The following is a 68,842-nucleotide window of genomic DNA, read 5'->3' on the forward strand; positions in this document are numbered from 1 at the left end:
TAAATAACACACCTGTGCTGTTTTACTTTCTCTTCCCGTTGAAGTCTTATCTTTATGTCTCAAGGGATGAACAACCTTTTCCTTCTTTTTTCTTACCGTATGCTGTGTTTATTCTAGTTTGCCTTGTCCTTCACAACAGCGGTCCCATCTTCTCTGAATTTCCCCCGATGTTGCACTTGTGTTTAGGCTGTTAGTTGTAAGGAGGACACATTTGGGACTGCACTTCCTTCTGTGAGGCTGGGTTAAGCTCTGAATTACACACTTGCTGAATATTAATAGCAGTGTGGTAGCAGCAGAGCATTTGTGCAGCTCAGTACTCAAATCTCCTTCTGCAGGGTTGCACTTCAGCCATTAGTCCCCCTGTCTATATCCAATGCCCTCTTCTTGTCTTCCAAGCCAGTCCTTTCACCACATAATTTTAAGAGGCCTATCAAGCGTGACTTCCTCCTGGTGAATCCGAGGAAACTGGGGGTGCACAGGGAGCTGGGAGGGGACACAGCCAGGACAGCTGACCCCAACTGGCCAAAGGGATGTCCCATAGCATGTGGTGCCATGTGGGACAATAACACTGGGGGGGTTGGCGGGAGAGGCCACTGTTGCTGAGCAACAAGGTGGGCATCAGTTGGCTTGTGGTGACCAGTTGCATTGTGCATCACCTGCTTCGTTTATTCTTGTTACTGCTTTTTTTTTTTTGCTTTTTTTTTTCCTTTCTTTATTCCTTTTTAAACTGTCCTGATCTCAACCCTTTTTCATCACATTTTCTCCTCACTTTCCTTTGAGTAGGGGGAGGGCGAGAGACCGGTGTGGTAAAGTTTAGCTAGCCATCACTGTGAAAGCACCTCACGGCTAACGGTGTTTTCTTTAGCTAATCAGAATTTTCCCTGCTACTGCTTGTTTTTGCTGCCTCCCATCTCTTTGCTAAACATTTCTAGAAAGACTCTGTCTCCATCTTGTTCATGACTATCGACAAGGAGCTGAATATACCTATAAGATTCCCCCTTACATTTCTCTTTTTCTAAACTAAACAAACCCAGATTTTTCATTCTGTCATATGTGACACCCCTGTAACCATCCTCGGAGACCTTAATTTTGCTCATCCCAAATTCTCAATATCTGGGTGATTCCAAACCTGGAGCAGGCATAGTCCTAAAACTGTTGAATAGGGGGGAATCAGTTTTTCCTACTGCCTATATACAATTTCCATAGATGGAAATTCCACTCCATAAATGGATTTCCACTCACCACCCTCAGAGTAAAGAATTTCTTCCTTATATCTAACCTAACTCTACCCTCTTTTAATTTAAAGGCGTTACCCCTAGTCCTGTCACTATACTCCCTGACAAAGAGTGCCTCTCCAGCTTTCCTGTAGGCCCCTTTAGGTATTGGAAGGCCATGTAACATCTCCCTGGAGCCTTCTCTTCTCCAGGCTGAACAACCCCAGATCTCTCAGCCTGTCTTCATAGGAGAGGTGCTCCAGCCGTTTGATCATCCTTGTGGACCTCCTCTGGGCTTGTTCTAATACATCCATGGCCTTCCTGTGCTGGGTAGAGGCCCCAGAGCTGAACGCAGCACTCCTGGCAGGGTCTCATGAGATCAGAGCAGAGGGGAACAATCACCTCCCTTGCCCTGATGGCCACGCTGCTTTTGATGCAACCCAGGATACGGATGGCTTTCTGAGCTACAAGTGCACATGGCTGACCACGTCGAGCTTCATGTCAACCAGCGCCCCCAGGTCCTTCTCCTCAGAGCTGCTCTCAATCCATTCTTCTCCCAGCCTTTATTTGTGCTGGGGATTGCTCCAGCCCAGATGCAGGACCTTGCACTTGGACTTGTTGAACTCCATGAGGTTCACAAAGACTCACCTCTCAGGTCTGCCTGGGTCCTTCTGGATGGCATCCCTTCCCTCCAGCCTGTCTGCTGTCCCACACAGCTTCGTGTCATCATCAAACTTGCTGATTGTGCACTCAGTCCCACTGTCCATGTCACCAACAAAGATGTTGAACAGCACCAATCCCAATACTAATCCCTGAGGAATACCACTCATTACTGATCTCCACCTGGATATGAAGCTGTTGACCACAATTCTTTGAGTGCGACCATCTAGCCAATTCCTTACCCACCAAGTGGTCCATCTGTCAAATCCATGTCTCTCCAATTTAGAGACAAAGATATAATGGGGGACAGTGTCAAATGCTTTGCACCAGACCAGGTAGATGACACTAGTTGCTCGTCCCCTATCCACCAATACTGTAACCCCATTGTAGAAGGCCACCAGATTTGCCAGGCATGATTTGCCCTCACTGAAGACATGTTGGCTGTCACCAATCACCTCCTTATCTTCCATGTGCCTTAGTAGAGTTTCCAGGAGGATCTGCTCCACGATCTTGCCAGGCACAGAGGTGAGACTGACTGGCCTGTAGTTCCCCCAGTCTTCCTTTTTTCCCTTTTTGAAAATGGTGGTTATGTTTCCTCTCTTCCAGCCAGTGGGAACTTCACTGGACTGCCACGACTTCTCAAGTATGATGGACAGTGGCTTAGCAACTGTATCTGCCAGTTTCCTCGGGACCTGTGGATCCATCTTATCAGGTCCCATGGACTTGTGCACCTTCAGGTTCCTTAGCTTGTCTTGAACCTGATCTCCTACAGTGGGAGATTAATTTTCTCACCCAGTACTGGGATGGCTCTGGATGGCGAAGATGCCAGCCTTGAAGCACAGAAGAGACTCATAGTGATGTTCTGGCCACTGAAGGTATCACTGTACTGGCTCAACAGTGGGAACCAAATAAGGGAGCTTTTTCTAATCTTATAAATTTTACAGCCTGGAATCAAAATGAGCTCAGAAAGCCAAAACAGTTTTGGTAAGGCTTATGCAAAAGGCCATGTCTGATTCACATCACCCAAGGGAGCTATTTCTGTGAAATATGGCCTGACTGCAGCCAGCACTGCCTCATTGCTCTCTGCTCCACATGGAGAGACAATCACAACCCAAAGTACTCAACGTGTATTGTCATCTGTTTCCCTTAAGGCCATATCATGATAGTGATGAATGAATGGAACCAGCTGAAATAAATATCCCCCACATCAGTAAGGCTCTTTTTAAAGGCCTACGCACAGTACCCAAGCAGGTACCTAATTCAAATGACTAAGTCCTAAACTTACTTAAGGATGCTATGGATGCTCTGGATCCCACAGTTACTGTGCCATACTCCGAAAGAAAAGCTGGGGAGACTTAAAGACAACTTATGCGCTCAATGGAGATATTAGAAAAGTTTCTATGGTCTGTATTATGCTGGTTTCAGAAAAGATGATCAGCTCATAAAGCACATTTCTGGGCTTCAGGGACAAAAACACACCCCTGTGAGGTTCTTTAAGTATAGGTTCAGAAGTTTCTCTTAGTTCATCAGTTGTGGATCACTGGCTTTTTTTTTTTTTTAAAACAAATATATCTCTGTGTCTTCTACCTGGAGTGGCCATGGTAAGGTGACTGAAGAAAATTACCATGAACCAGGCATAGCTCCATGCATCCAACATTGTAACTTGTATCTCCAAATTTTAGCTACATTCTTAAAGATACATTTCTCTCTTGGGGGATTCATTCATATCTTAACTGTAGTTAATGTAGGCATGTTTTCTAAGACAGAGGGGGAAGAAGGGAATGAGAGAGGGAGGAAAGGAGGAAGGGAGAGAATGTGAGGGTTTCTTTGTCCCACAAGTGTTTAAAAAGCACACAGCAGAGAAATGTCTAAAGGCAAACTGAAAAAAAAAAAAAAAAAAAAAAAAAACAAACAACCAACAACAAAAAAAACAAACAACAAAAAAAACAAGACAAATGCTGCAGTCCATTCATTGCAGTCCAAATCCATTTTGTCTTACATAATATTGCAAGTATGAATAACAACTGGGAAGGATAGGTTCAGAGATAAAGTGTGTTTGCAATAAAAACTACTCATGTTTACCAGAAAATTGTAAATTTAATCTCATTAATGAACTCTGGAAAACCACCATGCAGGGTACCACTTATAGCTACAGAAATCAGTTCAGCAGTGAGAACTTCTGGTTACTCATGGTGCAGCAACACCACAATGTGACAGTAGCCACACTAGGAGTAAATCCAGTGGTGGAAAATGAGGAAACAGTGTGGACAAGTTCCAGAAGCCTGGGAGAGAAAATATCTTAAAAAAAAAAAAAAAAACATATCAGAGACATACAAGAAGAAATGCTTCCATGAATTAAATGCCTACATGGATTGGAGATATATTTAAACAGATGCTGATCACAGAATCACAGAATCATCTAGGTTGGAAGAGACCTCCAAGATCACCTAGTCCAACCTCTGACCTAACACTAACAAGTCCTCCACTAAACCATATCACTAAGCTCTACATCTAAACGTCTTTTAAAGACCTCCAGGGATGGTGACTCAACCACTTCCCTGGGCAGCCCATTCCAATGCCTAACAACCCTTTCAGTAAAGAAGTTCTTCCTAATATCCAACCTAGACCTCCCCTGGTGCAACTTGAGCCCATTCCCCCTCGTCCAGTCACCAGGCACGTGGGAGAATAGACCACCCCCCACCTCGCTACCGCCTCCTTTAAGGTACCTGTAGAGTGCGATAAGGTCGCCCCTGAGCCTCCTCTTCTCCAGGCTGAACAAGCCCAGCTCCCTCAGCCATTCCTCATAAGACTTGTTCTCCAGACCCCTCACCAGCTTCGTTGCCCTTCTCTGGACTCGCTCGAGCACCTCAATGTCCTTCTTGTAGCAAGGGGCTCAAAACTGAACACAGTACTCGAGGTGAGGCCTCACCAGAGCCGAGTACAGGGGGACAATCACTTCCCTAGCTCTGCTGGCCACACTGCTTCTTATGCAAGCCAGAATGCTGTTGGCCTTCTTGTCCACCTGGGCACACTGCTGGCTCATATTCAGCCGACTATCAACCAATACTCCCAGGTCCTTCTCTGCCAGGCAGCTTTCCAACCATTCCTCTCCCAGCCTGTAGCGCTGCTTGGGGTTGTTACGCCCCACATGCAGGACCCGGCACTTGGCCTTGTTGAACTTCATGCAGTTGACCTCAGCCCATTGGTCCACCCTATCCAGATCCTCCTGCAGAGCCTTCCTACCCTTGAGCAGATCGACACATGCAACTAACTTGGTATCATCTGCAAACTTACTGAGGGTGCACTCTATCCCCTCATCCAGATCATCAATAAAGATATTAAAGAAAACTGGCCCCAGTACTGAGCTCTGGAGGACTCCACTAGTGACCGGCCTCCAACGGGATTTAACTCCATTCACCACAACTCTTTGGGCCTGGCTACCCAGCCAGTTTCTAACCCAACAAAGTGTATGCCAGTCCAAGCCAAAAGCAGCCAGTTTCTTGAGGAGAATGCTGTGGGAAACAGTATCAAAAGCCTTACTGAAGTCAAGGTAGACCACATCCACAGCCTTTCCCTCATCCACCAAACGCGTCACTTTCTCGTAGAAGGAGATCAGGTTTGTCAAGCAGGACCTGCCTTTCATAAACCCATGCTGACTGGGCCTGATCACTTGGTTGCCCTGCAAGTGCTGCATGATGACCCTCAAGATAATCTGCTCCGTGAGCTTCCCTGGCACTGAGGTCAAACTAACAGGCTTATAGTTTCCCGGGTCTACCTTCCGGTGCTTCTTGTAGATGGGCATCACGTTTGCTAGCCACCAGTCGACTGGACCTCCCCTGATAGCCAGGACTGCGGATAAATGATGGAAAGCGGCTTGGCCAGCTCTTCCGCCAGTTCTCTCAGTACCCTCAGGTGGATCCCATCTGGCCCCATCGACTTGTGTACATCTAAGTGCTGTAGCAGGTCACCAACCATTCCCTCATGGGTTGTGAGGGCCACATTCTGCTCTCCATCCCCTTCCACCAGCTCAGGGTACTGGATATCTAGAGAACAACTGGTCTTGCCGCTAAAGACTGAGGCAAAGAAGTCATTAAGCACCTCAGCCTTTTCCTCATCTATTGTAACTAAGCTTCCCCCTGCATCCAGTAAAGGATGGAGATTCTCCTTAGTTCTCCTTTTCGTGCTAATGTATTTATAAACACATTTTCTGTTGTCTTTAACAGCAGTAGCCAGATTGAGCTCCAGATGAGCTTTGGCCTTTCTAATTTTGTCCCTACACATCCTTATAACATCCTTATAATCCTTCTGAGTGGCCCACCCTCTTTTCCAAAGATCATAAACCCTCTAAGCTCTAGCCACAACTCTCTGTGCAGCCAGGCCGGTCGTCTTCCATGTTGGCTCGTCTTTGGGCATGTGCGGACAGACCGCTCCTGAGCCATTAAGACTTCCTTCTTGAGGAGTGCCCAGCCTTCCTGGACTCCTCTGCCCCTCAGAACTGCCTCCCAAGGGACTCTGCCAACCAGTGTCCTGAACAGCTCAAAGTCAGCCCTCCGGAAGTCCAAGACAGCAGGTTTACTGGTCCCCTTCCTGACTTCACCAAGAATAGAGAACTCTACCATTTCTTGGTCACTCTGCCCAAGACAGATCCCGACCACCACATCTACCACCAGTCCATCACTGTTTGTGAACAGAAGGTCCAGTGGGACACCTCCCCTGGTAGGCTCACTAACCATCTGCGTCAGAAAGCCATCTTCCACGCTCTCCAGAAACCTCCTAGACTGCTTCCTCTGAGCTCTATTGCATTTCCAGGACATGTCTGGGAAGTTGAAGTCCCCCACGAGAATGAGCACTGACGATTTCACAACTTCTGCCAGCTGCCTGTAGAACTCCTCATCCGTCTCCTCATCCTGGTTCGGCGGTCTATAACAGACCCCCACCAGGATGCTTGCCTTGTTGGCCTTCCTGCTGATCCTAACCCATAGGGACTCAACCTTATCATTCCCAGTCTCAGTCTCAAGTTCCACAACATCAAAACACTCTCTAATATAGAGAGCCACACCACCACCCCTTCTGTGCTGCCTGTCCCTTCTGAAGAGCCTACAGCCAGTCATTGCAGCACTGCAGTCATGGGAGTGGTCCCACCACATTTCAGTGATGGCGACCAAGTCATAGCTGGCCTGCTGCACGATGGCTTCCAGGACCTCCTGTTTGTTGCCCATGCTGCGTGCATTAGTGTAGATGCACTTCAGTTGGACCATTGCCTGCTCCCCCAACCCGGACATTGTTCCCCCTGGCACACCTCTAACGAGCCTTATTTCATCCCTGTCCCCCTTCCCACCTAGTTTAAAGCCCCCTCAATGAGCCCTGCCAGCTCCTGCGCTAGTGTCTGTTTTCCCCTTAGAGACAGGTGGGACCCATCTGTAGTTAGCAGTCCGGGTGCCGAGTAAAGCGCCCTGTGGTCAGAAAACCCAAAATGTCTGTGTTGGCACCAGCCTCTGAGCCACCTGTTTATCAGGTGAGCTTTCCGGGTCCTCTCTGTACCCCTCCCTGCCATTGTAGGGATGGAGGAAAGCACGACCTGTACTCCCGCTCCATCTACTAATCGTCCCAGTCCCCTAAAGTCCCGTTTGATAGCCTTCAGGCTTCTCTCTTCAATATCATCTCTGCCAGCCTGGACTATCAAAAGAGGACAGTAGTCAGAGGGGTGAACCAGGTTGGGAAGCTTTCTGGCAATGTCCCTGACCCAGGCCCCAGGGAGGCAGCAGACTTCCCTACGGGTAGGGTCAGGTCAACAAATAGGGCCCTCTGTTCCCCTGAGAAGGGAGTCGCCTACAACAATCACCCTTCTGTCTTTCTTAGTGGAGGCAGTCCTGAGGCGTGGAGTCGACTTCCTCGCCCTAGGCATCCTCCTGCGTAGACTGTTCACCTCATTCTCACCCACCGGTCTCTCAAGCTCCAGGGCCTCAAACCTTTTGTAAGGTCACCTGGGAAGGCAGGGACAAAAGGGAGGGGGGTTGCCTGCGACGTCGAGCAGGGACCTGTTTCCATTCCTCCTCATCTCCGAGGTCCCCTACCTCTGCTCGGCAGGGCAGGGGGTCTACCAACGTCTGGGGTGTCTCACGCCGGTGCCTTTCCTTCAGGCCTGGCAGGGAGTTGCTATCTCCCACTCACACTCCTAGTATTGTTCTTCAGAGACATGACCCATGCACCATGAGAAGAGCTTTGAGCGTGTTGCCTGTGCCATCCACCTCCAGCACGCAGTCAGTAAAGAAGTTCATGGTGAACACTTTTCTTTGCAAGGTAAGAATGCCAATACCCCTGAAGAAGCATTCCACATCCTTTTTGTCCAGCAGGGCACCAGCAAAGAGAAGCAGGGTCTTCTGGATGCACTGCTCTACTCTTTGTCATCGGAAGTGGATGTCTGAGGCAATCAGCTCAAAGTCCAGCAAAGCAAGTAGTGTCTCAGCTAGAAAACAACCTTTTGTTTTTTTTGCTCATTCAACGTGGAAAAGCAGACCACTTCTATTGAAGGTCTTAAGTGATGACAGGGAGTGTAGAGAAAGCACCAAAGGAATCCCGCAAGAGAATCCAAGAATCTCCCCAAAGCAGGAGAATGGGTCTGTGGGCCCACTAATTGCAAAATGGATGTCAAGGAAGGTGTACCACAGACAGAAACCTGCTTGTCATTCCCGGCCATTGCTGCAAAGCAGCAAGTCCCTGGCGGCAGATGGTCCTCGTCAGCACTGGGAGAAGCCCTCTGCCACAGGGCCCTAGGTCCCCCTGCACAAGCTGCCCTCCACCGGGAGAGGTGGGAGGGACCATGGGAGCAATACTGGGAGTTGCAGGGCTTTTCCTCTCCTCTTTTGTGTAAAAAAAGGCCATGCAGGGAGCAGCGCGGTCAGTCCAGCTGGCAGCAGGCACCAGCACTCTTTATTTGGCAGTTCATCCTTTGGAAGGCGCCCTTCACACCCCTTGCTAACAGCTCTCACACTGCAAAGGGGGCAGCGCCATGAGCAGAGGTGGGAGCTTCTGCTCGAGTGTCCCTGGTACTGGTGCTGGCGCCTGCCTCAGCTTTCGATGCTGGAGTTGATGGCTACGGCCTCTGCAGCTGGAAGCTGCAGGGCCGCTTGTGGTTTCCTGGCATGGACGGCACGCCCTGGGCCTTCTCACGGTGGTCCAAGAGCCTTGTCTTCTCCCCTTTCCTGCAGGATCCAAAAGAAAGGCCATCAACTTGGGTGGGGAAGAAAGGACAGTAATGTCCCAAGGCCTCACTCAGGCCCCTAGCTGTGGGATGTGTTGCTACGTCCCATGCAGATGCCCACCATCAGACATGGCCCCCTTGGCCCTTTGCACCCACAGCCTTCCCCTCGGGACCTGTGTCATGGCTCGGTTGTGGGGTGCAGAGAGGCCCCCGGGCACGGCATCGCACCCAGCTCCTTCCCGTGTTACAAGGAAGCGGAGGACTCCAAGCGCTGGGAACCCCAGCACACTGCTCCAGGGCTCATGGCCTCCAGGGCTCTTCCCAGGCTCAGCGGGGCTGGCACACACTTACTCTGTCTCTGCTCTCCTGGGGAGCTGCGGCTCTTCCTGCCCCCTCTCTGCTGCCTTCCGGCTCGTAGGGCTTTGGCCTTTCACACTGGGATTCAGCCTCTCCTTCAGCTTCTCATCGTACTCCTTTCTTAAGAGGAAGGATGGACGTCGGTCACAGTCCATAGTGTGGTGGAAGTTCTTCTGCAAAACGAGAAGAGAGTCTCCTAAAGAACTGCTGCAAGGAGCTGAGGCTGTCCCTCCCAGTGCACGCCTGTACTGAGCAGCAGGGGGCAATCCTCTCCAATGGGGTCTGCTACCAACAGCCAGCTCTTTCAAGGCTGCAGCCCTTGCTCCCTGAGCCCAGGGCAGGGCCCGCCTTTTCTGCCTGGGGGGGTGCTTCTGCCGAGTTAGGTGCCTCGTACAAGCTCACTTTAGTCTTCAGGGCGCAGGTACTGTGGGCACTGATCCCTCGCAGGGAGGTACAGTCCCTCGGCAGACCCGTGCCCATGCCCAGCTCGCTGCTGGCTTGGCCCTTTGCTCCTTGCAACAGCTCCTCCCGCACAGCAACGCGCAGGGGAGTGGACAAATAGCAGGCCCCTGCCTGGCCAGGTGGTGACCACAGCGCTGCTGTGCCGGAGACCTGCGCTGCTCCCCTCCCTCCCAAGGAGTGGGGAAATGCCTGCTTGGGGCTTTTTTTTTTCCTGGGGGCTCTGAATGCATGCCATATCTGTCTTCGCTCAAAGATCAGCTTCCGCATGCTGGAATCGTATTTATCCCATGATTCAGCTTTAATTCTTTTGAGCCTGTGGGCCATTAGTATTTGTTCCCGTCTTTCCTCTCTCAGAGCACGCATATAGTACGCTCCCTGCAGGTAAGGGAAACACAACCGTGTGTAGCGTTTGTCTCTGGGGCTGGGCACAGGCAGGAGCACAGGGACGGTGGGCAGTTACAGCTGCTGCTTCTGCCCTGCCCTGGAGTCCCCAGGGGGAAACGGGGCTGGCAAATGGCTATAGCGTACCGTGGTTGCAGTTTTCTGAGCAGAAAAACCCAGGCGCTCAGGGGGCCTAGGCTGTAGACGAGCTAGAGGTGTTGGCTTCTTCAATTCCTTCTCAGACCTCTTGTGAATTGGTGGCTCGAATCTAAAAAGACACAGCAGGCTTAGCTTAGGGGAGTACTCTTGGAGGCCGTTTCTAAGAGCTGGGCTCGCAGCTCACACCTTAGCTCCAGCAGCACAAGGTGCTTGTGCAGGAGGAAGACCACGTCTCCACCAGGACAACAGCTGTCCCTTTGATGTTTCCAGTGCTTTTTGGCATGAGCACATGCACTACGGCTGAGGGGAACATCTCACTGGCACAAAACCATCTCACTTCCCCCACTTGTGTGGGGAAGAAGGGACAGAAGTGTCCCAAGGCCTCACTCAGGCCCCTAGCTGTGGGATGTGTTGCAATGTCCCACACAGATGCCCACCATCAGACACGGCTCCCTTGGCCCTTTGCACCCACAGCCTTCCCCTGGGACCTGTGTCATGCCTTGGCCTTGTGGTGCAGAGAGGCCCCTGGGGGTGGCATCGCACCCAGCTCCTTTCCATGTCACGAGGAAGGGGAGGACTCCGAGCCCAGGGAACCCCAGAACACTCTCACGGTCTCAGGGCCTCCAGGGCTGTTCCCAGGCTCAGCGGGGCTGGTGCACACTCACTCTCTCTGTGCTCACCTGGGGAGCTGTGGCTCTTCCTTCCACCCATCTGATGCTTTCTGATTTGCAGGGCTTTGGCCTTTGTCATTCTCTTTCATCCTCTCCTTCAGCTTCTTGTCGTACTCCTTTCTCAACAGGCAGGAAGGACGTCGGCCACATTCCAGCTGGTGGTAGACGGGGTTCTGCAAAACCAGAAGAGAGTCTCCTAAAGAACTGCTGCACAGAGCTGAGGCTACCCTTTCCAGGGCACTCCTGCAGTAAATGGCGCTGAGCAGCAGCGGGCTACCCTCTCCAATGGGGTCTCTTTCCAACAGCCAGCGCTTTCAAGGCTGCAGCCCTTGCTCCCTGAGCCCAGGGCAGGGCCTGCCTTTTCTGCATGCGAGTGCGCTTCTGCTGAGTTAGGTGCCTCACACAGGCTCACTTTAGTCTTGAGAGCGCAGGTACTGTGGGCACTGATCCCTCGCAGGGATGTATGGTCCCTCGGCAGACCCGTGCCCATGCCCAGCTCGCTGCTGGCTTTGCCCTTTGCTTCTTGCAACAGCTACTTCCGCACGGCAACGCGCAGGGGAGCGGGCAGACAGCAGGCACCTGCCTGGCCAGGTGGTGACCAGAACACTGCTGTGCCAGAGACCTGCGCTGCTCCCCTCCCTCCCAAGGAGTGAGGAAATGCCTGCTGGGGGCATTTCTTTCATGGGGGCTCTGAATGCATGACATACCTTTTCTCGCTCCCTGCTCCTACTCCGTAGGATTGCATCGTATTCCCCCCAGATTTCATCTTCAACCTGTTTGCGCTCGGGGGCCATCAGTATTCTGTGCCGTCTTTCTTCCATCTGAGCACGCACAGAGCGCGCCCTCTGCAGGCAAGGGAAACACAACCGAGTGCAGGGTTAGTCTCCTGGGGCTGGGCACAGGCAGGAGCACAGGGACGGTGGGCAGCAACAGCTGCTGCTTCTGCCCTGCTCTGGAGTCTCCAAGGGCAAACGGGGCTGGCAAATGGCTATAGCGTACCGTTGTTGGAGGGTCCTGAGGTTTATCCGGGCGCTCAGGGGGTGTAGGCTGTGGATGAGCTGGAGGTGTTGGCTTCTTCAGCTCCTTCTCAGACCTCTTGTGAATTGGTGGCTCGAATCTAAAAAGACACAGCAGGCTGAGCTTCTGGGAGTACTCTTGGAGGCCGTTTCTAAGAGCTGGGCTTGCAGCTCACACCTTAGCTCCAGCAGCACAAGGTGCTTGTGCAGGAGGAAGACCACGTCTCCACCAGGACAACAGCTGTTCCTTTGATGTTTCCAGTGCCTTTTGGCATGAGCACATGCACTGCATCCAAGGGAAACATCTCATTGGCACAAAACCATCTCACTTCCCTCACTTGTGTGGGGAAGAAGGGACAGAAGTGTCCCAAGGCCTCACTCAGGCCCTTAGCTGTGGGATCTGTTGCTTCATCCCACACGGACGGACACCGTCAGACATGGCCCCCTTGGCCCTTTGCACCTACAGCCTTCCCCTGGGACCTGTGTCATGCCTCGGCCTGGAGGTGCAGAGAGGCCCCTGGGCATGGCATCACACCCAGCTCCATCCGGTGTCACGAGGAAGGGGAGGACTCCGAGCGCTGGGATCCCCAGAACACTGCTCCAGGGCTCATGGCCTCCAGGGGGATTCCCAGGCCGCAGTTGTACCTGTGCACACTTACTCTCTCTGTGCTCTCCTCGGGGGCTGTGGCTCTTCCTGCCATCCCTCTTGTGCCTTCTGGCTCACAGGGCTTAGGCCTTCCTCATTCTCTCTCATCCTCTCCTTTACCTTCTCGTCGTACTCCATTCTGACAAAGAAGGAAGGACGTCGGTCACACTCCAGCGGGTGGCGGAAGTTTTTCTGCAAAACCAGAAGAGAGTCTCCTAAAGAACTGCTGCAAGGAGCTGAGGCTGCCCCTCCCAGTACACTCCTGCAGCAAATGGCGCTGAGCAGCAGCCAGCTACCTTCTCCAGTGGGGTCTCCTATGAACAGCCAGCGCTTTCAAGGCTGCAGCCCTTGCTCCCGGAGCCCAGGGCAGGGACTGCCTTTTCTGCATGGATGTGTGCTTCTGCTGAGTTAGGTGCCTCGCACAGGCTCACTTTAGTCTTCAGAACGCAGATACTGCGGGCTCTGATCCCTTGCAGAAAGGTACTATCTCCCAGCAGACCCGTGCCCATGCCCAGCTCACTGCTGGCTTGGCCCTTTGCTCCTTTCAGCGTGCAGGGGTGTGGGCAGACAGCAGGCCCCTTGAGTGGCCAGGTGGTGACTGTAACGCTGCCATGCCGGAGACCTGCACTGCTCCCCTCCCTCCCAAGGAGTGGGGAAATGCCTGCTGGGGGCATTTTTTTCCTGGGGGCTCTGAATGCATGCCATACCTGCCTGTGCTCCATCATCAGCCTCCGCAACGTTGAATCATATTGGTTCCAGGTTGCAGCCTCAAGCTTTTTGAGCTTATGGTCCATCAGTATACGGTGCCGTCTTTCTTCTATTTTAGTACGTACAGAGCGTACTCCCTGCTGACAAGGGAAACACAACCATATGCAGTGTTAGTCTCCTGGGGCTGGGCACAGGCAGGAGCACAGGGACGGTGGGCAGCAACAGCTGCTGCTTCTGCCCTGCTCTGGAGTCTCCAAGGGCAAACGGGGCTGGCAAATAACTATGGCGTACCGGTCTTGAAGAGTCCTGAGCAAAAGCCCTGTGCTCAGGGGGCTTAGGCTGTGGATGAGCTGGAGGTTTTGGCTTCTTCAGCTCCTCGTCAGACCTCTCAGGAGGTGGTGGCAATAATCTAGAAAGACACAGCAGGCTTAGCTTCTGGGAGTACACTTGGAGGCCGTTTCTAAGAGCTGGGCTCGCAGCTCACACCTTAGCTCCAGCAGCACAAGGTGCTTGTGCAGGAGGAAGACCACGTTTCCACCAGGACAACAGCTGTCCCTTTGATGTTTCCAGTGCCTTTTGGCATGAGCACATGCACTACGGCTGAGGGGAACATCTCACTGGCACAAAACCATCTCACTTCCCCCACTTGTGTGGGGAAGAAGGGACAGAAGTGTCCCAAGGCCTCACTCAGGCCCCTAGCTGTGGGATGTGTTGCAACGTCCCACACAGACGCACACCATCAGACGCGACCCCCTTGGCCCTTTGCACCCACAGCCTTCCCCTCTGGACCTGTGTCAAGTCCCGGCCTGGGGGTGCGGAGAGGCCCCTGGGGGTGGCATCGCACCCTGCTCCTTTCCATGTCACGAGGAAGGGGAGGACGACAAGCCCTGGGAACCCCAGAACACCGCTCAGGGTCTCAGGGCCTCCAGGGCTCTTCCCAGGCCTCGGTTGGACCTGTGCACACTTACTCTGTCTGTGCTGTCCTCGGGGGCTGTGGCTCTTCGTGCCATCCCTGTGGTGCCTTCTGGCTCGTATGTCTTTGGCCTTTATCATTCTGCTTCATCCTCTCTTTGAGCATCTGATCGTACTCCTTTCTCACGATGTGGGAAGGACGTCGCAAGCACTTGAGCAATTGGCAGAAGGGTCTCTGCAAAACCAGAAGAGAGTCTCCTAAAGAACTGCTGCAAGGAGCTGAGGCTGCCTCTCCCAGTGCACTCCTGCAGCAAATGGCGCTGAGCAGCAGTGGGCTACCCTCTCCAATGGGGTCTGCTACCAACAGCCAGTGCTTTCAAGGCTACAGCCCTTGCTCCGTGAGCCCAGGGCACGGCCTGCCGTTTCTGCCTGGGGGTGTGCTTCTGCTGAGTTAGGTGCCTCGCACAGGCTCACTTTAGTCTTCAGAGCGCAGGTACTGCGGGCTCTGAACCCTTGCAGAAAGGTACTGTCTCCCGGCAGACCTGTGCCCATGCCCAGCTCACTGCTGGCTTGGCCCTTTGCTCCTTTCAGCATGCAGGGGTGTGGGCAGACAGCAGGCCCCTTGAGTGGCCAGGTGGTGACTGTAACGCTGCCATGCCGGAGACCTGCACTGCTCCCCTCCCTCCCAAGGAGGAGGGCAAATGCCTGCTGGGGGCATTTTTTCCTGGGGGCTCTGAAAACACGCCATGCTCCATGCTCCTACTCCATATGCATACATAGTATTGGTCCCACATTTCAGCTTCAATCTTTTTGAGCCTGTGGCCCATCAGTATGCGTTCCTGTCTTTCTTCTATCTGAGTGCACACAGAGCACACTCCCTGCAGGCAAGGGAAACACAACCGCGTACAGCATTAGTCTCCTGGGGCTGGGTACATGCAGGAGCACAGGGATGGTGGGCAGCATCAGCTGCTGCTTCTGCCTTGCTCTGGAGACCCCAAAGTGGAACGGGGCTGGCAAATACCTATGGCGTACCATTGTCGGAGGGTCCAGAGGAAAAGCCGTGGATGGCCGTGGATGAGCTGGAGGTTTTGGCTTCTTCAGCTCTTCTCCAGACCTCCCTTGAATTGGTGGCAGGAATCTAAAAAGACACAGCAGGCTTAGCTTATGGGAGTACTTTTGGAGGCAGTTTCTAAGAGCTGGGCTCGCAGCTCACACCTTAGCTCCAGCAGCAGGGAGTGCTTATGCATGAGGAAGACCATGTCTCCACCAGGACAACAGCTGTCCCTTTGATGTTTCCAGTGCTTTTTGGCATGAGCACATGCACTGCAGCCTATGGAAACTTCTTACTGGCACAAAAGGCTCTTGCCTTTATGTCCCCCAACTCCACCACAACACTTCTCCAGCAGGCTCACCTGGCTTGGTCACCCTGCTTGTTTTTATCCTCCTTGGTTTTCTTCTCTGCCATCTTGGCTAGAGAAACCCTCCTCCGAGCCAGCACCACCGGGTCCAGCACACTCACTGCAAGAGAACACCACGATGTCACCTCTGTGTCTGTGCAGGGCAGCGGCAGCAGCAGAGCTGCTCAGCCGTGCCCACCCACACTCATTGCCGACCCTGGGAGCCACCATTCCTGGGGCATTTTGTCCCACACAGCTGCCTTCTCTCCCATGCCCCACACATCAACATTGGCTCTCCTGCGCTGCGAGGACGAGAGGAGAACATGCAACCCCCTGCCAGAAGCCCACTGGGACATTACCTCTTCGGCCACCCATGCCCCAAGGCTGCGGATCTCTTTTGGGCTTGATGGAAATCGGATTGCAGTGCGGGTCCTGAAGTATAAGCCTGGAAACAGATAGACACCACTTGTCAAAAGAGGCACTGTGTTCCCTTGGTGTCCCCCACTAAGAAGCTGCTGGCAGGGTTCTTTGGGAGCTACTGCTGAGCCTTTGGAGGACACAATGGCCTGTGCGAGCTGAGGGGCCCCACAGCCTCCAGAAGCTTCTTCCCGCGCTTCCCTCGCCTTCCTGCCAGACCCAACACAAGTCCTCCTCGCTGTCCCCTCACACCCTCCCACCACTCTCAGGGACCCTCAACTGCAGACTGGCCGCTTCATCTGCACTGCCCAGAAGGACTGAGCAGGGGGTCAGCCTGGAAGCCCTCCCAGCAACGAGCTGGTCCTGCCTCACTTTGGCAGGAGAGAAGCACCATGAAGGGGCTGCACCCAAAGCACGAGCTGGGCACCAGCTCCCCTGGCCAGCCAGATGTTGCAGAAGAGATGGCACTCACGTTGGTAGTGTGATGAAACTATTTCCACTGATACGAGTATATTTATTTTTGCCGTCAGATGCAATCATATCCGTCATCTTGGAGTCCTGCAATGGGACAGACACACGTCAGCAGAAGCTGAGGATATGGGCTCCTTGCTCCCAAAGGTAGCAAACATTCCCACTGCTCAGGGACATGGCTGCCTCTCCAAAATCCTCGCCCCACTTTCTCCTTTGGTGTCATTAGCCCCTCACACAAACAGGCCCAGATGCTACCGAGAGTTTGTATAGCTCCTCGAGCCTGTCTCACCCGATGGCGAGGCAGGCAAGGAGAAAGCAGTTTGAGAGAGCTTTGACAGCATTGCCAGAGCTGCCAGCAGCCCCGGAGACACGAACCACTCACCGTGAGAAGAGCTTCATGCATGTTGTCTGTGTCATCCACCTCCAGCAGGAACTCAGTGTAGAAGTTCATGGTGACCACTTTTCTTCGCACAGTAAGAATCCCGATACCCTTGAAGAAGAATTCCACATCCTTTTTGTCCAGGAGGGCACCAGCGAAGAGAAGCAGGGTCTCATGGATGCACTGCTCTACTATTTGTGGTCGGAAGTGGATGTCTGAGGCAATCTGCTCAAAGTCCAGCGGAGCAAATGGTGTCTCGACTAGAAAACAACCATGAAGCAACAACGTCAGTCCCCACGCATTTCAGCAAACTCACACACTAAGTGTGGGCAGCGCCCAGCCCTCGTGCAATGCTGTGCCACGGGGAAGGCCCTTGCCAGCTTTGGCCACATCTCCAGAGCAGAGCAGATGGGGAACAGAAGGCCAAGGGAAGCTTTGCCACCTGCTACGAGCATCCAGCTAGAGGGTGGGACGAGCCGCAAAGAGGGGGCTGACTCCCAGGGGAGGGGCAGGTTCTGGGATGCTGTATGTGCACCCACACTCGGCCTGTCCATGTTGCAAGACACTTTGCTCTGCCATGGCACAGGGACGACTGCATGGAGCAAAAGGCAAGGGCTGCACAGGGAAAGCAAAGCAAAAAGCTTCTTACTAGAAATTTCGTTCTCGGCACACTCGAGCTTGTAAAATGTCTTCATAAACCTGCAGGGCTTGAACACGGGTTTCTGAACAACCATAGCCTTGCCATCGGCACTAGTGGTGTCTGCTGGCACAACGGCAAAGGTTCCGATTCCAATATTCACCACCTGAAAACGCAAGCAAGAAGAGGGATCAATGGCAGTGCTGGACAGAGCTGCAAGGGTGCTGCGTGACTTGCGGGCCCTGAAGATGGTGCTGCGTGGCCCAGGTCCAAAGGGGCAAGATGGGCCAGGGGCAGGATGTAAGGCTCACCTGCTTCCGCAACAGCTGCCTTCTGATGTATTTGGATGTACTATCCCACACTTGGCAGATTTCTGGAAAGCAAAAGACAGATCCCAAGATGCGGTGAGTTGGCAATGCCCATGAAGTCTGAACCCCCATAGCCACAGAGGTGACAGTGGTGTGTGATCAAGCTCTGCCTTGCCCTCAGCCAGCACTCGCACTGCTGGGGCAAGCTGCTGCACAGCTCCTGGACCTTGCCCAGCTTGCAAGCCCGCACTGTGCCCAGGACAGGCCTGGGGAGGAAGGGGAGGCATCAGATGCACCTTGGGAAGCACATTTGATGCACTCAGGGCTCTCCTTGCAGATGCCAGGACCCTTCAGAAGACCTTCCCCCGGCAGTGGCAGCCCCAAGCTTTCCACAGCTCATGTCCATCTTTGCGACAACAGTGCTCCCACAAGGGCCCCCCAGGGCCTTACCTTTGCTGGTGAGCTCCTTAATTAATGAAAGTTCCTCAGGCTTCAAGGGGCTGAAGAGCAGGTAGTGCTTCATCTTTGCCCCTGCCTTACAGCAGCTGGGAAAGAGGTGCTCTTCCTGCTACAAAACTCCCTTGGCTCCTCCTCCTTCTCCTCCTCAACACTTCCCAACCAGCGTTCTCTCCCACAGGCTCCCCTCGCCTTCTGCTGCTGGCAGAGCAGCTCCTGTGGAGCAGAGCAGCGCTGGCGAGAGCAACTCCAACACCTCCCAGGCCTTGCTGGGAAGTGTGGCCGGGCACGGCGGGGACGGGGTTTTATAGCTGAGCCCCATGATGTCACCCACCGTGTCACAAAGGGGCCGACACCTCATAGGCCACGCACATCTCGCCTCAGCATGGGCGGGGGACCAGAGTGAGGCCCCTGAGGCGGCGGTGCTGACGCCTCTGCCTCCGTCTCTCACCTCAGCCGCCCTCCGCTTGGCAGAGAGAAACTTTGGGAAGCAGGCAAGGGAAGTGCAGCAAGGCCGAAGGAGCTTCGTGCACTCAGAACACGGCTGCAGAGCGCAAGGTAACTCTGTCAGAGGCCACAAGGAGAAGCCACCACTTTGCTTCGCGAGACAACACCGAGCCCCTCGTATACCCCAGTCGCACTGTGATGAACTTCATTCAGCACACGACGATCTACAAAGGAAGACCTCAACAGCACGTGGCACGGGAGCTGCTGCAAGGCCTTCCAATGGGAAGCACCGGGAACATGCATCCTCCCCAACACGCTCACAGTCCTAGAAGGCTTCACTAGGCAGGGCTCTCAACTTCCCAGCGCTCTGCTCAGCAAGCCCTACATCCCTCTACCCCATGAGCACAGCTGCAGAAGCAGTGAGTATGCTAAAGCCAGCCTCCTCAAGAAAGTCTTGTAGGCAGAAGGAAAGAGGAGACGGGTACCCCAGCAAAGAGCAAAGGTTCCATCAGCTCAATCCCCAACACAGGACCAGCAAGGACAATCGGAAGGGCTGGAGCTCCCTCCAAAAAAAGTAACAATGAGCCATCATCGAAAAGAGCATGGTGCAGTGGATGGCAGGTACCAGCAGACGAGGCATGGTCACTAGCTCTGAGTGTGGCTTTTTTTTTTTTTTGTCTTCTTTTTCCCTTTCTTCTTATCATTTTTTTTATTTTTTTTTTTTCCTGAGAGAAACACTTGCCTGTCTCTGCCTGTGTGCAGGTTTCTTCCTTGGGAGACAGCGACCAAAGGTGGCAAGATTTGTTCATCTTCTTAATCTGCTGATCCTATCAGCAAGGGTTAGAGGGAAAATGGTGTGGGAGGAGAGTCGGGACCTCACTATGACTGTTCCGAGGGAAGATGTAGGGTATATAATAAATAACACACCTGTGCTGTTTTACTTTCTCTTCCCGTTGAAGTCTTATCTTTATGTCTCAAGGGATGAACAACCTTTTCCTTCTTTTTTCTTCCCGTATGCTGTGTTTATTCTAGTTTGCCTTGTCCTTCACAACAGCGGTCCCATCTTCTCTGAATTTCCCCCGATGTTGCACTTGTGTTTAGGCTGTTAGTTGTAAGGAGGACACATTTGGGACTGCACTTCCTTCTGTGAGGCTGGGTTAAGCTCTGAATTACACACTTGCTGAATATTAATAGCAGTGTGGTAGCAGCAGAGCATTTGTGCAGCTCAGTACTCAAATCTCCTTCTGCAGGCTTGCACTTCAGCCATTAGTCCCCCTGTCTATATCCAATGCCCTCTTCTTGTCTTCCAAGCCAGTCCTTTCACCACATAATTTTAAGAGGCCTATCAAGCGTGACTTCCTCCTGGTGAATCCGAGGAATCTGGGGGTGCACAGGGAGCTGGGAGGGGACACAGCCAGGACAGCTGACCCCAACTGGCCAAAGGGATGTCCCATAGCATGTGGTGCCATGTGGGACAATAACACTGGGGGGGTTGGCGGGAGAGGCCACTGTTGCTGAGCAACAAGGTGGGCATCAGTTGGCTTGTGGTGACCAGTTGCATTGTGCATCACCTGCTTCGTTTATTCTTGTTACTGCTTTTTTTTTTTTGCTTTTTTTTTTCCTTTCTTTATTCCTTTTTAAACTGTCCTGATCTCAACCCTTTTTCATCACATTTTCTCCTCACTTTCCTTTGAGTAGGGGGAGGGCGAGAGACCGGTGTGGTAAAGTTTAGCTAGCCATCACTGTGAAAGCACCTCACGGCTAACGGTGTTTTCTTTAGCTAATCAGAATTTTCCCTGCTACTGCTTGTTTTTGCTGCCTCCCATCTCTTTGCTAAACATTTCTAGAAAGACTCTGTCTCCATCTTGTTCATGACTATCGACAAGGAGCTGAATATACCTATAAGATTCCCCCTTACATTTCTCTTTTTCTAAACTAAACAAACCCAGATTTTTCATTCTGTCATATGTGACACCCCTGTAACCATCCTCGGAGACCTTAATTTTGCTCATCCCAAATTCTCAATATCTGGGTGATTCCAAACCTGGAGCAGGCATAGTCCTAAAACTGTTGAATAGGGGGGAATCAGTTTTTCCTACTGCCTATATACAATTTCCATAGATGTGTATGCACACACTGCATACATACAAATGCATATAGTATGTGTGTGTATATATATATAGGTATATAGGTATAGTTTGTCTGCAACGGAGTCACAGTACAGAATTTGTAGCTAAGAAAAAGCGCGTCAAGAACTGGGGCTGATTTTAGAAGGGTGTATGTGTGCCTTAATGAACAGGAGTAGTATCCGATCATGTTAACTAAAAGAAGTAGGCAGAGGCAGTGAGATTTATTCCGATGGGATTGATAGCAAGTACAGGTATTTTAAAGACCTCTAGTTTAGGCAAGCAAAAGGAATCATAGAATGGCTTGGGTGGAAGGGCCCTCAAAGGTCACCTAGTTCCAGCCCCCTGCCACAGGCAGCGACGCCCCCCACCAGATCAGGTTGCTCAGGGCCTCATCTCAGTAGTTGAGGTCAGTTGCGTCGCAGCAGAGCAGCCGCAGCCGCAGCCGCAGCCGCAGGCCCAGCCGCAGGCCCAGCGCCCGACCAGGAGTTACAGGGGGATCTCGGGCCCCTGCTTCGCCAGGGGTGGCCCGGGTGGCCCGGGCGGCCCGCCACAGCAGCGCAACCAGGCCGCAGCCGCCAGCTCTCAGGAGAGAGGCTGAGGGGAGCGGGCGTCGCCAGGGCAGCGGTGACCGCGGTGACTGCGCGCACGGCCTCTGCCTCGAAACAGCCTCCGGGAGGGCGGGGACGCGTCGCTGCCCACTGCGAGCAGGGAGGGGCCAGCAGCGCGTGAGTACCGCCCACACCGACGGTCACTGGCTGAGAGGAGCGGCCCCGAGGCAGGCACATCCCGCAGCTCAGCGCAGCCGAGGGGGGGATCGCGACGCGCAGGGGGGTTCCTGCATCGAGGCATCCCCAGGGAGCGGAGGGAGTCGCCAGCACCCGCAGCCCTCAGAAGAGCAGCCGACGAGGCTCACACAAACCCAGCAGCGGTGGTGGCTAGTATAACTCTTCCAGGTTGGACCAACCAACCGTCTATATTAGAACCAGTGCCACCAAAAAAGCACGAAGGCTGTTAGCAATTGGAGATTGCTGTCTGAGAGGCACTGAAGCACCCATTTGCTGTCCAGACAATCTTGCCAGAGAAGTTTGCTGTCTGCCATGGGCCTGCATTTGTGATACCATGAAGAGGCTACCAGGCCTGTTGAAGCAAGAGGACTGGCAGCCATTCCTCCTGTTTTGTGTGTGCTTAAATGAGGCTGCAATGAGGAGACTCCAGAACATCAAAAGGGACTTTCTGTGCCCTGGAAAGGTGTTGAAGGGATCAGGAGCAGAGGAAGTGTTCTTCGACACATGAACCATTCACCGTGAGAAGAGCTTCAAGCATGTTGCCTGTGCCATCCACCTCCAGCACGCAGTCAGTAAAGAAGTTCACGGTGACCACTTTTCTTTGCACAGTAAGAATGCCGATACCCTTGAAGAAGAATTCCACATCCTTTTCTCCAGCAGGGCACCAGCGAAGAGAAGCATGTTCTCGTGGATGCACTGCTCTACTCTTTGTCATCAGAAGTGGATGTCTGAGGCAATCTGCTCAAAGTCCAGTGGAGCAAGTAGTGTCTCAGCTAGAAAACAACCTTTTCTTTTTTTTGGACATTCAACCTGGAAAAGCAGCCTACTTCTATTGAAGGTCTTAAGTGATGACAGGGAGTGTGGAGAAAACCCCAAAGGAATCCCGCAAGAGAATCCAAGAATCTCCCCAAAGCAGGAGAATGGGTCTGTGGGCCCACAAATTATAGCAGAATCCTGCTTGTCATTCCCGGCCATTGCTGCAAAGCAGCAAGTCCCTGGTGGCAGACGGTCCTCATCAGCACTGGGAGAAGCCCTGTGCCGCAGGGCCCAAAGTCCCCCTGTGCGAGCTCCCCTCCACCAGGAGAGGTGGCTCGCAAACATGGGAGCAGTACTGGGAGTTGCAGGGCTTCTCCTCTCCTCTTTTGTGTAAAAAAAGGCCATGCACGGAGCAGCGTGGTCAGTCCAGCTGGCAGCAGGCACCAGCACTCTTTATTTGGCAGTTCATCCTTTGGAAGGCGCCCTTCACACCCCTTGCTAACAGCTCTCACACTGCAAAGGGGGCAGCGCCATGAGCAGAGGTGGGAGCTTCTGCTGGAGTGTCCCTGGTACTGGTGCTGGCGCCTGCCTCAGCTTTCGATGCTGGAGTTGATGGCTACGGCCTCTGCAGCTGGAAGCTGCAGGGCCGCTTGTGGTTTCCTGGCGTGGACGGCACGCCCTGGGCCTTCCCACGGTGGTCCAAGAGCCTTGTCTTCTCCCCTTTCCTGCAGGATCCAAAAGAAAGGCCATCAGCTTGGCTGGGGAAGAAGGGACAGAAGTGTCCCAAGGCCTCACTCAGGCTTCTAGCTGTGGGATGTGTTGCTACATCCCACGCAGACGCCCACCATAAGACACTGCCCCTTGGCCCTTCGCACACACAGCCTTCACCACGGGACCTATGTCATGCCTCAGCCTGGTGCAGAGAGGTCCCTGGGCATGGCATTGCACCCAGCTCCTTCCCATGTCATGAGGAAGGAAAGGACGCTGAGCCCAGGGAACCCCTGATAACCCCTCTGCAGCTCCGGGCCTCCAGGCCTTAGCAGGGCTGGCACACACTTACTCTGTCTGTGCTATCCTGGGGAGCTGCGGTTCATCCTGCCACCCCTCTGCTGCCATCTGGCTCACAGGGTGTTGGCCTTTGACATGTGTCATCCTCTCCTTCATCTTCTGGTCATACTCTTTTCCCAGAAGGTAGGAAGGACATTGTTCACCCTCCAGCATGTGGTGGAAGTTCTTCTGCAAAATGAGAAGAGAGTCTCCTAAAGAACTGCTGCAAGGAGCTGAGGCTGCCCCTCCCAGTGCACTCCTGCAGCAAATGGTGCTTACAAGCAGTGGGCTACCCTCTCCAGTGGGGTCTTTTTCCAACAGCTAGAGTTTTCAAGGCTGCAGCCTTTGCTCCCTGAGCCCAGGGCAGGGCCTGCCCTTTCTGCCTGCGTGTGTGCCTCTGCTGAGACAGGTACCTTGCACAGTCTCACTTTTGTCTTCAGAGCCCAGGAACAGCTGGCACTGATCCCTCACAGGGAGGTACATTCCCTCGGCAGACCCATGCCCATGCCCAGCTCGCTGCTGGCTTGGCCCTTTGCTCCTTGCAACAGCTCCTCCCGCACAGCAACGCGCAGGGGAGCGGGCAGACAGCAGGCACCTGCCTGGCCAGGTGGTGAAGACAAAACTGCCGTACCAGAGACCTGCGCTGCTCCCCTCCCTCCCAAGGAGTATGGGAAATGCCTGCTGGGGGCATTTCTTTCCTGGGGGCTCTGAACGCATGCCATACCTGCCTGTGCTCCATCATCACCCTCCGTAGTGTTGAGTCGTATTGGTTCCACGTTTCAGCCTCAAGCTGTCTGAGCTTGTGGGCCATCAGTATTCGTTGGCGCCTTTCCTCTATCTGAGCGCGTACAGAGCGCCCCCTCTGCAGGCAAGGGAAACACAACCGAGTGCAGCGTTAGTCTCTTCTGGCTGGGCACAGGCAGGAGCACAGAGACGGTGGGCAGCAACAGCTGCTGCTTCTGCCCTGCTCTGGAGTCTCCAAGGGGAAACGGGGCTGGCAAATAACTATGGCGTACCGGTCTTGAAGAGTCCTGAGCAAAAGCCCTGTGCTCAGGGGGCTTAGGCTGTGGATGAGCTGGAGGTGTTGGCTTCTTCAGCTCCTCGTCAGACCTCTCATGAAGTGGTGGCAATAATCTAGAAAGACACAGCAAGCTTAGCTTCTGGGAGTACACTTGGAGACCGTTTCTAAGAGCTGGGCTCGCAGCTCACACCTTAGCTCCAGCAGCACAAGGTGCTTGTGCAGGAGGAAGACCACGTCTCCACCAGGACAACAGCTGTCCCTTTGATGTTTCCAGTGCCTTTTGACATGGCCACATGCACTGCAGCTGAGGGAAACATCTCACTGGCACAAAACCATCTCACTTCCCCCACTTGTGTGGGGAAGAAGGGACAGAAATGTCTCAAGGCCTCACTCAGGCCCTTAGCTCTGGGATGTGTTGCTACATCCCACGCAGATGCACAGCATGAGAGACCGTCCCCTTGGCCCTTTGCACCCACAGCCTTCCCCTCGGGACCTGTGTCATGGCTCGGCCTGGGGGTGCAGAGAGGCCCCTGGGTGTGGCATCGCACCCTGCTCCATCCGGTGTCACGAGGAAGGGGAGGACTCTGAGACCAGGGAAAGGAAGACAATGGCTCCGGGACTTAGGGCCTCCAGGGGTCTTCCCAGACCTTAGTGGGGCTGGCACACCCTTACTCTGTCTTTGCTCTCCTCAGGGGCTGTGGCTTTTCATGCCACCCGTCTGGTGCCTTCTTGCTTGCAGGGCTTTGGCCTTTGACATTCTCCTTTATCCTCTGTTTCAGCATCTGGTCATACTCCATTCTCACGAGGTGGGAAGGACTTCGGAATCCCTTCAGCATTTGGCAGATGGGTCTCTGCAAAACCAGAACAGAGTCTCAAAGATACGCTACAAGGAGCTGAGGCTGCCCCTCCCAGTACACTGCACACTTTTCTGCATGTGTATGTGCTTCTGTGAAGGCAGGTGCCTCACAGAGGCTCACTTTAGTCTTCAGGGTGCAGGTACTGTGGGCACTGATCCCTCGCAGAGAGGTACGGTCCCTCGGCAGACCCGTGCCCATGCCCAGCTCACTGCTGGCTTGGCCCTTTGCTCCTTGCAACAGCTCCTCCCGCACGGCAACGCGCAGGGGAGCGGGCAGACAGCAGGCACCTGCCTGGCCAGGTGGTGAAGACAAAACTGCAGTACCAGAGACCTGCACTGCTCCTCTCCCTCCCAAGGACTGGGGGAAATGCCCGCTGGGGGCATTTCTTTCCTGGGGGCTCTGAAAACATGCCATGCTCGTGCTCCTACTCCGTATGTATGCATGGTATTGGCCCCACAGTTCAGCCTCAAGCGCTTTGTGCTTGTGGGCCGTCACTATTCGTTGGCGCCTTTCCTCTATCTGAGTGCGCACAGTGTGCACTCCCTGCAGGCAAGGGAAACACAATCGCGTGCAGCGTTAGTCTCCTGGGGCTGAGAACATGCAGGAGCACACGGACTGTGGACAGCTACAGTTGCCTCTTTTGCCTTGCTCTGGAGCCCCCAAAGCAAATCAGGGCTGGAAATACCTATGGCGTACCATTGTCGGAGGGTCCAGAGGAAAAGCCGTGGATGGCCGTGGATGAGCCGGAGGTTTTGGCTTTTTCACCTCTTTCTCAGACTTCTCTTGAATTGGTGGCAGGAATCTAAAAAGACACAGCAGGCTGAGCTTATGGGAGTACTCTTGGAGGCCGTTTCTAAGAGCTGGGCTCGCAGCTCACACCTTAGCTCCAGCAGCACAAGGTGCTTGTGCAGGAGGAAGACCACGTCTCCACCAGGACAACAGCTGTTCCTTTGATGTTTCCAGTGCCTTTTGGCATGAGCACATGCACTGCATCCAAGGGAAACATCTCATTGGCACAAAACCATCTCACTTCCCTCACTTGTGTGGGGAAGAAGGGACAGAAGTGTCCCAAGGCCTCACTCAGGCCCTTAGCTGTGGGATCTGTTGCTTCATCCCACACGGACGGACACCGTCAGACATGGCCCCCTTGGCCCTTTGCACCTACAGCCTTCCCCTGGGACCTGTGTCATGCCTCGGCCTGGAGGTGCAGAGAGGCCCCTGGGCATGGCATCACACCCAGCTCCATCCGGTGTCACGAGGAAGGGGAGGACTCCGAGCGCTGGGATCCCCAGAACACTGCTCCAGGGCTCATGGCCTCCAGGGGGATTCCCAGGCCGCAGTTGTACCTGTGCACACTTACTCTCTCTGTGCTCTCCTCGGGGGCTGCTCACACCTTAGCTCCAGCAGCAGGAAGTGCTTATGCAGGAGGAAGACCATGTCTCCACCAGGACAACAGCTGTCCCTTTGATGTTTCCAGTGCTTTGGCATGAGCACATGCACTGCAGCCGAGGGAAACTTCTCACTGGCACAAAAGGCTCTTGCCTTTATGTCCCCCAGCTCCACCACAACACTCCTCCAGCTGGCTCACCTGGCTTGGTCACCTTGCTTGTTTTCATCCTCCTTGGTTTTCTTCTCTGCCATCTTGGCTAGAGAAACCCTTCTCTGAGCCAGCACCACCGGGTCCAGCACACTCACTGCAAGAAAACACCACGATGTCACCTCTGTGTCTGTGCAGGGCAGCGGCAGCAGCAGAGCTGCTCAGCCGTGCCCACCCACACTCATTGCCGACCCTAGGAGCCACCATTCCTGGGGCATTTTGTCCCACACAGCTGCCTTCTCTCCCATGCCCCACACATCAACATTGGCCCTCCTGCCCTGCGAGGACGAGAGGAGAACATGCAACCCCCTGCCAGAAGCCCACTGGGACATTACCTCTTCGGCCACCCTTGCCCCAAGGCTGCGGATCTCTTTTGGGCTTGATGGAAATCGGATTGCAGTGCGGGTCCTGAAGTATAAGCCTGGAAACAGATAGACACCACTTGTCAAAAGAGGCACTGTGTTCCCTTGGTGTCCCCCACTAAGAAGCTGCTGGCAGGGTTCTTTGGGAGCTACTGCCGAGCCTTTGGAGGACACAATGGCCTGTGCGAGCTGAGGGGCCCCACAGCCTCCAGAAGCTTCTTCCCGCGCTTCCCTCGACTTCCTGCCAGACCCAACACAAGTCCTCCTCGCTGTCCCCTCACACCCTCCCACCACTCTCAGGGACCCTCAACTGCAGACTGGCCGCTTCATCTGCACTGCCCAGAAGGACTGAGCAGGGGGTCAGCCTGGAAGCCCTCCCAGCAACGAGCTGGTCCTGCCTCACTTTGGCAGGAGAGAAGCACCATGAAGGGGCTGCACCCAAAGCACGAGCTGGGCACCAGCTCCCCTGGCCAGCCAGATGTTGCAGAAGAGATGGCACTCACGTTGGTAGTGTGATGAAACTATTTCCACTGATACGAGTATATTTATTTTTGCCGTCAGATGCAATCATATCCGTCATCTTGGAGTCCTGCAATGGGACAGACACACGTCAGCAGAAGCCGAGGATATGTGCTCCTTGCTCCCAAAGGTAGCAAACGTTCCCACTGCTCAGGGACATGGCTGCCTCTCCAAAATCCTCGCCCCACTTTCTCCTTTGGTGTCATTAGCCCCTCACACAAACAGGCCCAGGTGCTACCGAGAGTTTGTATAGCTCCTCGAGCCTGTCTCACCCGATGGCGAGGCAGGCAAGGAGAAAGCAGTTTGAGAGAGCTTTGACAGCATTGCCAGAGCTGCCAGCAGCCCCGGAGACACGAACCACTCACCGTGAGAAGAGCTTCATACATGTTGTCTGTGTCATCCACCTCCAGCAGGAACTCAGTGTAGAAGTTCATGGTGACCACTTTTCTTCGCACAGTAAGAATCCCGATACCCTTGAAGAAGAATTCTACATCCTTTTTGTCCAGGAGGGCACCAGCGAAGAGAAGCAGGGTCTCATGGATGCACTGCTCTACTATTTGTGGTCGGAAGTGGATGTCTGAGGCAATCTGCTCAAAGTCCAGCGGAGCAAATGGTGTCTCGACTAGAAAACAACCATGAAGCAACAACGTCAGTCCCCACGCATTTCAGCAAATTCACACACTAAGTGTGGGCAGCGCCCAGCCCTCGTGCAATGCTGTGCCACGGGGAAGGCCCTTGCCAGCTTTGGCCACATCTCCAGAGCAGAGCAGATGGGGAACAGAAGGCCAAGGGAAGCTTTGCCACCTGCTACGAGCATCCAGCTAGAGGGTGGGACGAGCCGCAAAGAGGGGGCTGACTCCCAGGGGAGGGGCAGGTTCTGGGATGCTGTATGTGCACCCACACTCGGCCTGTCCATGTTGCAAGACACTTTGCTCTGCCATGGCACAGGGACGACTGCATGGAGCAAAAGGCAAGGGCTGCACAGGGAAAGCAAAGCAAAAAGCTTCTTACTAGAAATTTCGTTCTCGGCACACTTGAGCTTGTAAAATGTCTTCATAAACCTGCAGGGCTTGAACACGGGTTTCTGAACAACCATAGCCTTGCCATCGGCACTAGTGGTGTCTGCTGGCACAACGGCAAAGGTTCCGATTCCGATATTCACCACCTGAAAACGCAAGCAAGAAGAGGGATCAATGGCAGTGCTGGACAGAGCTGCAAGGGTGCTGCGTGACTTGCGGGCCCTGAAGATGGTGCTGCGTGGCCCAGGTCCAAAGGGGCAAGATGGGCCAGGGGCAGGATGTAAGGCTCACCTGCTTCCGCAACAGCTGCCTTCTGATGTATTTGGATGTACTATCCCACACTTGGCAGATTTCTGGAAAGCAAAAGACAGATCCCAAGATGCGGTGAGTTGGCAATGCCCATGAAGTCTGAACCCCCATAGCCACAGAGGTGACAGTGGTGTGTGATCAAGCTCTGCCTTGCCCTCAGCCAGCACTCGCACTGCTGGGGCAAGCTGCTGCACAGCTCCTGGACCTTGCCCAGCTTGCAAGCCCGCACTGTGCCCAGGACAGGCCTGGGGAGGAAGGGGAGGCATCAGATGCACCTTGGGAAGCACATTTGATGCACTCAGGGCTCTCCTTGCAGATGCCAGGACCCTTCAGAAGACCTTCCCCCGGCAGTGGCAGCCCCAAGCTTTCCACAGCTCATGTCCATCTTTGCGACAACAGTGCTCCCACAAGGGCCCCCCAGGGCCTTACCTTTGCTGGTGAGCTCCTTAATTAATGAAAGTTCCTCAGGCTTCAAGGGGCTGAAGAGCAGGTAGTGCTTCATCTTTGCCCCTGCCTTACAGCAGCTGGGAAAGAGGTGCTCTTCCTGCTACAAAACTCCCTTGGCTCCTCCTCCTTCTCCTCCTCAACACTTCCCAACCAGCGTTCTCTCCCACAGGCTCCCCTCGCCTTCTGCTGCTGGCAGAGCAGCTCCTGTGGAGCAGAGCAGCGCTGGCGAGAGCAACTCCAACACCTCCCAGGCCTTGCTGGGAAGTGTGGCCGGGCACGGCGGGGACGGGGTTTTATAGCTGAGCCCCATGATGTCACCCACCGTGTCACAAAGGGGCCGACACCTCATAGGCCACGCACATCTCGCCTCAGCATGGGCGGGGGACCAGAGTGAGGCCCCTGAGGCGGCGGTGCTGACGCCTCTGCCTCCGTCTCTCACCTCAGCCGCCCTCCGCTTGGCAGAGAGAAACTTTGGGAAGCAGGCAAGGGAAGTGCAGCAAGGCCGAAGGAGCTTCGTGCACTCAGAACACGGCTGCAGAGCGCAAGGTAACTCTGTCAGAGGCCACAAGGAGAAGCCACCACTTTGCTTCGCGAGACAACACCGAGCCCCTCGTATACCCCAGTCGCACTGTGATGAACTTCATTCAGCACACGACGATCTACAAAGGAAGACCTCAACAGCACGTGGCACGGGAGAGGCTGCAAGGCCTTCCAACGGGAAGCACCTGGAACATGCATCCTCCCCCACACGCTCACAGTCCTAGAAGGCTTCACTAGGCAGGGCTCTCAACTTCCCAGCGCTCTGCTCAGCAAGCCCTACATCCCTCTACCCCATGAGCACAGCTGCAGAAGCAGTGAGTATGCTAAAGCCAGCCTCCTCAAGAAAGTCTTGTAGGCAGAAGGAAAGAGGAGACGGGTACCCCAGCAAAGAGCAAAGGTTCCATCAGCTCAATCCCCAACACAGGACCAGCAAGGACAATCGGAAGGGCTGGAGCTCCCTCCAAAAAAAGTAACAATGAGCCATCATCGAAAAGAGCATGGTGCGGTGGAAGGCAGGTACCAGCAGACGAGGCATGGTCACTAGCTCTGAGTGTGGCTTTTTTTTTTTTTGTCTTCTTTTTCCCTTTCTTCTTATCATTTTTTTTTATTTTTTTTTTATTTTTTTTTTCCTGAGAGAAACACTTGCCTGTCTCTGCCTGTGTGCAGGTTTCTTACTTGGGAGACAGCGACCAAAGGTGGCAAGATTTGTTCATCTTCTTAATCTACTGATCCTATCAGCAAGGGTTAGAGGGAAAATGGTGTGGGAGGAGAGTCGGGACCTCACTATGACTGTTCCGAGGGAAGATGTAGGGTATATAATAAATAACACACCTGTGCTGTTTTACTTTCTCTTCCCGTTGAAGTCTTATCTTTATGTCTCAAGGGATGAACAACCTTTTCCTTCTTTTTTCTTACCGTATGCTGTGTTTATTCTAGTTTGCCTTGTCCTTCACAACAGCGGTCCCATCTTCTCTGAATTTCCCCCGATGTTGCACTTGTGTTTAGGCTGTTAGTTGTAAGGAGGACACATTTGGGACTGCACTTCCTTCTGTGAGGCTGGGTTAAGCTCTGAATTACACACTTGCTGAATATTAATAGCAGTGTGGTAGCAGCAGAGCATTTGTGCAGCTCAGTACTCAAATCTCCTTCTGCAGGGTTGCACTTCAGCCATTAGTCCCCCTGTCTATATCCAATGCCCTCTTCTTGTCTTCCAAGCCAGTCCTTTCACCACATAATTTTAAGAGGTTTATGAAGCGTGACTTCCTCCTGGTGAATCCGAGGAATCTGGGGGTGCACAGGGAGCTGGGAGGGGACACAGCCAGGACAGCTGACCCCAACTGGCCAAAGGGATGTCCCATAGCATGTGGTGCCATGTGGGACAATAACACCGGGGGGGTTGGCGGGAGAGGCCACTGTTGCTGAGCAACAAGGTGGGCATCAGTTGGCTTGTGGTGACCAGTTGCATTGTGCATCACCTGCTTCGTTTATTCTTGTTACTGCTTTTTTTTTTTTCCTTTCTTTATTCCTTTTTAAACTGCCCTGATCTCAACCCTTTTTTGTCACATTTTCTCCTCACTTTCCTTTGAGTAGGGGGAGGGCGAGAGACCGGTGTGGTAAAGTTTAGCTAGCCATCACTGTGAAAGCACCTCACGGCTAACGGTGTTTTCTTTAGCTAATCAGAATTTTCCCTGCTACTGCTTGTTTTTGCTGCCTCCCATCTCTTTGCTAAACATTTCTAGAAAGACTCTGTCTCCATCTTGTTCATGACTATCGACAAGGAGCTGAATATACCTATAAGATTCCCCCTTACATTTCTCTTTTTCTAAACTAAACAAACCCAGATTTTTCATTCTGTCATATGTGACACCCCTGTAACCATCCTCGGAGACCTTAATTTTGCTCATCCAAAATTCTCAATATCTGGGTGATTCCAAACCTGGAGCAGGCATAGTCCTAAAACTGTTGAATAGGGGGGAATCAATTTTTCCTACTGCCTATGTACAATTTCCATAGATGGAAATTCCACTCCATAAATGGATTTCCACTCACCACCCTCAGAGTAAAGAATTTCTTCCTTATATCTAACCTAACTCTACCCTCTTTTAATTTAAAGGCGTTACCCCTAGTCCTGTCACTATACTCCCTGACAAAGAGTGCCTCTCCAGCTTTCCTGTAGGCCCCTTTAGGTATTGGAAGGCCATGTAACATCTCCCTGGAGCCTTCTCTTCTCCAGGCTGAACAACCCCAGATCTCTCAGCCTGTCTTCATAGGAGAGGTGCTCCAGCCGTTTGATCATCCTTGTGGACCTCCTCTGGGCTTGTTCTAATACATCCATGGCCTTCCTGTGCTGGGTAGAGGCCCCAGAGCTGAACGCAGCACTCCTGGCAGGGTCTCATGAGATCAGAGCAGAGGGGAACAATCACCTCCCTTGCCCTGATGGCCACGCTGCTTTTGATGCAACCCAGGATACGGATGGCTTTCTGAGCTACAAGTGCACATGGCTGACCACGTCGAGCTTCATGTCAACCAGCGCCCCCAGGTCCTTCTCCTCAGAGCTGCTCTCAATCCATTCTTCTCCCAGCCTTTATTTGTGCTGGGGATTGCTCCAGCCCAGATGCAGGACCTTGCACTTGGACTTGTTGAACTCCATGAGGTTCACAAAGACTCACCTCTCAGGTCTGCCTGGGTCCTTCTGGATGGCATCCCTTCCCTCCAGCCTGTCTGCTGTCCCACACAGCTTCGTGTCATCATCAAACTTGCTGATTGTGCACTCAGTCCCACTGCCCATGTCACCAACAAAGATGTTGAACAGCACCAATCCCAATACTAATCCCTGAGGAATACCACTCATTACTGATCTCCACCTGGATATGAAGCTGTTGACCACAATTCTTTGAGTGCGACCATCTAGCCAATTCCTTACCCACCAAGTGGTCCATCTGTCAAATCCATGTCTCTCCAATTTAGAGACAAAGATATAATGGGGGACAGTGTCAAATGCTTTGCACCAGACCAGGTAGATGACACTAGTTGCTCGTCCCCTATCCACCAATACTGTAACCCCATTGTAGAAGGCCACCAGATTTGCCAGGCATGATTTGCCCTCACTGAAGACATGTTGGCTGTCACCAATCACCTCCTTATCTTCCATGTGCCTTAGTAGAGTTTCCAGGAGGATCTGCTCCACGATCTTGCCAGGCACAGAGGTGAGACTGACTGGCCTGTAGTTCCCCCAGTCTTCCTTTTTTCCCTTTTTGAAAATGGTGGTTATGTTTCCTCTCTTCCAGCCAGTGGGAACTTCACTGGACTGCCACGACTTCTCAAGTATGATGGACAGTGGCTTAGCAACTGTATCTGCCAGTTTCCTCGGGACCTGTGGATCCATCTTATCAGGTCCAATGGACTTGTGCACCTTCAGGTTCCTTAGCTTGTCTTGAACCTGATCTCCTACAGTGGGAGATTAATTTTCTCACCCAGTACTGGGATGGCTCTGGATGGCGAAGATGCCAGCCTTGAAGCACAGAAGAGACTCATAGTGATGTTCTGGCCACTGAAGGTATCACTGTACTGGCTCAACAGTGGGAACCAAATAAGGGAGCTTTTTCTAATCTTATAAATTTTACAGCCTGGAATCAAAATGAGCTCAGAAAGCCAAAACAGTTTTGGTAAGGCTTATGCAAAAGGCCATGTCTGATTCACATCACCCAAGGGAGCTATTTCTGTGAAATATGGCCTGACTGCAGCCAGCACTGCCTCATTGCTCTCTGCTCCACATGGAGAGACAATCACAACCCAAAGTACTCAACGTGTATTGTCATCTGTTTCCCTTAAGGCCATATCATGATAGTGATGAATGAATGGAACCAGCTGAAATAAATATCCCCCACATCAGTAAGGCTCTTTTTAAAGGCCTACGCACAGTACCCAAGCAGGTACCTAATTCAAATGACTAAGTCCTAAACTTACTTAAGGATGCTATGGATGCTCTGGATCCCACAGTTACTGTGCCATACTCCGAAAGAAAAGCTGGGGAGACTTAAAGACAACTTATGCGCTCAATGGAGATATTAGAAAAGTTTCTATGGTCTGTATTATGCTGGTTTCAGAAAAGATGATCAGCTCATAAAGCACATTTCTGGGCTTCAGGGACAAAAACACACCCCTGTGAGGTTCTTTAAGTATAGGTTCAGAAGTTTCTCTTAGTTCATCAGTTGTGCATCACTGGCTTTTTTTTTTTTTTTTAAACAAATATATCTCTGTGTCTTCTACCTGGAGTGGCCATGGTAAGGTGACTGAAGAAAATTACCATGAACCAGGCATAGCTCCATGCATCCAACATTGTAACTTGTATCTCCAAATTTTAGCTACATTCTTAAAGATACATTTCTCTCTTGGGGGATTCATTCATATCTTAACTGTAGTTAATGTAGGCATGTTTTCTAAGACAGAGGGGGAAGAAGGGAATGAGAGAGGGAGGAAAGGAGGAAGGGAGAGAATGTGAGGGTTTCTTTGTCCCACAAGTGTTTAAAAAGCACACAGCAGAGAAATGTCTAAAGGCAAACTGAAAAAAAAAAAAAAAACAACAACAAAAAAAAACAGACAAATGCTGCAGTCCATTCATTGCAGTCCAAATCCATTTTGTCTTACATAATATTGCAAGTATGAATAACAACTGGGAAGGATAGGTTCAGAGATAAAGTGTGTTTGCAATAAAAACTACTCATGTTTACCAGAAAATTGTAAATTTAATCTCATTAATGAACTCTCGAAAACCACCATGCAGGGTACCACTTATAGCTACAGAAATCAGTTCAGCAGTGAGAACTTCTGGTTACTCATGGTGCAGCAACATCACAATGGGACAGTAGCCACACTAGTAGTAAATCCAGTGGTGGAAAATGAGGAAACAGTGTGGACAAGTTCCAGAAGCCTGGGAGAGAAAATATCTTAAAAAAAAAAAAAAAAACATATCAGAGACATACAAGAAGAAATGCTTCCATGAATTAAATGCCTACATGGATTGGAGATATATTTAAACAGATGCTGATCACAGAATCACAGAATCATCTAGGTTGGAAGAGACCTCCAAGATCACCTAGTCCAACCTCTGACCTAACACTAACAAGTCCTCCACTAAACCATATCACTAAGCTCTACATCTAAACGTCTTTTAAAGACCTCCAGGGATGGTGACTCAACCACTTCCCTGGGCAGCCCATTCCAATGCCTAACAACCCTTTCAGTAAAGAAGTTCTTCCTAATATCCAACCTAGACCTCCCCTGGTGCAACTTGAGCCCATTCCCCCTCATCCAGTCACCAGGCACGTGGGAGAATAGACCACCCCCCACCTCGCTACCGCCTCCTTTAAGGTACCTGTAGAGTGCGATAAGGTCGCCCCTGAGCCTCCTCTTCTCCAGGCTGAACAAGCCCAGCTCCCTCAGCCATTCCTCATAAGACTTGTTCTCCAGACCCCTCACCAGCTTCGTTGCCCTTCTCTGGACTCGCTCGAGCACCTCAATGTCCTTCTTGTAGCAAGGGGCTCAAAACTGAACACAGTACTCGAGGTGAGGCCTCACCAGAGCCGAGTACAGGGGGACAATCACTTCCCTAGCTCTGCTGGCCACACTGCTTCTTATGCAAGCCAGAATGCTGTTGGCCTTCTTGTCCACCTGGGCACACTGCTGGCTCATATTCAGCCGACTATCAACCAATACTCCCAGGTCCTTCTCTGCCAGGCAGCTTTCCAACCATTCCTCTCCCAGCCTGTAGCGCTGCTTGGGGTTGTTACGCCCCACATGCAGGACCCGGCACTTGGCCTTGTTGAACTTCATGCAGTTGACCTCAGCCCATTGGTCCACCCTATCCAGATCCTCCTGCAGAGCCTTCCTACCCTTGAGCAGATCGACACACGCAACTAACTTGGTATCATCTGCAAACTTACTGAGGGTGCACTCTATCCCCTCATCCAGATCATCAATAAAGATATTAAAGAAAACTGGCCCCAGTACTGAGCTCTGGAGGACTCCACTAGTGACCGGCCTCCAACGGGATTTAACTCCATTCACCACAACTCTTTGGGCCTGGCTACCCAGCCAGTTTCTAACCCAACAAAGTGTATGCCAGTCCAAGCCAAAAGCAGCCAGTTTCTTGAGGAGAATGCTGTGGGAAACAGTATCAAAAGCCTTACTGAAGTCAAGGTAGACCACATCCACAGCCTTTCCCTCATCCACCAAACGCGTCACTTTCTCGTAGAAGGAGATCAGGTTTGTCAAGCAGGACCTGCCTTTCATAAACCCATGCTGACTGGGCCTGATCACTTGGTTGCCCTGCAAGTGCTGCATGATGACCCTCAAGATAATCTGCTCCGTGAGCTTCCCTGGCACTGAGGTCAAACTAACAGGCTTATAGTTTCCCGGGTCTACCTTCCGGTGCTTCTTGTAGATGGGCATCACGTTTGCTAGCCACCAGTCGACTGGACCTCCCCTGATAGCCAGGACTGCGGATAAATGATGGAAAGCGGCTTGGCCAGCTCTTCCGCCAGTTCTCTCAGTACCCTCAGGTGGATCCCATCTGGCCCCATCGACTTGTGTACATCTAAGTGCTGTAGCAGGTCACCAACCATTCCCTCATGGGTTGTGAGGGCCACATTCTGCTCTCCATCCCCTTCCACCAGCTCAGGGTACTGGATATCTAGAGAACAACTGGTCTTGCCGCTAAAGACTGAGGCAAAGAAGTCATTAAGCACCTCAGCCTTTTCCTCATCTATTGTAACTAAGCTTCCCCCTGCATCCAGTAAAGGATGGAGATTCTCCTTAGTTCTCCTTTTCGTGCTAATGTATTTATAAACACATTTTCTGTTGTCTTTAACAGCAGTAGCCAGATTGAGCTCCAGATGAGCTTTGGCCTTTCTAATTTTGTCCCTACACATCCTTATAACATCCTTATAATCCTTCTGAGTGGCCCACCCTCTTTTCCAAAGATCATAAACCCTCTAAGCTCTAGCCACAACTCTCTGTGCAGCCAGGCCGGTCGTCTTCCATGTTGGCTCGTCTTTGGGCATGTGCGGACAGACCGCTCCTGAGCCATTAAGACTTCCTTCTTGAGGAGTGCCCAGCCTTCCTGGACTCCTCTGCCCCTCAGAACTGCCTCCCAAGGGACTCTGCCAACCAGTGTCCTGAACAGCTCAAAGTCAGCCCTCCGGAAGTCCAAGACAGCAGGTTTACTGGTCCCCTTCCTGACTTCACCAAGAATAGAGAACTCTACCATTTCTTGGTCACTCTGCCCAAGACAGATCCCGACCACCACATCTACCACCAGTCCATCACTGTTTGTGAACAGAAGGTCCAGTGGGACACCTCCCCTGGTAGGCTCACTAACCATCTGCGTCAGAAAGCCATCTTCCACGCTCTCCAGAAACCTCCTAGACTGCTTCCTCTGAGCTCTATTGCATTTCCAGGACATGTCTGGGAAGTTGAAGTCCCCCACGAGAATGAGCACTGACGATTTCACAACTTCTGCCAGCTGCCTGTAGAACTCCTCATCCGTCTCCTCATCCTGGTTCGGCGGTCTATAACAGACCCCCACCAGGATGCTTGCCTTGTTGGCCTTCCTGCTGATCCTAACCCACAGGGACTCAACCTTATCATTCCCAGTCTCAGTCTCAAGTTCCACAACATCAAAACACTCTCTAATATAGAGAGCCACACCACCACCCCTTCTGTGCTGCCTGTCCCTTCTGAAGAGCCTACAGCCAGTCATTGCAGCACTGCAGTCATGGGAGTGGTCCCACCACATTTCAGTGATGGCGACCAAGTCATAGCTGGCCTGCTGCACGATGGCTTCCAGGACCTCCTGTTTGTTGCCCATGCTGCGTGCATTAGTGTAGATGCACTTCAGTTGGACCATTGCCTGCTCCCCCAACCCGGACATTGTTCCCCCTGGCACACCTCTAACGAGCCTTATTTCATCCCTGTCCCCCTTCCCACCTAGTTTAAAGCCCCCTCAATGAGCCCTGCCAGCTCCTGCGCTAGTGTCTGTTTTCCCCTTAGAGACAGGTGGGACCCATCTGTAGTTAGCAGTCCGGGTGCCGAGTAAAGCGCCCTGTGGTCAGAAAACCCAAAATGTCTGTGTTGGCACCAGCCTCTGAGCCACCTGTTTATCAGGTGAGCTTTCCGGGTCCTCTCTGTACCCCTCCCTGCCATTGTAGGGATGGAGGAAAGCACGACCTGTACTCCCGCTCCATCTACTAATCGTCCCAGTCCCCTAAAGTCCCGTTTGATAGCCTTCAGGCTTCTCTCTTCAATATCATCTCTGCCAGCCTGGACTATCAAAAGAGGACAGTAGTCAGAGGGGTGAACCAGGTTGGGAAGCTTTCTGGCAATGTCCCTGACCCAGGCCCCAGGGAGGCAGCAGACTTCCCTACGGGTAGGGTCAGGTCAACAAATAGGGCCCTCTGTTCCCCTGAGAAGGGAGTCGCCTACAACAATCACCCTTCTGTCTTTCTTAGGGGAGGCAGTCCTGAGGCGTGGAGTCGACTTCCTCGCCCTAGGCATCCTCCTGCGTAGACTGTTCACCTCATTCTCACCCACCGGTCTCTCAAGCTCCAGGGCCTCAAACCTTTTGTAAGGTCACCTGGGAAGGCAGGGACAAAAGGGAGGGGGGTTGCCTGCGACGTCGAGCAGGGACCTGTTTCCATTCCTCCTCATCTCCGAGGTCCCCTACCTCTGCTCGGCAGGGCAGGGGGTCTACCAACGTCTGGGGTGTCTCACGCCGGTGCCTTTCCTTCAGGCCTGGCAGGGAGTTGCTATCTCCCACTCACACTCCTAGTATTGTTCTTCAGAGACATGACCCATGCACCATGAGAAGAGCTTTGAGCGTGTTGCCTGTGCCATCCACCTCCAGCACGCAGTCAGTAAAGAAGTTCATGGTGAACACTTTTCTTTGCAAGGTAAGAATGCCAATACCCCTGAAGAAGCATTCCACATCCTTTTTGTCCAGCAGGGCACCAGCAAAGAGAAGCAGGGTCTTCTGGATGCACTGCTCTACTCTTTGTCATCGGAAGTGGATGTCTGAGGCAATCAGCTCAAAGTCCAGCAAAGCAAGTAGTGTCTCAGCTAGAAAACAACCTTTTGTTTTTTTTGCTCATTCAACGTGGAAAAGCAGACCACTTCTATTGAAGGTCTTAAGTGATGACAGGGAGTGTAGAGAAAGCACCAAAGGAATCCCGCAAGAGAATCCAAGAATCTCCCCAAAGCAGGAGAATGGGTCTGTGGGCCCACTAATTGCAAAATGGATGTCAAGGAAGGTGTACCACAGACAGAAACCTGCTTGTCATTCCCGGCCATTGCTGCAAAGCAGCAAGTCCCTGGCGGCAGATGGTCCTCGTCAGCACTGGGAGAAGCCCTCTGCCACAGGGCCCTAGGTCCCCCTGCACAAGCTGCCCTCCACCGGGAGAGGTGGGAGGGACCATGGGAGCAATACTGGGAGTTGCAGGGCTTTTCCTCTCCTCTTTTGTGTAAAAAAAGGCCATGCAGGGAGCAGCGCGGTCAGTCCAGCTGGCAGCAGGCACCAGCACTCTTTATTTGGCAGTTCATCCTTTGGAAGGCGCCCTTCACACCCCTTGCTAACAGCTCTCACACTGCAAAGGGGGCAGCGCCATGAGCAGAGGTGGGAGCTTCTGCTCGAGTGTCCCTGGTACTGGTGCTGGCGCCTGCCTCAGCTTTCGATGCTGGAGTTGATGGCTACGGCCTCTGCAGCTGGAAGCTGCAGGGCCGCTTGTGGTTTCCTGGCATGGACGGCACGCCCTGGGCCTTCTCACGGTGGTCCAAGAGCCTTGTCTTCTCCCCTTTCCTGCAGGATCCAAAAGAAAGGCCATCAACTTGGGTGGGGAAGAAAGGACAGTAATGTCCCAAGGCCTCACTCAGGCCCCTAGCTGTGGGATGTGTTGCTACGTCCCATGCAGATGCCCACCATCAGACATGGCCCCCTTGGCCCTTTGCACCCACAGCCTTCCCCTCGGGACCTGTGTCATGGCTCGGTTGTGGGGTGCAGAGAGGCCCCCGGGCACGGCATCGCACCCAGCTCCTTCCCGTGTTACAAGGAAGCGGAGGACTCCAAGCGCTGGGAACCCCAGCACACTGCTCCAGGGCTCATGGCCTCCAGGGCTCTTCCCAGGCTCAGCGGGGCTGGCACACACTTACTCTGTCTCTGCTCTCCTGGGGAGCTGCGGCTCTTCCTGCCCCCTCTCTGCTGCCTTCCGGCTCGTAGGGCTTTGGCCTTTCACACTGGGATTCAGCCTCTCCTTCAGCTTCTCATCGTACTCCTTTCTTAAGAGGAAGGATGGACGTCGGTCACAGTCCATAGTGTGGTGGAAGTTCTTCTGCAAAACGAGAAGAGAGTCTCCTAAAGAACTGCTGCAAGGAGCTGAGGCTGTCCCTCCCAGTGCACGCCTGTACTGAGCAGCAGGGGGCAATCCTCTCCAATGGGGTCTGCTACCAACAGCCAGCTCTTTCAAGGCTGCAGCCCTTGCTCCCTGAGCCCAGGGCAGGGCCCGCCTTTTCTGCCTGGGGGGGTGCTTCTGCCGAGTTAGGTGCCTCGTACAAGCTCACTTTAGTCTTCAGGGCGCAGGTACTGAGGGCACTGATCCCTCGCAGGGAGGTACAGTCCCTCGGCAGACCCGTGCCCATGCCCAGCTCGCTGCTGGCTTGGCCCTTTGCTCCTTGCAACAGCTCCTCCCGCACAGCAACGCGCAGGGGAGTGGACAAATAGCAGGCCCCTGCCTGGCCAGGTGGTGACCACAGCGCTGCTGTGCCGGAGACCTGCGCTGCTCCCCTCCCTCCCAAGGAGTGGGGAAATGCCTGCTTGGGGCTTTTTTTTTTCCTGGGGGCTCTGAATGCATGCCATATCTGTCTTCGCTCAAAGATCAGCTTCCGCATGCTGGAATCGTATTTATCCCATGATTCAGCTTTAATTCTTTTGAGCCTGTGGGCCATTAGTATTTGTTCCCGTCTTTCCTCTCTCAGAGCACGCATATAGTACGCTCCCTGCAGGTAAGGGAAACACAACCGTGTGTAGCGTTTGTCTCTGGGGCTGGGCACAGGCAGGAGCACAGGGACGGTGGGCAGTTACAGCTGCTGCTTCTGCCCTGCCCTGGAGTCCCCAGGGGGAAACGGGGCTGGCAAATGGCTATAGCGTACCGTGGTTGCAGTTTTCTGAGCAGAAAAACCCAGGCGCTCAGGGGGCCTAGGCTGTAGACGAGCTAGAGGTGTTGGCTTCTTCAATTCCTTCTCAGACCTCTTGTGAATTGGTGGCTCGAATCTAAAAAGACACAGCAGGCTGAGCTTAGGGGAGTACTCTTGGAGGCCGTTTCTAAGAGCTGGGCTCGCAGCTCACACCTTAGCTCCAGCAGCACAAGGTGCTTGTGCAGGAGGAAGACCACGTCTCCACCAGGACAACAGCTGTCCCTTTGATGTTTCCAGTGCTTTTTGGCATGAGCACATGCACTACGGCTGAGGGGAACATCTCACTGGCACAAAACCATCTCACTTCCCCCACTTGTGTGGGGAAGAAGGGACAGAAGTGTCCCAAGGCCTCACTCAGGCCCCTAGCTGTGGGATGTGTTGCAATGTCCCACACAGATGCCCACCATCAGACACGGCTCCCTTGGCCCTTTGCACCCACAGCCTTCCCCTGGGACCTGTGTCATGCCTTGGCCTTGTGGTGCAGAGAGGCCCCTGGGGGGTGGCATCGCACCCAGCTCCTTTCCATGTCACGAGGAAGGGGAGGACTCCGAGCCCAGGGAACCCCAGAACACTCTCACGGTCTCAGGGCCTCCAGGGCTGTTCCCAGGCTCAGCGGGGCTGGTGCACACTCACTCTCTCTGTGCTCACCTGGGGAGCTGTGGCTCTTCCTTCCACCCATCTGATGCTTTCTGGTTTGCAGGGCTTTGGCCTTTGTCATTCTCTTTCATCCTCTCCTTCAGCTTCTTGTCGTACTCCTTTCTCAACAGGCAGGAAGGACGTCGGCCACATTCCAGCTGGTGGTAGACGGGGTTCTGCAAAACCAGAAGAGAGTCTCCTAAAGAACTGCTGCACAGAGCTGAGGCTACCCTTTCCAGGGCACTCCTGCAGTAAATGGCGCTGAGCAGCAGCGGGCTACCCTCTCCAATGGGGTCTCTTTCCAACAGCCAGCGCTTTCAAGGCTGCAGCCCTTGCTCCCTGAGCCCAGGGCAGGGCCTGCCTTTTCTGCATGCGAGTGCGCTTCTGCTGAGTTAGGTGCCTCACACAGGCTCACTTTAGTCTTGAGAGCGCAGGTACTGTGGGCACTGATCCCTCGCAGGGATGTATGGTCCCTCGGCAGACCCGTGCCCATGCCCAGCTCGCTGCTGGCTTTGCCCTTTGCTTCTTGCAACAGCTACTTCCGCACGGCAACGCGCAGGGGAGCGGGCAGACAGCAGGCACCTGCCTGGCCAGGTGGTGACCAGAACACTGCTGTGCCAGAGACCTGCGCTGCTCCCCTCCCTCCCAAGGAGTGGGGAAATGCCTGCTGGGGGCATTTCTTTCATGGGGGCTCTGAATGCATGACATACCTTTTCTCGCTCCCTGCTCCTACTCCGTAGGATTGCATCGTATTCCCCCCAGATTTCATCTTCAACCTGTTTGCGCTCGGGGGCCATCAGTATTCTGTGCCGTCTTTCTTCCATCTGAGCACGCACAGAGCGCGCCCTCTGCAGGCAAGGGAAACACAACCGAGTGCAGGGTTAGTCTCCTGGGGCTGGGCACAGGCAGGAGCACAGGGACGGTGGGCAGCAACAGCTGCTGCTTCTGCCCTGCTCTGGAGTCTCCAAGGGCAAACGGGGCTGGCAAATGGCTATAGCGTACCGTTGTTGGAGGGTCCTGAGGTTTATCCGGGCGCTCAGGGGGTGTAGGCTGTGGATGAGCTGGAGGTGTTGGCTTCTTCAGCTCCTTCTCAGACCTCTTGTGAATTGGTGGCTCGAATCTAAAAAGACACAGCAGGCTGAGCTTCTGGGAGTACTCTTGGAGGCCGTTTCTAAGAGCTGGGCTTGCAGCTCACACCTTAGCTCCAGCAGCACAAGGTGCTTGTGCAGGAGGAAGACCACGTCTCCACCAGGACAACAGCTGTTCCTTTGATGTTTCCAGTGCCTTTTGGCATGAGCACATGCACTGCATCCAAGGGAAACATCTCATTGGCACAAAACCATCTCACTTCCCTCACTTGTGTGGGGAAGAAGGGACAGAAGTGTCCCAAGGCCTCACTCAGGCCCTTAGCTGTGGGATCTGTTGCTTCATCCCACACGGACGGACACCGTCAGACATGGCCCCCTTGGCCCTTTGCACCTACAGCCTTCCCCTGGGACCTGTGTCATGCCTCGGCCTGGAGGTGCAGAGAGGCCCCTGGGCATGGCATCACACCCAGCTCCATCCGGTGTCACGAGGAAGGGGAGGACTCCGAGCGCTGGGATCCCCAGAACACTGCTCCAGGGCTCATGGCCTCCAGGGGGATTCCCAGGCCGCAGTTGTACCTGTGCACACTTACTCTCTCTGTGCTCTCCTCGGGGGCTGTGGCTCTTCCTGCCATCCCTCTTGTGCCTTCTGGCTCACAGGGCTTAGGCCTTCCTCATTCTCTCTCATCCTCTCCTTTACCTTCTCGTCGTACTCCATTCTGACAAAGAAGGAAGGACGTCGGTCACACTCCAGCGGGTGGCGGAAGTTTTTCTGCAAAACCAGAAGAGAGTCTCCTAAAGAACTGCTGCAAGGAGCTGAGGCTGCCCCTCCCAGTACACTCCTGCAGCAAATGGCGCTGAGCAGCAGCCAGCTACCTTCTCCAGTGGGGTCTCCTATGAACAGCCAGCGCTTTCAAGGCTGCAGCCCTTGCTCCCGGAGCCCAGGGCAGGGACTGCCTTTTCTGCATGGATGTGTGCTTCTGCTGAGTTAGGTGCCTCGCACAGGCTCACTTTAGTCTTCAGAACGCAGATACTGCGGGCTCTGATCCCTTGCAGAAAGGTACTATCTCCCAGCAGACCCGTGCCCATGCCCAGCTCACTGCTGGCTTGGCCCTTTGCTCCTTTCAGCGTGCAGGGGTGTGGGCAGACAGCAGGCCCCTTGAGTGGCCAGGTGGTGACTGTAACGCTGCCATGCCAGAGACCTGCACTGCTCCCCTCCCTCCCAAGGAGTGGGGAAATGCCTGCTGGGGGCATTTTTTTCCTGGGGGCTCTGAATGCATGCCATACCTGCCTGTGCTCCATCATCAGCCTCCGCAACGTTGAATCATATTGGTTCCAGGTTGCAGCCTCAAGCTTTTTGAGCTTATGGTCCATCAGTATACGGTGCCGTCTTTCTTCTATTTTAGTACGTACAGAGCGTACTCCCTGCTGACAAGGGAAACACAACCATATGCAGTGTTAGTCTCCTGGGGCTGGGCACAGGCAGGAGCACAGGGACGGTGGGCAGCAACAGCTGCTGCTTCTGCCCTGCTCTGGAGTCTCCAAGGGTAAACGGGGCTGGCAAATAACTATGGCGTACCGGTCTTGAAGAGTCCTGAGCAAAAGCCCTGTGCTCAGGGGGCTTAGGCTGTGGATGAGCTGGAGGTTTTGGCTTCTTCAGCTCCTCGTCAGACCTCTCAGGAGGTGGTGGCAATAATCTAGAAAGACACAGCAGGCTTAGCTTCTGGGAGTACACTTGGAGGCCGTTTCTAAGAGCTGGGCTCGCAGCTCACACCTTAGCTCCAGCAGCACAAGGTGCTTGTGCAGGAGGAAGACCACGTTTCCACCAGGACAACAGCTGTTCCTTTGATGTTTCCAGTGCCTTTTGGCATGAGCACATGCACTACGGCTGAGGGGAACATCTCACTGGCACAAAACCATCTCACTTCCCCCACTTGTGTGGGGAAGAAGGGACAGAAGTGTCCCAAGGCCTCACTCAGGCCCCTAGCTGTGGGATGTGTTGCAACGTCCCACACAGACGCACACCATCAGACGCGACCCCCTTGGCCATTTGCACCCACAGCCTTCCCCTCTGGACCTGTGTCAAGTCCCGGCCTGGGGGTGCGGAGAGGCCCCTGGGGGTGGCATCGCACCCTGCTCCTTTCCATGTCACGAGGAAGGGGAGGACGACAAGCCCTGGGAACCCCAGAACACCGCTCAGGGTCTCAGGGCCTCCAGGGCTCTTCCCAGGCCTCGGTTGGACCTGTGCACACTTACTCTGTCTGTGCTGTCCTCGGGGGCTGTGGCTCTTCGTGCCATCCCTGTGGTGCCTTCTGGCTCGTATGTCTTTGGCCTTTATCATTCTGCTTCATCCTCTCTTTGAGCATCTGATCGTACTCCTTTCTCACGATGTGGGAAGGACGTCGCAAGCACTTGAGCAATTGGCAGAAGGGTCTCTGCAAAACCAGAAGAGAGTCTCCTAAAGAACTGCTGCAAGGAGCTGAGGCTGCCTCTCCCAGTGCACTCCTGCAGCAAATGGCGCTGAGCAGCAGTGGGCTACCCTCTCCAATGGGGTCTGCTACCAACAGCCAGTGCTTTCAAGGCTACAGCCCTTGCTCCGTGAGCCCAGGGCACGGCCTGCCGTTTCTGCCTGGGGGTGTGCTTCTGCTGAGTTAGGTGCCTCGCACAGGCTCACTTTAGTCTTCAGAGCGCAGGTACTGCGGGCTCTGAACCCTTGCAGAAAGGTACTGTCTCCCGGCAGACCTGTGCCCATGCCCAGCTCACTGCTGGCTTGGCCCTTTGCTCCTTTCAGCATGCAGGGGTGTGGGCAGACAGCAGGCCCCTTGAGTGGCCAGGTGGTGACTGTAACGCTGCCATGCCGGAGACCTGCACTGCTCCCCTCCCTCCCAAGGAGGAGGGCAAATGCCTGCTGGGGGCATTTTTTCCTGGGGGCTCTGAAAACACGCCATGCTCCATGCTCCTACTCCATATGCATACATAGTATTGGTCCCACATTTCAGCTTCAATCTTTTTGAGCCTGTGGCCCATCAGTATGCGTTCCTGTCTTTCTTCTATCTGAGTGCACACAGAGCACACTCCCTGCAGGCAAGGGAAACACAACCGCGTACAGCATTAGTCTCCTGGGGCTGGGTACATGCAGGAGCACAGGGATGGTGGGCAGCATCAGCTGCTGCTTCTGCCTTGCTCTGGAGACCCCAAAGTGGAACGGGGCTGGCAAATACCTATGGCGTACCATTGTCGGAGGGTCCAGAGGAAAAGCCGTGGATGGCCGTGGATGAGCTGGAGGTTTTGGCTTCTTCAGCTCTTCTCCAGACCTCCCTTGAATTGGTGGCAGGAATCTAAAAAGACACAGCAGGCTTAGCTTATGGGAGTACTTTTGGAGGCAGTTTCTAAGAGCTGGGCTCGCAGCTCACACCTTAGCTCCAGCAGCAGGAAGTGCTTATGCATGAGGAAGACCATGTCTCCACCAGGACAACAGCTGTCCCTTTGATGTTTCCAGTGCTTTTTGGCATGAGCACATGCACTGCAGCCTATGGAAACTTCTTACTGGCACAAAAGGCTCTTGCCTTTATGTCCCCCAACTCCACCACAACACTTCTCCAGCAGGCTCACCTGGCTTGGTCACCCTGCTTGTTTTTATCCTCCTTGGTTTTCTTCTCTGCCATCTTGGCTAGAGAAACCCTCCTCCGAGCCAGCACCACCGGGTCCAGCACACTCACTGCAAGAGAACACCACGATGTCACCTCTGTGTCTGTGCAGGGCAGCGGCAGCAGCAGAGCTGCTCAGCCGTGCCCACCCACACTCATTGCCGACCCTGGGAGCCACCATTCCTGGGGCATTTTGTCCCACACAGCTGCCTTCTCTCCCATGCCCCACACATCAACATTGGCTCTCCTGCGCTGCGAGGACGAGAGGAGAACATGCAGCCCCCTGCCAGAAGCCCACTGGGACATTACCTCTTCGGCCACCCATGCCCCAAGGCTGCGGATCTCTTTTGGGCTTGATGGAAATCGGATTGCAGTGCGGGTCCTGAAGTATAAGCCTGGAAACAGATAGACACCACTTGTCAAAAGAGGCACTGTGTTCCCTTGGTGTCCCCCACTAAGAAGCTGCTGGCAGGGTTCTTTGGGAGCTACTGCTGAGCCTTTGGAGGACACAATGGCCTGTGCGAGCTGAGGGGCCCCACAGCCTCCAGAAGCTTCTTCCCGCGCTTCCCTCGCCTTCCTGCCAGACCCAACACAAGTCCTCCTCGCTGTCCCCTCACACCCTCCCACCACTCTCAGGGACCCTCAACTGCAGACTGGCCGCTTCATCTGCACTGCCCAGAAGGACTGAGCAGGGGGTCAGCCTGGAAGCCCTCCCAGCAACGAGCTGGTCCTGCCTCACTTTGGCAGGAGAGAAGCACCATGAAGGGGCTGCACCCAAAGCACGAGCTGGGCACCAGCTCCCCTGGCCAGCCAGATGTTGCAGAAGAGATGGCACTCACGTTGGTAGTGTGATGAAACTATTTCCACTGATACGAGTATATTTATTTTTGCCGTCAGATGCAATCATATCCGTCATCTTGGAGTCCTGCAATGGGACAGACACACGTCAGCAGAAGCCGAGGATATGGGCTCCTTGCTCCCAAAGGTAGCAAACATTCCCACTGCTCAGGGACATGGCTGCCTCTCCAAAATCCTCGCCCCACTTTCTCCTTTGGTGTCATTAGCCCCTCACACAAACAGGCCCAGATGCTACCGAGAGTTTGTATAGCTCCTCGAGCCTGTCTCACCCGATGGCGAGGCAGGCAAGGAGAAAGCAGTTTGAGAGAGCTTTGACAGCATTGCCAGAGCTGCCAGCAGCCCCGGAGACACGAACCACTCACCGTGAGAAGAGCTTCATGCATGTTGTCTGTGTCATCCACCTCCAGCAGGAACTCAGTGTAGAAGTTCATGGTGACCACTTTTCTTCGCACAGTAAGAATCCCGATACCCTTGAAGAAGAATTCCACATCCTTTTTGTCCAGGAGGGCACCAGCGAAGAGAAGCAGGGTCTCATGGATGCACTGCTCTACTATTTGTGGTCGGAAGTGGATGTCTGAGGCAATCTGCTCAAAGTCCAGCGGAGCAAATGGTGTCTCGACTAGAAAACAACCATGAAGCAACAACGTCAGTCCCCACGCATTTCAGCAAACTCACACACTAAGTGTGGGCAGCGCCCAGCCCTCGTGCAATGCTGTGCCACGGGGAAGGCCCTTGCCAGCTTTGGCCACATCTCCAGAGCAGAGCAGATGGGGAACAGAAGGCCAAGGGAAGCTTTGCCACCTGCTACGAGCATCCAGCTAGAGGGTGGGACGAGCCGCAAAGAGGGGGCTGACTCCCAGGGGAGGGGCAGGTTCTGGGATGCTGTATGTGCACCCACACTCGGCCTGTCCATGTTGCAAGACACTTTGCTCTGCCATGGCACAGGGACGACTGCATGGAGCAAAAGGCAAGGGCTGCACAGGGAAAGCAAAGCAAAAAGCTTCTTACTAGAAATTTCGTTCTCGGCACACTCGAGCTTGTAAAATGTCTTCATAAACCTGCAGGGCTTGAACACGGGTTTCTGAACAACCATAGCCTTGCCATCGGCACTAGTGGTGTCTGCTGGCACAACGGCAAAGGTTCCGATTCCAATATTCACCACCTGAAAACGCAAGCAAGAAGAGGGATCAATGGCAGTGCTGGGCAGAGCTGCAAGGGTGCTGCGTGACTTGCGGGCCCTGAAGATGGTGCTGCGTGGCCCAGGTCCAAAGGGGCAAGATGGGCCAGGGGCAGGATGTAAGGCTCACCTGCTTCCGCAACAGCTGCCTTCTGATGTATTTGGATGTACTATCCCACACTTGGCAGATTTCTGGAAAGCAAAAGACAGATCCCAAGATGCGGTGAGTTGGCAATGCCCATGAAGTCTGAACCCCCATAGCCACAGAGGTGACAGTGGTGTGTGATCAAGCTCTGCCTTGCCCTCAGCCAGCACTCGCACTGCTGGGGCAAGCTGCTGCACAGCTCCTGGACCTTGCCCAGCTTGCAAGCCCGCACTGTGCCCAGGACAGGCCTGGGGAGGAAGGGGAGGCATCAGATGCACCTTGGGAAGCACATTTGATGCACTCAGGGCTCTCCTTGCAGATGCCAGGACCCTTCAGAAGACCTTCCCCCGGCAGTGGCAGCCCCAAGCTTTCCACAGCTCATGTCCATCTTTGCGACAACAGTGCTCCCACAAGGGCCCCCCAGGGCCTTACCTTTGCTGGTGAGCTCCTTAATTAATGAAAGTTCCTCAGGCTTCAAGGGGCTGAAGAGCAGGTAGTGCTTCATCTTTGCCCCTGCCTTACAGCAGCTGGGAAAGAGGTGCTCTTCCTGCTACAAAACTCCCTTGGCTCCTCCTCCTTCTCCTCCTCAACACTTCCCAACCAGCGTTCTCTCCCACAGGCTCCCCTCGCCTTCTGCTGCTGGCAGAGCAGCTCCTGTGGAGCAGAGCAGCGCTGGCGAGAGCAACTCCAACACCTCCCAGGCCTTGCTGGGAAGTGTGGCCGGGCACGGCGGGGACGGGGTTTTATAGCTGAGCCCCATGATGTCACCCACCGTGTCACAAAGGGGCCGACACCTCATAGGCCACGCACATCTCGCCTCAGCATGGGCGGGGGACCAGAGTGAGGCCCCTGAGGCGGCGGTGCTGACGCCTCTGCCTCCGTCTCTCACCTCAGCCGCCCTCCGCTTGGCAGAGAGAAACTTTGGGAAGCAGGCAAGGGAAGTGCAGCAAGGCCGAAGGAGCTTCGTGCACTCAGAACACGGCTGCAGAGCGCAAGGTAACTCTGTCAGAGGCCACAAGGAGAAGCCACCACTTTGCTTCGCGAGACAACACCGAGCCCCTCGTATACCCCAGTCGCACTGTGATGAACTTCATTCAGCACACGACGATCTACAAAGGAAGACCTCAACAGCACGTGGCACGGGAGCTGCTGCAAGGCCTTCCAACGGGAAGCACCTGGAACATGCATCCTCCCCCACACGCTCACAGTCCTAGAAGGCTTCACTAGGCAGGGCTCTCAACTTCCCAGCGCTCTGCTCAGCAAGCCCTACATCCCTCTACCCCATGAGCACAGCTGCAGAAGCAGTGAGTATGCTAAAGCCAGCCTCCTCAAGAAAGTCTTGTAGGCAGAAGGAAAGAGGAGACGGGTACCCCAGCAAAGAGCAAAGGTTCCATCAGCTCAATCCCCAACACAGGACCAGCAAGGACAATCGGAAGGGCTGGAGCTCCCTCCAAAAAAAGTAACAATGAGCCATCATCGAAAAGAGCATGGTGCAGTGGATGGCAGGTACCAGCAGACGAGGCATGGTCACTAGCTCTGAGTGTGGCTTTTTTTTTTTTTTGTCTTCTTTTTCCCTTTCTTCTTATCATTTTTTTTATTTTTTTTTTTTCCTGAGAGAAACACTTGCCTGTCTCTGCCTGTGTGCAGGTTTCTTACTTGGGAGACAGCGACCAAAGGTGGCAAGATTTGTTCATCTTCTTAATCTGCTGATCCTATCAGCAAGGGTTAGAGGGAAAATGGTGTGGGAGGAGAGTCGGGACCTCACTATGACTGTTCCGAGGGAAGATGTAGGGTATATAATAAATAACACACCTGTGCTGTTTTACTTTCTCTTCCCGTTGAAGTCTTATCTTTATGTCTCAAGGGATGAACAACCTTTTCCTTCTTTTTTCTTCCCGTATGCTGTGTTTATTCTAGTTTGCCTTGTCCTTCACAACAGCGGTCCCATCTTCTCTGAATTTCCCCCGACGTTGCACTTGTGTTTAGACTGTTAGTTGTAAGGAGGACACATTTGGGACTGCACTTCCTTCTGTGAGGCTGGGTTAAGCTCTGAATTACACACTTGCTGAATATTAATAGCAGTGTGGTAGCAGCAGAGCATTTGTGCAGCTCAGTACTCAAATCTCCTTCTGCAGGGTTGCACTTCAGCCATTAGTCCCCCTGTCTATATCCAATGCCCTCTTCTTGTCTTCCAAGCCAGTCCTTTCACCACATAATTTTAAGAGGCCTATCAAGCGTGACTTCCTCCTGGTGAATCCGAGGAAACTGGGGGTGCACAGGGAGCTGGGAGGGGACACAGCCAGGACAGCTGACCCCAACTGGCCAAAGGGATGTCCCATAGCATGTGGTGCCATGTGGGACAATAACACTGGGGGGGTTGGCGGGAGAGGCCACTGTTGCTGAGCAACAAGGTGGGCATCAGTTGGCTTGTGGTGACCAGTTGCATTGTGCATCACCTGCTTCGTTTATTCTTGTTACTGCTTTTTTTTTTTTGCTTTTTTTTTTCCTTTCTTTATTCCTTTTTAAACTGTCCTGATCTCAACCCTTTTTCATCACATTTTCTCCTCACTTTCCTTTGAGTAGGGGGAGGGCGAGAGACCGGTGTGGTAAAGTTTAGCTAGCCATCACTGTGAAAGCACCTCACGGCTAACGGTGTTTTCTTTAGCTAATCAGAATTTTCCCTGCTACTGCTTGTTTTTGCTGCCTCCCATCTCTTTGCTAAACATTTCTAGAAAGACTCTGTCTCCATCTTGTTCATGACTATCGACAAGGAGCTGAATATACCTATAAGATTCCCCCTTACATTTCTCTTTTTCTAAACTAAACAAACCCAGATTTTTCATTCTGTCATATGTGACACCCCTGTAACCATCCTCGGAGACCTTAATTTTGCTCATCCCAAATTCTCAATATCTGGGTGATTCCAAACCTGGAGCAGGCATAGTCCTAAAACTGTTGAATAGGGGGGAATCAGTTTTTCCTACTGCCTATATACAATTTCCATAGATGTGTATGCACACACTACATACATACAAATGCATATAGTATGTATGTGTATATATATATAGGTATATAGGTATAGTTTGTCTGCAACGGAGTCACAGTACAGAATTTGTAGCTAAGAAAAAGCGCGTCAAGAACTGGGGCTGATTTTAGAAGGGTGTATGTGTGCCTTAATGAACAGGAGTAGTATCCGATCATGTTTACTAAAAGAAGTAGGCAGAGGCAGTGAGATTTATTCCGATGGGATTGATAGCAAGTACAGGTATTTTAAAGACCTCTAGTTTAGGCAAGCAAAAGGAATCATAGAATGGCTTGGGTGGAAGGGCCCTCAAAGGTCACCTAGTTCCAGCCCCCTGCCACAGGCAGCGACGCCCCCCACCAGATCAGGTTGCTCAGGGCCTCATCTCAGTAGCTGAGGTCAGTTGCGTCGCAGCAGAGCAGCCGCAGCCGCAGCCGCAGGCCCAGCCGCAGGCCCAGCGCCCGACCAGGAGTTACAGGGGGATCTCGGGCCCCTGCTTCGCCAGGGGTGGCCCGGGTGGCCCGGGCGGCCCGCCACAGCAGCGCAACCAGGCCGCAGCCGCCAGCTCTCAGGAGAGAGGCTGAGGGGAGCGGGCGTCGCCAGGGCAGCGGTGACCGCGGTGACTGCGCGCACGGCCTCTGCCTCGAAACAGCCTCCGGGAGGGCGGGGACGCGTCGCTGCCCACTGCGAGCAGGGAGGGGCCAGCAGCGCGTGAGTACCGCCCACACCGACGGTCACTGGCTGAGAGGAGCGGCCCCGAGGCAGGCACATGCCGCAGCTCAGCGCAGCCGAGGGGGGGATCGCGACGCGCAGGGGCGTTCCTGCATCGAGGCATCCCCAGCCTGCTGGTTCTTGGGGCTTAGAGGGAGTCCTGATGTGGTGTCTGTGTTGTGCAGCAGCAGACGCAACAGTGGTGTGATACCAGTGCTGTTCTAGCTACAGGTGTAGAGCACAGCACTGTGTGGGCTGCTGCAGAGAAAGTTAGCTCCATCCCAGCCAGACCCAGCACGCCTGTGTATTTTATCACAGAGGTGCCACTGTCATCACTGATGGACTCAACTTGGCCAGCAACAGGTCCATTGTGGAGCTTGCTAGAACTGTCTGATAAGACATGGGGCAGCTCCTGGTGTCTTCTTGCAGAGGCCACCCGTGCAGCAACCCCCGCCCCCCTCCCAATGTAAACCTGGACACTGACACCCCTTACACCCCTTCTACTTTTTCTCCATTTTGCTTCAGTAGCTTTACGAATACAATATGCCACAGGTAGCATTGGCAGGAGATTGTTCACAGTCATTTAAATAAATTTAACCTTGTTGATGGTTTCACATCCAACGCTGTAGTATGAAAAGAATGAAAAAGGAGAAAAAAAATACACCTGTTGTTAGTACACTGACTGGTACATTGTGTCCTAAATTTTGTATTCATGTTTCCTATCATGATATCTCCTTGATTACAGGTTTGTTAGTTTGCAAGTTATGCTGTCAGTACAGGTTACAGGTTATGCTCTTAGTATGAATCAAAAAGATCTGGAGGTTTGTCTGGAAGTTTATATTCCAAAGGAAGCAGCTGTGTGGTGATTAGCTGCCTGCTGGATTAAACCACAACACTGACTCTGTGTCCCCAGGGAGTATCACAGAAGAATATAGCAAAAGTGTGCCCTTTGCTTTTTTTGCACTTATTATCATTGATAGATTAGTCTTTCCTATTGAATAGAAATGGGCAAGCAGAATTATTCATTTTTTTCAAGTAAAATACACAGGTAGTTCATGTGCAATTTGGTTAAACACACTTCTTACCTGCCTGACCAAATACTTCCTCACTAGATAGTGAAGTGCCCTACTGAACTGTCAACAGCCTCCACCGGATAAACAGGATTTGTCTCATCTATGTTTAGGCATCAACAGTGCAAACTTTTTAACTGCTTATTCATCTAGTGGAGAGAAACAGGATTTTCTATGCTGCGTATCATTTGAATTACTTTAAATGCCTACCAGTGTTAAAATGAATTATTTATTACAAGTACATTTCTCTCTTCCTGAACTATGAAGGGAGTCTACACATTAGTCACATGTAGCCATTTACAAAGCAAGCATCTAGGTTTGGACAGATTAATTCCACCTCTTATGCCTTTGGCTTTGATCCTGTGAGTCCACATATCACATTTCCCCTTGGTTTTCTGCAGGACATGTATTTTATTTTTTTTTTAATGGCTTGCAGTCCAAGAACGGAAGAAGATGATTTTGACTATACAATTTCTGTATGGTGAGAAACATCTGCACCTTCTCAGATTAGTCTGTGAAAGACTTGAGTATTGTTTATTACAGTGTATTGCACTAGTAGTTCATTAAAATGAATGTTAGGCACTTGTCTGATGATCAAGAAAGAATAATTTTTAATTAAAATTAAATTTCCTGAGAAATATTTAATCTCATTCCTCAAATTATTTTCTTCTCATCTGATCATCTGCACCTAAACTCAGTATCAGGATTGCAACAAAAATTGGCTTCGATTCATTGTTCTAAGTGCATGGTATTTATTTCAAATTACTTTTCTGGAAGGTTGCTTATAAGAAGTCTGGAGGTTACTTATAAACAAAAAAGGAAGAGCAAGGAAGTTCTTCCCATGCTTTATCTGATGTAGTAGCATAGCACATTAATGAATATTATTGGCATATACTTAGATTTGACCTTGGCACTGAAGTGGGAAAGTGAAAGCATGCATCACTTACGATTTCCAAAGCTTGTAACTGAGGAATGCTGGGAAGAAAATAATCTTTGTCTTGTTATATGCATTTGTCTATACACTCAACATTCTGAAGAAAGTTTCCTCAGAAAAAAATGAGCCCCTCTAGTAATGCATTGCTTCCATTTCTGCATTATATGACCTGCTGTCTTTCTACAGTAGGAACTTCAATGTGTTATTTTAAAATGAGTGGGGTAAATTATTTAAGGGCTACAGTGGAATAATGTGAATTTTGTGTATGAATTATTACCAAAGGACATAGAAAGGATGTGGATCAATTGCTGCTTCTCAGAGTGCAGTCAACAGGAACAGAATCTGATAAGGTTAGTCTAGACTATTATATCTTCCCCATCTATTTTAGGACACTGGAATATGTAGAAGATTTGACCCAGTTCCAGTTAAATGAATGAATACACTTCAGCAGCTTCAGTGGACTTTGGAACAGATCGTATGTGAATTTTTCTGTTCTGCAATTTTATGAGTCAGTAATATAGTTAAGAGAAAGTGGAGATAAACAGAATAAAACCCCTTCTGATCTGGGTAATATACATTTTGTCATACTCTCACAGCCAGTCCAGGAAGACCATCAATGGATTGATTACACTTTAACATCACTAGCATGTGAAGAGTGATTTTGGAGCAGAAGAGGACGCAGGGGATGGCAAAGGTTTTTTGTGTCACCTGTTCTGCATTCTGTTGTAAGGTTCTGTGGTTAACAGACCTAGCATAAAAGAATTTGGCATTCAGGCACATAACTAAACATTACTGTAGAGACAAGGGCTGTACACTTCCAGAAACGTAAATCCAAATGCAGGTGCATACACAGAAACAGCTTTCATTTACCAGATAAGGCTGGGCAACAGAAAGGAGAAAAGTTCATCCGTCATATTCCTCTGGAGTAGACCCAGCTTAGGAATCCAAAAATTGTTGTCCTGCTAAAGGGTAAAAAAGGGGAAACAAATACTTAAGCATAAAGTAAATGGAAAGTTCTCCTAAAGCTATCATTCATAGCTTATATTTGTCAAGAATACATTACTACGTAAGATATTGATAAATGTCCTATCTTTGCCTTCATTTCGGGGAAGAAAGAGCAGCTAACTGCACTGTGTTGTTACAAAAACTGGAGCTTTATTATATACTTGCACTTAAGCAACAACATGAAGAAAAGAAGCTTACCGGACAGAAAACATAACCCACACAAAGAAAGGAGGTTAGCCTGAAAATGCTATTTGCAAGCAAATTATTTTTTCATCTTGCTCCTGGCACAGCTTAACGGAAAATATTTTCTCTGCATATTTTTTAGGATGAAGTCACACCTTTTTTGTTTCTGCAAGAAAAGACAAAACAAGAACAACAACAACAACAACAAAGTAAGTGTTATGTGAACAGAAAAGTGCTGATATATGGAGTATCTTCCTAACTTGTCTGAGGACAAGAGGAATTTGGCATTCACAGTGGAATCCACTTACACTTAAGAAGTTGATCATAAGAACAGAAAAAAGATTTCTCTAATTAAAAATATAGAATCATAGAATGGCTTGGGTTTGAAGGGACCTTAAATATCATCCAGTCCAAACCACCTGCCGTGAGCAGGGACGCTTCCCACCAGACCATGCTGTTCAAAACCCCATCCAGCCTGGCCTTGAACACTTCCAGGGATAGGGCATGATACCAATAATTCCAAGACAATCTTTAGTTCAAAGAACTATCCCAGAAGAGTAGCTAAATTCTATCAAAACTTTTACCTATTTATTACAGGAAGGAACTGAGATGGAGGAAATTGTTGTTGGAGGTATCCCGTGAGTGCACATGTACTATTGACTCTCCAAAGAGTTCTTGGATGAACAAGTTAATAGGTAGAAAACTGATGAATTTTAAGAGATTTTTGTTTGTTTATCGTATCGTAACCATTCATTTTGCCTTTTCGTTATAGATCCAGTATACCTTAAATTGGATGGTCTATATGCTGGTTCAGTTTGGGGTTGAAATTTCTTTACTTTCTGCAGCTAATAATTTTGGAGGAAGGAAAGGGGGGGGGGGGGGGGTAGAGAGGGGAGAGAGAGAGAGAGAAGACCCAGTCTTAGTGATTTTTCTGCTTTATTTTTTCACTTATTGATAGCTTTAATCCTAGTGTGATCAGACATGATATTGTACAATTGTACCACTTTTAGTAGTTTAAAAGTACAAATAAAGCCATTCAACAGGGTAGCTAAGAATTTCCCCAACATGAGGGTCAGACTGTAAAAGGAGCATACCCAGAAGAAGTTGATGCCACATGACTGAAAACAGCCAAAAAGGCTGTTCTTATAACCCTGAAATAGATGGAACTCGTAATGGAGTCTCAGTTTTGCCCGAAATGATGCACATTAGAAAGTCCTACAGATTTTTTGTGTCTATAAGCAGCCTTTTATTTGCAAAAAAGTAAAAACCTGTCCAGATACAAGAAAGAATGTTCTGAGTAGTAAAACTCCAAAAGAAAATAAGACCTCTTATCTCAATAGCCCAGGAAAACAATTACCTTGCCCTAGTGAAGACACGACTGTGGTTTTGCTACTATTTTTTCCATCTTTGCAATTCCATAAGTTGAATGCATAGACCTGTAGGTATCACGTGAAAGCATAATAGTTTATGGCATATCACATTTATGTAACCCTTTTAATCCTGATGGATTGCAAAATATTTCACCTCCACAGTTGATTCTAGCATCATACTATATCAAGGAATGAAGCCTAGCAGACTGAAAACCTCCATCTGTTGCAGAGCATAGCAGCCTTTCTGCCTAGCAAGACAAGTCACAATAAATACATCAGCCCAGTAATCTGCACTCTGTCTTTGCTACTTCTACACAGGACATGGAGACCAGGTCAAGGTTTTGTTAGCAGTATTCAGAGCCCTCTGAAATATTACTTATAGCTACTTAGGACATCACCTCTCAATCCACAAAAGAGCATCAATTTTCTGCTACCATAAAAACTTCAGTCAGAACAAAGATGTAATATTGAAGAAGGGGAAGTAGAAAATCAGATCTTAGAATTTTTTGTCTTAAGTGTTTAAAAAAGTTATTTACCACAGAAGACTCTGATCTGAGCGTGAACATCTAATTTGCCTTTCCACAGGTACAGAGAATAAGTCTGGGGAGGCTAAGAGGATTTGCACCACCTCCTATTCGTGCTGGAGGAGAGCATCCTACTTCCTGTGGTGGGATACTGCAGCTTCACAGTGCAGAGTCAAAAGCGGGAGATAAAGACAGGCACTTTATCAAAATTCATAGAGTGGAAACTCAGTCATGGAATAATGAATGTCTGTGTTTTATTGCTCCAGAATTACCCATCTTTAATGTCTCGTGGGGTGATTGGGTCCCACGAAAGTCATGAACACACCTGAATCCAGATTGCCTTGTGTTTTTTGTTTTGTTTTGTTTTGTTTGTTTGTTTGTCTTTTTTTTTTTTTATGGTCCTACGCCAATTTCCTGAGCTCAGAATTGCTGCTGACGTACAAATAAATAAGAGTTTCTAGCCCAGTTTGGAGGATTTCAATATTTGCACTAGATCATATGTTTAAAAAAAATGTGGTTTTTTTTTTGTTTGTTTGTTTGTTCCAATTTCATGAACCAATTTCATGTCTGAACCAGGAAACATGAAGAGAGCAGACTGTATTCTGTCCCTTCACACCAAAGTAACCAGTAGATAGGCACCATACCCCTTCTCCCAGGAGCAGCTGAATTGCTATTGAAGTGACAGAGAAATAAGAAGCTGAATAATTTAGCAAATTATTATTAAGCAGGTTGTTACATTTAGTGGCAGAAAGCCAAAATAGCAAGGCTTCAGCAGCTTGTATCCTACTATAATCTTTAAAATATGTCAAGATAATCATCATTGCAATGGCTGGTATTACTAATATGAGCCACGGTCGGACTGCGCTTGGAGCATTACAAATATACATGATGACAGGGTTGAATTTTTATGAAATCTACTGTTTTGTCACATGCTTTTTCCCTTTTTTTTCAGTTTAAATGGTATCAAGCATTAACTAGCTAAGTAAACTTTTCTGTGAGTGTGAAAGATTCAGTGTTGATATTGCAAGTTACGCTATATTGCTAGAGGATAAACTACTCAATTTGCATGACAATACACCTCTCTCGCAGAGAGGTTAGCTTGTAATTACTATGTTCAGCTTTGCAGAGTCTCTTTTTGTGTTCTACTCCCACTGAAGTCAGTTTCTGTCATGATATTTAGACATGCTTGACAGCAGAAAGAAACAAGATTCAGCTAAGAATAAATAGTTGTTATTATTATTTCTAGTACTACTACTACTGCTACTGCTACAACTATCATATCTTATTGAATAGATCATTGAATAAATGCACCAAATAGAAACCACCCAGGCTAGTACTACCAGCAACAGGTGAGAGACCAGCCCTTACTTGCTATCCTGTATGGATGCCTTACGGGAATATAACTCTTTGGAACAAGTGAAATGAATTTAGAAAAGGAAAAGAAATCATTTTGAAATAGGACTTTTCCAGACTAACAGGCTTATCTGCAACAGTTTCTGATGTGGTGTACGTGGTCTTCAGGAACTTCATGACTGCACGTCAGTTTAACCATTGCACAAACTGTGCTAACCTGCTTGTGTGATAATAATGGATTTGCACTTATTCCGTAGAAACATAGAATATCCCAAGATGGAAGGGACTCACAAGGATCATCGAGTCCAACTCCTGACTCCACACAAGACCACCCAAAAATCAGACCCTATGTCTGACAGTGTTGCCCAAACACTTGTTGAACTCGGGCAGGCTCAGGGCCGTGATCTGGAGAGCCTGTTCCAACCACCATCTCGGTAAAGAACCTTTTCCTAACACCCAGCCTGGACCACTTGTCTCTTGGAAAGAGAATATTTAGGGCAGCAGGGTTTTTCTGGTTTTGAGGCTGATCAACTGAAATGGAAAATGTATCCCTTCTGGCTTCAACAAACAAGGAATCTAACAGTTCAGGTCTATTTTAGAACTGCTTTAAGCCCCCCAAAAGCATATCTATCTGCTCATATGCTCAGATTTTGAAGCAGATTTGTTTCTAGATGCATTTTTTTACTTAATTATTTTCCTGCTTATGCTGTAGTTTTGTAAATAAAACAATCTGCTCTGATTGGCAGAAATGATAACTCTCTTGTGTACACAAGAAAACAAGTCATTTGAAAGTACTGGAAACATTAAAATCCAGAGAGGACTCCCTGGCTTAGTACATGTATAACTCCAGTAACTCATTAACCATATCTGCCTTTTGCCAATATTGTGTTTGCAGCCGAACATGTTGTGTTTGTACTATACACACAGACATAATAACACTTAAGGTCACTCCATAGGCAAATAATCTTAGCAAATTTCTCTGCTGTTGACAAAACTATGATAGAATTCATTTCATTATGAGGTGGAGTGCAGTGTTTGTTGACTGCATTATGACTAACCATAAGAAGTTTCTTAAATACACCATGTTTAATAGGATTCATTTGTACTACAAGGCAAAGTTTAAGTTTTTCTAATTCCCCTGCTCTACTAAACCCACTGTAGTATTGTGTTGCAGTGCTTGTTCATTTTCTGAGCACTTCTACTCACAAAAAACCAACAACACACCATCTACCATCCAAGATGGGGTGGTTCTGAGTTACAAACAGACAGAGGTGAACCTCTGAGAAGGAACTGGTGCTTGCAGCATGCAGGATTTTGGTCCCTATGCACAACTGTCAGGGCCATGAGCCCAGGCAGACAGTCTCTAGGGTACTGGGAGGAGGAGTGGGAAGAGCATGGGTCCCACAAGCAGCTAATAAACAAAAGCTCAAAACAAAAACAATTAAAGTCATGTCACAATAAAAATCCATTGGTCAATAGGGTGCTGCAATAGGCTGCTGGTGGGAGACAAACCAAGAAAAGAAATGCTGTTGTCCACGTAACTTGTGTCATGTTATAACTGCGTGAATTAATGGCAAGGAATGTAGTTTGCTACTTAGATATTTCATTTGTTTTTCCTTCTTTTTGTGGAGAGGTTGCATTTTTAGATAAAAGGCATTTCCTTAAGTCTTTATGAAATAAATTTATAAATTTATAGTTTATAAAACCTTTCTGATTCCTTTTGTAAGAATTACATTTTTTACCAGCAAAAGAAAAATTCCTTAAGACCTTTCCTTAAACACAAATTTCTATTTTTAGTTTTGTCCACAGAAATAGAACTGAATAATTTGTTCAGATTGGGAAGCATAAAAGAGCATCTGGAACTGCTCAAAGGGGAAAGAAAATATTAATTAACAACATTAGAAATAGCTTTTCAGAGGAATGTCTTCTCAGTCACAAAATAGTATTCCTCCTTGTAAAAGGACTGTTCTGAGAAAAACAGCATTTATTTGCAATGGTCTCAAAGTAATATGTAGTGGTGTTTATGAACAGAGGAAACCCCTTGTGTTAGAAAAACCCTACTACTAGGCATTTACTTTCCCAATCTTCCACTTCTGGAGTGAAGTCAAGTAATAAAACCCTCGCTGGCCCTGCCCCAAGCGTGGGTCAGATTTGGGAGCTCCTTCAGAAAATTGTCTTTCTGTCTTTCTCTGAAACTCTTGGCTCAGTCCTTGCATAACAGTATGATCATGTTTGACAGGTTATATACTAAGAGAGAGGAAAACAGAGGCAAAGGCTTCCACTCCCTTTAAGCTGGAAGTCATCTCCACCAGTCTGCAAGACTGCCTTACTGGGTCTAACTGGGGGTGAGCCATGCAGTTGCTATGGCAGCCTTGCATCTTGCGCTTGCCTTTGCATGAGAAACATTACAGCAGAAAATCCACTCGTGGCAATGTCTATCAGTGATGCTGATGACACATCATGGAAGGTTTGCTGGCTTTTCCTCTCTTTTCCTCTTTTCCTTTTTACCAACACACAAATATATAGAAACCGATATCTGTGGCTATGTGAGAAATCTGTAGTGTTTCTATTTCAGAAAAAAATCTGTAAAGCAGATAATCTGACAGATTATTCATCCCATGTGGAAATCCACTTTACCAGGAGCAAAGGGAGGTCACAGGATACATGCCTGTAAACGACTGGATGATCTTGAAGAAAAACTTCTTCCTCAACTCCAATCCACTCCTCACTTCAGATATTTTTCTATGTTTTGGGGCAAATAACAAATATCTAACCTGATCTAGCCCAGTCTTGAGTGTGTCTCCTTTCAGTTGCAGTAACAGAACTCTTCTTGCTAACAAAATGACTGGAAATGAAATAGAAATGTCTGGTTGCTATGTTAGGACTGAACAGTGCCAAGAGAGGCCGGTCAGGCAACTAACATGATGCCATGAACACTGCCCACTCTGCTAAGTTTTCAGCTTTATAAAGATCAAATACCTGTGCCAGTCTGTAATCTTAAAGAAGAATATAAAACAAAGCAGAGAGGAGAAGAGAGGTGGAGAAGAAGAGAAAACTTTATAGTGTTCAGCCACTGGAAGAATTTTATAAGAAGTCGCTTGCATTCATTGCCAGAGTAGGAGTCCATAAATTGCTCAGCAGGAGAAGTATGGTCCCATAAGTTTTCTTAACAGTATTAGATCAGAGGCTAATACAGCCTTAGATTTTATAAAACTGAATTTGCCTTGCATGTCACTTTACATAGTAGCAAAGCAGATTAAACTGGTGTGTGACCTACATTATATTTACTTCTTTACTCAAGATGAAATAAATCCCAAGGAAGCCTATTTTAGCAACTAAGTTAAAAAGCGGAAGTCTGGCAAAATCTCCAGGTTCAGCTTGCAGTTGATACTAACAGTGAAGAGGGACTGCGTGTCATCTGAATTAAACTCTGAGATATGCTTATATCTGTAGGAGAAACAGTTCTGAAGAATGACAGACAGTTTCTAGGAAAAGGCTTTAGGCTAGCCATTTTGACCTATAAGTGTATGTAAGTGATGAAAGCAATTCTGTAATCCCAAATTGTATGGACATTATATTTGGTTGATACAGAAAAAAATCCTCTATTTTCACTTTCCCTAAAAAGTACTTTTCCTTGATTTACTTGCACCTTCATTGGAGCAAATATTGATCTTTCTTCATGTGTGATTTCTGAGTGATATGAGCATGACTACATACAAAAATGTGGAGGATAAGATTTTCATTACCTGTCTATGGGACTTATGAGTAAATCATAAACAAAAGAGACTCAGTCTTCTTATCAACTTTTAAACATGCATTTCCAAAACCAGATAATCGTTTATAACCCACATTCAAGAAAAAAAATGCCAGTGACTTAAGTTCAAAGTGTGCTGTCACAACTTTTTACAGAAAATTTGATTTTCAGATACATACATAATGCATATAACATCCTTTTGAACCTCTAGTTACAAGATCGACAGTTATAGGGCCCTTTTGAAAACCCGATCTTTTTTCAGGTTCTTAAATAAGGAGATGAAAAACTTTACCTCATCAGAACCAGTTGGAGATGAAATACCTAAATTGTAAAAGCTGGAGGTCCAGGTGGCAGTTGATAGTATAAGTCTGCAAATGTAGGAAGACCTAGATGCAGAAGATAATGTAAGAAATCAGAGAGAGATTGTATATGAGTGTGTACTGAGATAAGTGTATCTATTTTGCTTTTAAAGTGAAATTTGACAAGTTTTAGTCTGACTTATTTCTGCCATTCCCCAGCTCATTTGCTTCTTCATTTTTGCTTGTTTTATAATCTAACAATAAGTGTTCAAATTTTGGTCATTTTACACCACAGTTTGGAAGAAGCAGCATACACTAAAAAGTCAGACCCCATTTACACATTCACAGTCCAAGCAAGGACTCTTTGTTTATCCACCGCTGAGTTGTAAAAAAAGACTTCCAAGCAGCACATACTTGGTCAGATTTTGCAGTACGATTCCCATGAGGGCATATGTTTGCAGGGACAGACACCTACTTGCTGCTGACTGAACATTAGCAATATTGTCCAAGATCTGCAGGTGCTCCAGCCTTTACTGGCTGAGGTAAAATCCTAGTAAACTGCATGTCACGTTTTTTGAGGAGTAAGAGCCACACTACAAAGAAGTCAAAGCAGTTTCTCAAGTGAGCCCGAATATGGGATTGATTTCTTCTTACTTTCCAGTAAAACTTTTTTCCTGTAGGGTGTCTGTAGGGTGGCAGACACCTTCCTCTATCATTGAATTATATTTTTGATCCTCGAAAAGTGACTGCTCTTCTCCATTGTCTCTATAGGGCACTCAAGTGATGTCTTCCGAAAAGACATCTGTTTGCAATCTGCTCAGGATAGCTGAGAAGTTCCCACCATAAATGGTTTCAGAACTGGATTTTTGCTGTTAAACTAATTTAAAATGTTTAAGACATTCTCCATTGGAAATTGAGGCCTATCTGCCTACAATCCCGTGATCTGCATGACAGCATATCCCTGTTTTCTTCTCTCAGGACACAGCCAGTCCCCATGAAAGCTAGATGGTGATGAGGCAATGAATCATGTAGAAGTTGTGAAAGATCAAGATGTAAAGAGAGATCATACAATTCAGAAGTTAGGAATTGTTAACATCTGAAAGTTTGTTCTATAATCTGTATTGAGGTGTAGTTCAGATTACACAAAAAACCTGCAAAAAAACTTGTGTCCAGCAACTGAAATGTCTGGGAGCAAAGACACAGCTTGGAGTTTAACTTCGACACTGACATGTAGATCATAGAATCATAGAATCATAGAATATCCCAAGTTGGAAAGGACCCATAAGGATCATCAAGTCCAACTCCTGGCACCGCACAGGTCTGCCCAAAAGTTTAGACCATGTGACCAAGCGCACAGTCCAATCTCTTCTTAAATTCAGACAGGCTTGGTGCAGTGACTACTTCACTGGGGAGCCTGTTCCAGTGTGCAGCCACCCTCTCGGTGAAGAACTTCTTCCTGATGTCCAGCCTAAATTTCCCCTGCCTCAGCTTAACACCATTCCCGTGAGTCCTATCACTGGTGATAACAGAGAACAGGTCACCTGACTCTCCACTCCCCCTCGCGAGGAAGTTGTAGACTGCGATGAGGCCCCCCCTCAACCTCATCTTCTCCAGCCTGAACAGGCCCAGTGACCTCAGCCGCTCCTCATATGTCTTCCCCTCTAGGCCCTTCACCATCTTCGTTGCCCTCCTCTGGACACTCTCCAACAGTTTAATGTCCTTTTTGTACTGTGGTGCCCAGAACTGCACACAGTACTCGAGGTGAGGCTGCACCAGCGCGGAGTAGAGCGGGACAATCACTTCCCTCGACCGACTAGCAATGCCGTGCTTGATGCACCCCAGGATACGGTTGGCCCTCCTGGCTGCCAGGGCACCCTGCTGGCTCATGTTCAACTCGCTGTCAACCACAACCCCCAGATCCCTCTCTGTGGGGCTGCTCTCCAGCGTCTCATCGCCCAGTCCGTATGTATAGCCAGGGTTGCCCCGTCCCAGGTGCAGGACCCAGCACTTGCTTTTGTTAAACTTCATGTGGTTGGTGATCGCCTAGCTCTCCAATCTGTCCAGATCTCTCTGCAAGGCCTTTCCACCCTCATCCGAGTCCACAACTCCTCCAAGTTTGGTGTCATCGGCAAATTTTCTCAAAACACCTTCTAGTCCTACATCCAAATCATTTATAAAAACATTGAAGAGGACTGGCCCTAAAATGGAGCCTTGAGGGACCCCACTAGTGACCATCCGCCAGCCAGATGTGGCCCCATTTACCACAACCCTTTGAGCCCTGCCCATCAGCCAATTGCTCACCCATCGTATGATGTTTTTGTTAAGCTGTACGCTGGACGACATTTTCTCCAGTACGGTCCTATGGGAAACCGTGTCAAAAGCTTTGCTGAAGTCCAAAAAGATCACATCAGCTGGTTTCCCTTGATCGACTAGATGGGTGATCTTATCATAAAAGGAAATCAAATTTGTTAGGCAGGACCTACCCCTCATGAACCCATGTTGGCTGGGACCAATGACTGCATTGTCCCCCAGGTGCGCTTCAATAACTTCAAGGATCATCCTCTCCATAATTTTACCAGGCACTGACGTGAGACTGACAGGCCTGTAATTGCTAGGGTCTTCTGTCTTACCCTTCTTGAAAATTGTCACAACATTTGCCAGCTTCAAGTCCACTGGGACCTCTCCAGATTCCCAAGATCGTTGAAAAATAATTGAGAGAGGTCCCGCGATGATGTCTGCCAGCTCTTTAAGCACCCTGGGATGAATCCCATCCGGACCCATGGACTTGTATGGATCCAGGTGGAGCAGAAAATCCTGCACATGTTCAGGGTCGGTTGGGAGTTTGTCATTCCCACTGTCATGGTCCTCCAGCTCAGGGTACCCTGGGTCCCGAAGTCCATTGTCAGTGTTGAAGACAGAGGCGAAGAAGACGTTAAACGTCTCTGCTTTGCATATGTCATTGTCTGTGAGGAGACCTTCCCCATCTAGTAGCGGACCTATGTTTTCTTTGGTTCTCCTTTTTCTGTTCACATATCTAAAAAAACCTTTCTTATTGTCTCCCACAGACATGGCCAGCTTCAACTCTAGTTGGGCTTTGGCCACACGAATTTTCTCCCTACAAACACAAACAGCATCCCTGTATTCCTTCCTCGTCGCCTGACCCTCCTTCCAGCAGCCATACACTTTCTTTTTTTGCCTAAGCTCCAGTAGAAGATCCCTTGTCAGCCATGCCGGCCTTCTGCCCCGCCTGCCTGACTTCCGATATTTTGGAATCACCTGATCTTGTGCTTTTAGGAGGCAGTGCTTAAAGATTGACGAGCACTGATGGACGCCAATGCCTTCAAAAGCAGTTTCCCAGGGGACCTTGCTGACTAATTCCCTGAGCAGCCTGAAGTCTGCTCTCCCCATATCCAGGGCTGAAGTTTTGGTGGCAGTTTTCCTTCTGTCACCATAAATTCTAAACTCAACCACTTCATGGTCACTATGACCGAGACGGCCGCCAATTGCCACGTCTCCCACAAGACCCTCTCTGTTCTCCAGCAACAGATCTAGGAGGGCACCTTTCCTAGTTGGCTCTAGATATGACAATGAAGTATGAACTAAAGACTGGAAGGAGAAAAAGAAGAGGTGGAGGAAGGAGAAGGGGAAGGGAAGAAAGTGGAGAAAGGAAAGACTGAGGCTAAAACTATGTTTTAATATTAACTGGTATCCAGATTTTGTAAATGTATGCGTTCATAGAATGTGTTTGTATATAGAATGTATGTAATGTATCATAGAATGTATGTAATATACATAATATACAATAAACATAATATACACCAGGTATCTGTCTTGTACAGAAATGTTATTAGTAGCAAGGCTTCATGCAGCAAATGATCCATGTGGGCTGATCTCTCCATACCCTGGAGCACCTCAGAAATGTCAGTGAAGCTTCCATTGGTGTGGGGGTGAGTCAGACCAGACAAGTGGATCTGAGCATGATGCCTCTCTCCTGACCTGTTCTGGTTGCAAATGCATATCTGAGAATTTATAGTTTAAAACAGGATTTGTTTCATAACCTTTTCACCATGCAAAATGGGAACAGACATAGTTAGAATCCAGAAACAATGTGTAAAGCATTGTATTTTCAGCTCGAGGTGTGAAAATTGTTTGGAGCATGACAACAACCATTTAACGATTTGTCAAGATCTAGTAAATTAGACTCAAATTTAGATCTCAAATCTTTATCCTCTTGCTACAAGCCAAGAAAAGTGTTATTTTTAGAGGGCTCTTCTAATCTCCAGTAACCCATAATACTAGCAGGTGTTGCCAGCAGTTTATAATTACATTCTCCAACTGTTATGTTCTTCAGTGTCACTAAAATATATCATTTAGGCCACAAAAGAAATCATGTCAGACGAAGACTACTAACATTATGAATATTCTCTCATGTGCAACGTAAATAAGCACCCTCCTTCCCATTGTAAACTACTCTTATGAAGATGCAGAGTACTATCTAATGAGAGCTTTGCTAGAATTAACAAATGAATCGCACAATACCTATACGTGATGAGATAATGGAAACATGTAGGGTCACTTGAAGAATTTCTTCCACCAGTAAATAAATGCAAAAACTGACTTTCAAAATGGGTGGTAATTACTGCCAGTGTTTATTCTTATTGATTGTAAAGCATGTCCAAAAAAAGTAACTTATTGCTATGAATGTATGGGTAGAACTGATTGAGAAATTTCACAGTTTAGTCACACCCTTGATAACATCCACCACAGACATTGGAAATGTTCTCATTTACTTCCAAGTCCTTCAAATAAGACCAGGAATCATATTGCTATTAATATTTCTTTTATAGTGACAGATTAGTCTGGATAGATCAAGAGTGTCAATGTTTTGTCTTAAGAGGAAGTGCTGAGGACATGACTAAGGCACTCATTCAAATGTTTAAGCCATTTTTTACCAGAAGGAAAAAAAAAAAAAAAAAAAGATGAAAATCTTTGTTTTCTTTTTACAAAGAAAAATGGCCAAACACCAGCACTGATTTAAAGTCCTCCATGTCCATCCAACCTGAATTATTCTGTAATTTTATGTCTAGAGACGGTATTATGAGAAAATTCACAAGAAAAAGAAAGACATAAAATATACCAAAACAGATGTCAGATTAGTCTGGGAGCGTGATTTAGAGGCTCTAAATCACTATTCTCTAAGTACAATTTCAGTTAAAATAATTTGTTAAAAATCTAACGCCTTCCACGACAGACAGGTAACACTTTCCTTTCTCTGTACCTCTCTCTAATCCTGCTGCGTAAAGAGGGGTAGGGGTCCTTATGTCTGAGAATTTTAGCTCTACAGCACTTCCCTTTTCCAAGCTAAATGAAAGATTATGTGCTACCACTTCTTATCACCATAACTGAAAACAGAACTGCCTTCATGAGTCAGCTGTCACAAACTCTTCCATCCTCCTGCCTCCCAAATCTCATGAACTGTCAAAAACATTCCCTTTCAGCCCAAATTTGTTTGGGATCAATAAGGGTTTCAGGAACACGGAA

General features: G+C 50.3%; 4 protein-coding genes and 2 long non-coding RNA genes across 7 annotated transcripts; 1 reads left to right on the plus strand and 5 right to left on the minus strand.

Moving 5' to 3' along the window:
- Window positions 1-8,771: 8,771 nt before the first annotated feature.
- On the minus strand, window positions 8,772-13,577 carry LOC310890224 (uncharacterized protein). The gene is made up of 8 exons (XM_083818983.1): window positions 13,475-13,577; window positions 12,781-12,959; window positions 12,105-12,222; window positions 11,813-11,950; window positions 11,115-11,278; window positions 10,423-10,543; window positions 9,427-9,605; window positions 8,772-9,076 (listed from the first exon to the last, which is right to left on the minus strand). The coding sequence occupies exons 1-8, from the start codon at window positions 13,559-13,561 to the stop codon at window positions 8,968-8,970; spliced, it is 1,095 nt and encodes a 364-aa protein (XP_083675109.1). The 5' UTR covers window positions 13,562-13,577; the 3' UTR covers window positions 8,772-8,967.
- Window positions 13,578-15,631: 2,054 nt separating this feature from the next.
- On the minus strand, window positions 15,632-19,138 carry LOC310888977 (coiled-coil domain-containing protein 81-like). The gene is made up of 7 exons (XM_083815935.1): window positions 18,447-19,138; window positions 18,000-18,061; window positions 17,701-17,854; window positions 17,055-17,311; window positions 16,674-16,759; window positions 16,144-16,229; window positions 15,632-15,905 (listed from the first exon to the last, which is right to left on the minus strand). Exons 1-7 carry the CDS (start codon window positions 18,517-18,519, stop codon window positions 15,796-15,798), a joined length of 828 nt encoding a protein of 275 aa, XP_083672061.1. The 5' UTR covers window positions 18,520-19,138; the 3' UTR covers window positions 15,632-15,795.
- An 8,013-nt stretch (window positions 19,139-27,151) lies between these two features.
- On the minus strand, window positions 27,152-28,006 carry LOC310889252. The gene is made up of 3 exons (XR_014576478.1): window positions 27,957-28,006; window positions 27,427-27,512; window positions 27,152-27,188 (listed from the first exon to the last, which is right to left on the minus strand). It is a non-coding gene; the product is annotated as an uncharacterized lncRNA (long non-coding RNA).
- Window positions 28,007-39,832: 11,826 nt separating this feature from the next.
- LOC310890265 (uncharacterized protein) lies at window positions 39,833-41,310 on the minus strand. Its single transcript, XM_083819078.1, has 3 exons — window positions 40,896-41,310; window positions 40,488-40,666; window positions 39,833-40,137 (listed from the first exon to the last, which is right to left on the minus strand). Exons 1-3 carry the CDS (start codon window positions 41,277-41,279, stop codon window positions 40,029-40,031), a joined length of 672 nt encoding a protein of 223 aa, XP_083675204.1. The 5' UTR covers window positions 41,280-41,310; the 3' UTR covers window positions 39,833-40,028.
- A 4,166-nt stretch (window positions 41,311-45,476) lies between these two features.
- Window positions 45,477-49,620, minus strand: LOC310890292 (coiled-coil domain-containing protein 81-like). Its single transcript, XM_083819126.1, has 8 exons — window positions 49,509-49,620; window positions 49,062-49,123; window positions 48,763-48,916; window positions 48,117-48,373; window positions 47,736-47,821; window positions 47,206-47,291; window positions 46,482-46,967; window positions 45,477-45,684 (listed from the first exon to the last, which is right to left on the minus strand). Exons 1-7 carry the CDS (start codon window positions 49,579-49,581, stop codon window positions 46,858-46,860), a joined length of 828 nt encoding a protein of 275 aa, XP_083675252.1. The 5' UTR covers window positions 49,582-49,620; the 3' UTR covers window positions 45,477-45,684; window positions 46,482-46,857.
- A 3,086-nt stretch (window positions 49,621-52,706) lies between these two features.
- Window positions 52,707-59,197, plus strand: LOC310890293. 2 transcript variants are annotated; one of them, XR_014577161.1, is made up of 4 exons: window positions 52,707-52,809; window positions 56,144-56,210; window positions 56,599-56,696; window positions 57,957-59,197. It is a non-coding gene; the product is annotated as an uncharacterized lncRNA (long non-coding RNA). The 2 variants fall into 2 exon arrangements; XR_014577162.1 differs by lacking the exon at window positions 52,707-52,809 and adding an exon at window positions 55,223-56,050.
- Window positions 59,198-68,842: the final 9,645 nt, after the last annotated feature.

This window comes from Anser anser (genome assembly GCF_964211835.1).
Source record: "Anser anser genome assembly, chromosome: Z".
NCBI lineage: Eukaryota > Metazoa > Chordata > Aves > Anseriformes > Anatidae > Anser > Anser anser.

Bases quoted from the DNA above. Each gene is read 5' to 3' on its own strand.
- LOC310890224 (XM_083818983.1), bottom strand. From the start codon at position 13,561: ATGGACCATAAGCTCAAAAAGCTTGAGGCTGCAACCTGGAACCAATAT. The intron at 12,223-12,780 runs GTAAGTGTGCAC...GTGTCTTTTTAG, and splicing joins CCGAGGAGAGCACAGAGAGA to ATTCGAGCCACCAATTCACA. The intron at 11,279-11,812 runs GTATGTCATGCA...CTGGTTTTGCAG, and splicing joins GGAGCAGGGAGCGAGAAAAG to AACCCCGTCTACCACCAGCT.
- LOC310888977 (XM_083815935.1), bottom strand. From the start codon at position 18,519: ATGAAGCACTACCTGCTCTTCAGCCCCTTGAAGCCTGAGGAACTTTCA. The intron at 17,855-17,999 runs GTGAGCCTTACA...TTGCGTTTTCAG, and splicing joins GGCAGCTGTTGCGGAAGCAG to GTGGTGAATATTGGAATCGG. The intron at 16,760-17,054 runs GTGAGTGGTTCG...GTCCCATTGCAG, and splicing joins TGCATGAAGCTCTTCTCACG to GACTCCAAGATGACGGATAT.
- LOC310890265 (XM_083819078.1), bottom strand. From the start codon at position 41,279: ATGGCCCACAGGCTCAAAAGAATTAAAGCTGAATCATGGGATAAATAC. The intron at 40,667-40,895 runs GTGAGCTTGTAC...CTCGTTTTGCAG, and splicing joins CCTGCGCCCTGAAGACTAAA to AAGAACTTCCACCACACTAT. The intron at 40,138-40,487 runs GTAAGTGTGTGC...TGGATCCTGCAG, and splicing joins CCCAGGAGAGCAGAGACAGA to GAAAGGGGAGAAGACAAGGC.
- LOC310890292 (XM_083819126.1), bottom strand. From the start codon at position 49,581: ATGAAGCACTACCTGCTCTTCAGCCCCTTGAAGCCTGAGGAACTTTCA. The intron at 49,124-49,508 runs GTAAGGCCCTGG...TTTGCTTTCCAG, and splicing joins TAAGGAGCTCACCAGCAAAG to AAATCTGCCAAGTGTGGGAT. The intron at 48,374-48,762 runs GTAAGAAGCTTT...GTTGTTTTCTAG, and splicing joins TGCCGAGAACGAAATTTCTA to TCGAGACACCATTTGCTCCG.